Source organism: Monodelphis domestica, chromosome 2 (genome assembly GCF_027887165.1).
Source record: "Monodelphis domestica isolate mMonDom1 chromosome 2, mMonDom1.pri, whole genome shotgun sequence".
Classification (NCBI taxonomy): Eukaryota; Metazoa; Chordata; class Mammalia; order Didelphimorphia; family Didelphidae; genus Monodelphis; species Monodelphis domestica.
In genome coordinates this window covers 74,073,691-74,145,779 of record NC_077228.1, presented here as the reverse complement: position 1 = coordinate 74,145,779, position 72,089 = coordinate 74,073,691, and the positions used below count along the sequence as shown (strand labels likewise).

Sequence of the window (72,089 nt, the reverse complement as noted above, 5' to 3'; positions counted from 1 at the left end):
GGGGGATGCAAGAATCCAAAACTTAGCTTGAAAATAAAAAGAAAAATTTATTAATTTAGAAAGTAAAGTTGAATATGGCCAGGAAAATAGCAAGGTGGAACAGCAAGATGGGGTCTTTTCCTTGGGAGGACAGCATGGAAGGAAAAGCTGTCCTCCAGACGACATCAATTCTGGGGATTTTATACTCTTTACAACAGTGAAGATGTGACTCTATGCCACAGTGAAAATGTGACTCCAGGGTGGTGTGCACTGGAGCAAGGGGTGAGGGAAGGTTCACCTGAAGGCTTAGGTGGTGGCCCTCATAGTTTGGAGGAGAGTTGGATGTCTGTTACAACTTGATGGTTTCAAGGCGGTGTCTTTCTTTTTTATTTATTTTTAAATTTTATTTAATTAATTTAGAGTATTTTTCCAGGATTACAAAAATCATGTTCTTTCCCTCCCTTCCTCCCAGCCCCCTCCCATAGCCGACTCACAGTTCTACTGGGTTTTACATGGGTCATTGATCAAGGCCTATTTCCATATTATTAATATTTGCAATAGAGTCTACATCCTCAATCATATCCCCATCAAACCATGTGATCAAGCAGTTGTTTTTCTTCTGTGTTTTTGCTCCCACAGTTCTTTCTCTGGATGTGCATAGTGTTCTTTCTCATGAGTTCCTCAGAATTGTCCTGGATCATTGCATTGCTACGAATAGAGAAGTCCATTACATTCGATTGTACCACAGTGTATCCATCTCTGTGTACAATGTTCTCCTGGTTCTTCTCCTTTCACTCTGCATCAATTCCTGGAGGTCTTTCTGGTTCACATGGAATTCCTCCAGTTTATTGTTTCTTTGAGCACAATAGTATTCCATCACCAACAGCACTGCTGAGTTTGTACCCCAAAGAGATAATAAGGAAAAAGACTTGTACAAGAATATTCATAGCTGCGCTCTTTGTGGTGGCAAAAAATTGGAAAATGAGGGGATGCCCTTCGATTGGGGAATGGCTGAACAAATTGAGGTGTGCCTTTCTATTCATCTCAAATCCAAGGGACAATCTAGGGAGGATAATCTCAGGGTCAGATGTTTTGGGTTAGGAGTCATGAGGACATAAGAGAGCAAAGGAATTTCCATGCTTACAGTTTGCCTGGGTTTTGGGGGGTACGATGCCTGTGCCAGACTAGATAATCTCTGAGGTCTGGTCTAGCTTCAAATCTGGGAACCATGAGCAATGCTTTCTGCATTGTAGACTCTTGATTTATCTTGAAAGGATTTATTTCCCTAAGGGTCATGGGGATTATCTTGGATTCTAAAGACTGACTTACATTTCCTTCAGTCACCTGCCATAGATCTGTTTTCCATGGATTTTTCTAAAGTCTTTTTCTTGCAAGAGGAGGACTGAGAAACAAATTCAATATGTAGCCTCTCCTGCCTCTTGGGATTCGAGTTTCATAAGTTTAATACCTGTTGTGTAAAGCAATATATTTCTGTTGCATTTTAAAGCAAAATGTGAAAATGGCAAGTGTCCACAAAGACTAAAGGAACCGAGGTGATGCAGAACACTGTGAGCCCAGGTTGTCTTCAAAGAACAATCCATATGGAGGCCAATCTGTTTTTCATCTACTCAGTGTGCCAACGGATCTGAACAGCTTACTACTTTGCTACCTCCTGCAGTCTTCAAAATTCTGGCAGTGTGATGGGTTGCTTCTGTTGTTGCAAAGGGTTTGTGGAAATACCCCCAGTGGGAAAGATGTAATGCACCTACCTAAGATACTAGAGGTTAGCCTTGCTGTGGATGGGAGGGAGAATGAAAGGGAGGGGAAGAAGGGGAGACACAGGGAGAGGAAGAGACAGGGATTTAGCAAAGAATAGAGGAAGGGGAAGAGGAAGGGCCAGGGATACAATTAGACAGAGATAGCCAGGGAGACAGAATCAAAGAGACAGAGAAGGGGAGAAGGGGAGAAGGGGAAGGAGAAGAAGAGGGAAAGGAGTTGGGGGAGTAAGGGAGAGTGGGTAAAGGGAAGGGGGAAAAGGAGGAAGAGATGAATAGAGGGTGAGAGACAGAGAGACAGAGAATGCAAGAGAGAGAGAGAATGAGAGTGAGGGAGAGGAAGAGAGAGAGTGAGGGAGAGGAAGAGAGAGACAGAGAGAGACAGAGAGAGACAGAGAGAGAGAGACAGAGAGAGAGAGAGACAGAGAGAGACAGAGACAGAGAGACAGAGAGAGAGAGACAGAGAGAGACAGGGACAGAGACAGAGACAGAGAGACAGAGAGAGAGAGAGAGAGAGAGAGAGAGAGAGAGAGAGAGAGAGAGAGAGAGAGAGAGAGAGAGAGAGAGAGAGTGTTCTTTCTACGCTGATACTTAAAACTCTCTTGGGGATAGTTCTCATGGTCCCCAAGGCTTCCCTCATCCTAGCTCCTAGTGTTTTCCTACCCTTTAGTAATTTACATTTTATTTCTGAAATTACGATTCATCCCCAGGGGAGGATTAGGCAAAGGACAGGTTCTCCTTGAGGGTGCCTTCCAAACTGAACAGGAAGACAAATCTACAAGCGGATCATAGAATCTCAAATTTGGAAGGGAATTTAAGAGCCTAAACCATACTGGTTGCAAGAATCTTTTCTATGGTACTCTTGACAAAGGATCGATTGGTCTGTCTGAGTATTCTTAGTGATGGGGATTTTAGCATCCCAGAAGCATTCCATTCTATTTTTGAATAGTTCTAATTATTGAGAAACTTTTCTTTATATTTAACTGAATTCTTTCCCTGTCATTTCCACCCACTTGGTTCTGGCTTTGCCTCTGGGCTAAGCAGAATAAATCTGATCGTTCTTCTGCAGGCTGACCCTTTTTTTTTTTTAATATTTGATGACAATGACCATGTTCCTTCTAAAGTCCCTTTAAACCTCATTCTTTTCATTAATTCTTATTTGAGATTTCTACCATTTCCCTTTCTGTTCTGGTCACTTTTCCTAGCTTGCCAACATCCCTTCTATAAAGTGGTACCTAGAAAGGAATGCAATATTTCAGATGTGTTTTGACCCTGAGATAGTATAGGAAAACTATCATATGCCCCTAATTCTGGACAAAGTAATTCTATTTTTAAGGTGAGAAACTGCTGGGAATCAGGAGACCTGAGTTAGTTATGCTCATAGTCAGCCAGGTGACCTTGGGAAGGTCTCTTTCTTGCCTGAGTCTTCCTTTTCCTATTTGTAAAAATTAGTGGGTTGGATTAGAGGATCATTCCATCATTCCAGATATTTTTTAATTTTTAGGAAAAAAATTATACACAATACTCTTCAAAGATGTGCCCTTGGAATCCCATTTGCCAAGGTCTTGGGGCACTGGTTTGTTAGATGACCCACTTATTGATCACTAATGGAAATACAAGTAATATTAGATTACCCACTTAATTGCAATTTAAGATAGTATTAGAAAAAAGCAGGGTCAACACAATATAAAGGATCTTAGAAATTAAAGGGACAATGGTTTAGGACCTAGATTATAGGCAACAGAAACATTCTTGAAGAATTCCACATATTTTTAAGTAAAGGAAACTACATTTGAAAAATGTATGAGTTGTTTGCTTTTTATAGAAGTTTACTGTTTACTTTTTTGTGAAATAAAGAATTATTTTTTATAAGGAGAAAAACAGTAATATTAATATGTTATATAACACTTTAGAAACACCTCATTTATCCTCACAACAGCTCTGAGGGTTAAGTCCTTTTTACTGATGAAACTGAAGTTCAGAGAAATTAAGTCACTTTCTCAGGGTTGCATAGCTAGCAAGTGTCTGAAGCAGTTTTGAAAACTTTAATACTTTCTGACTCCAATTCCAATGCTCTTTCTACTGTACCACTTTCTACTGCACTGCTCTCAACTTCATTCATTCATTCATTCATTCATTCATTCATTCATTCATTCATTTTAAGGGCAGGCTTTGGGTTCTCCTGGATAGACTGCTCTTCTAGGAATCCCTAGTCTTTTTTTTTTTTTAACCCTTACCTTCCATCTTGGAGTCAATACTATGTATTGGCTCCAAGGCAGAAGAGTGGTAAGGGCTAGGAAATGGGGGTCAAGTGACTTGCCCAGGGTCACACAACTGGGAAGTATCTGAGGGCAGATTTGAACCTAGGACCTCCCATCTCTAGGCTACCCACCTGCCCCCAGGAATCCCTAGTCTTAATCCCAGTTTTGCTTATAAGTAGGTACCAGTCATTAGGCAAATCATTTAACCTCTTGGTACTTGGACTTGGAATGAGAGAATTACTGTGCTTGACTCTCACGCTCACCTCAACACTAACTGTGTATCCATGGGGAAGTCATTTTTTCTTTCTTAGTCTCAGTTTTCTTATCTGTAAAATGGTGCCATTTTGTAGCCCTTGATTCATGATTTAAGTGTGAATCTCAAATTTGTAAATATTGGAGGTTTTTATGTTAGCCATTATTGTCATTGATGCTTCTCTCACAGGTTTGTTGTGAGGATGCTTTCAAATACCAAAAGGGATCTGGGATTTCATCAGTGGAGAGGTTCCCTTCACTGATAGAAATGGTAGCCTTCTATCCATCCATGTCTTCCTAGCCTGTGCAACTCTTGCCCATGTTCGCAGAAAAGTTCACTGTAGAGGTTTATTGCAAGTAATGAAAGTCTTCCTCATTTTTTCCTAGTATCATGGGGTTACCAGAGAGGGATGCTGGCTGTTCATCTATTGCCCCTTACCCTCACCATGGGATCAGCCCATCTTCTCTTTCTATTATACAATTCCATGATAACCTCTATCTGAGAAACTCTATACAACCCTCCCCTCCACCATCTTATTGCTTTCCTTCTAATGTTGGCTACATTAGTTTTGTCTGTACAAAACCTTTTCAATTTAATGTATTCAAAATTATCCATTTTATATCTATCGGTGCTTTCTATCTTTTATTCATAAGTTCTTCTATCCATAAATCTGCTAGATAATATGTCCCCTCTGCTAATTGACTGATATCTCCCTTTATGACTATGTTATATATCCATTTTGTTCTTATTTTGGTAAATGTTGTAAGATACTGGTTTATATCTAGTTTTTGAGAGACTGATGTCTAGTTTTCCCAACGTTTTTTATCAAATAGTAAATTCTTATTCCCCAAACTAGAATCTTTACTTTGGTCAAACACAAGGGTACTATAATCTTTTGCAATTGTTTGTTGTATGCCTGTCCTTTCCCATTGATTTACGTTTCTGTTTTGTAGTTAGTACCAGACAGTTGTTTGATAATTATTGCTTTATATATTATAAAGTTTAAGGTGAGAGACTGCTGAGTTCATGATCTCATACTGCTAAACTTCCTTCCTTTACATTATTTTAATTAATCCCTTTGATATTTTTGATCTTTTGTTTTTCCAAGTGAATTTTATTATTTTTTCTAGTTCAATAAAAAAACTTTTAATAATTATTTAATAATTAATAATTAAAACAATTATTTAATAATTATTTTAATAATTAATTGGGATGGCATTTAATAATTAGGTTAGTTTAGGTAGGATTGTCATTTTAATTATATTGACTCTGCCCACCCATGAGCAATGAATATTCTTTCAATTATCTAAATGACTTTATTTGTATAAAAGTGTTTTATACTTATGTTCATATAGTTTTTGAGTTTGTTTTGGCAGATATGCTCCTAAGTATTTTATATCTCACTATCTCTTCTTGCAAGACATTGTTGGTAATATACAGAAATGCTGATTATTTATGTTGATTTATTTTATATCTTGCTATTTTGCTTAAATTATTGATAGTTTCAACTTAGTTTTTGGTTGAATCTCTAGGATTTCCCAAATTATCATCACATTGTATGAGATAAGAGAAAGCTTTATTACCTCTTTGCCTCTTCTAATCCCTTCAATTTCTTTTTCTTATTGCTATTGCTAGCATTTCTAATATAATATTAAATAATATATGATAACAGGCATTCTTTTTTCACTTCTGATCTTATAGGGAAGGTTTCTGACTTACTTCCATTACAGTTAGTGTTCACCAATGGTTTTTAAGTACATTCTTTTTATTGTTCTATGGAAAAATCTATTTATATCTATGTTTTCAAGTGTGTGTGTGTGTGTGTGTGTGTGTGTGTGTGTGTTTTTTTATAAAACCCTTACCTTCCATCTTGGAGTCAATACTGTGTATTGGTTCCAAGGCAGAAGAGTGGTAAGGGCTAGGCAATGGGGGTCAAGTGACTTGCCCAGGGTCACACAGCTGGGAAGTGTCTGAGGCCAGATTTGAACCTAGGACCTCCCATCTCTAGGGCTAGCTCTCAATCCACTGAGCTACCCAGCTGCCCCTTTCAAGTGTTTTAAATAGGAAATGGGTGTTGTATTTTATCAAGAGCTTTTTCTGAACCTATTGATATAAGTATGTTTTCTGTTAATTTTTTGTTGATATAATTAATACTGTTAATAGTTTTCCTTTTAATAAGCCATTTTCACATAAAATGCTATTTGGTCATAATATATACATATTAATTATAACATATATAATATATATAGTTTTTGTGACATTGTTGTAGTTTTCTAGCTATTGTTTTACTTAAGATTTTTGCCTCTATATTCATTAATGAAATTGATCTATATTTTTCTTTTTCTGATTTATCTCTTTCTGGTTTAGATGTCAGCACCATATTGTTTCATAAAGGAAGTTTGGCAGGATTTTTTTTTCTAATTGCTCTAAATAATTTAATATTGGAATTTGATGATCTTCAAGTGTTTGATAAGATTTACTTGTAAATTCATTGAGTTTTGATGCTGTTTTCCCTAGAATGTTCATTTAGTCTGTTCACTTTCTTATTCTAACATAGGTTTATTTAGATATTTAATTTACTCTTCTATAAGTCTAGACAATTTATATTTTGTAATTATTCTTCTATTTCACCTAAATAGTGAAATTTGTTGGCATATAATTGGGCAAAATAACTCCTAATAATTGATTTGATTTCATCTTTATTAGTGGTAAATTCACTTTTTTCATTTTTGATGCAGGTATTTGGTTTTCTTTCTTTTAAATAAATCATATTAACCAATGGTCTATCTCTTTGTTGTTTTTTCCATAAAACTAATTCTTAGTTTTATTTATTAATTCAGCGGTTTTCTTACATTCAATTTTGTTGATCTCACCTTTAATTTTTAGGATTTCCAATTTGTTATTGATTTGGGAATTTAAAATTCGTGCTTTTTCTAGTTTTTAAAAATTGTATGCTCAATTCATTGATGTGTTCTTTCTCTATTTTATTGACATTTAGAGATATACATTTTCCTCTAATTATTGCTTTTGAAACATCCCATAGGCTTTATGATATATTGTTTCATTATCATTTAAAAATAAAATAATTTATTGTTTTTATTACCTATTCTTTAACCTACTCATTTTTTAAGATTAAGTCATTTTGTAACAAATTAATTTTTATTCTATGTACCCTTAGGTCTCTTTTTAGATATAATTTTATTGCATTATGATCTGAAAAGGATGCATTTAGTATTCCTTCCTTTAATTTTTATGTCTTAAGATATGGTCAATTTTTGAAAAGATAACTATGTGCCACTGGAAAAATATATATTCCTTTCTATTTCTATTCAGTTCTCTCAATATATCTATCATATCTAGTTTATCTAAGATTTTGTTTATCTACATGATTTCTTATTTATTTTTGGTTAGATTTATCCAGTTCTAAGAGGGGAAGATTAAAATCTTTATAATTTTAAAAATCTATTTACACGTGTAACTCCTTTAGCTTTTCCTTTAGAAAAATTGGATACTGTAACTATTTTGTGTATCTACATTTAGTATTGATAATGCTTCACTATCTAATATAATGTAGTTTCTCTTTTTATATCTTTTTTTAATTAGACCTACTTTAGTTTTAACTTTCTTTGAAATCATTATTGTTACCCCTACTTTTTTTTTGTCAGCTAAAGCATAATATATTTTACTTCATCCTTCTATTTTTACTCTCTATATCTCTCATTTTAAAATGTATGTTTTTATAAGCAACATATTGTTGAGTTTGAGGTTTTAATCCATTTAGCCATCCATTTCCATTTTAAGGGTAAATTCATCCCATTCACATTCAAAGGTATAATTATTAGTTATTTATTTCCCTCCATTCTATTTTTTCACAGTTTTTCCTTTTTTGCATCTCTTTTTATGTTATTTCTCTTTCCAATCTTTCTTTTAACTGAGCACTGAAATTGAGATCTAGAGATGTTCAATGACCTTTTCTCTCTTGGTTCTACTCCTATCTGTTTTAGACTGCTTTGCTGGATTATAGAACATCCATCAATTGTGAGAGTACCCTAGGGCTCTGTCTTGGCCTTTTTATTTTCACCCACCAGTGCTTGGCACATTTGTTATCATTTAGTGATTTTAGTCATGTCTAACTTTTTTTAAATCCCATTTGCTTGACAAAGATACTAGATTGATTTGTCATTTCCTTCTTCAGCATTTTATAGATGAGGAACTAATACAAACAGGATTCAGTGATTTGCCCAGGGTAATTACATGCCTGAGGGCAGATTTGAACTCAGGAAGATGAATCTTCCTTACTTCAGGCTGGGCATTGTGTCACCTAGCTACCCACCTGGCACATAGTAAGTGCTCAATAAATATATGTTGACCTCATCAGTTCCCATGGGATTTGATCATCTCAATGCAGAGATGATATCACAGAGCTATATATATCTAGCCTTTGACTCTCTTCTGCATTTTAGTCCTGCATCAAAAACTGCAACTTAAATATTTTCAGTTGGATATCCAATAGACCTCTTAAACTCAAGATGTCTAAGACAGAACTCAATTATCTTTCTCTCCAAACTTACCCCTCTTCTTTACTACTCGACACATAGTAGGTTCTTTTATTCTTTTTAAACCCTATTTTTCGGTCTTAGAATCAATACTAAGTTTTGGTTCCAAGGCAGAAAAGCAGTAAGGTCGAGGCAATTGAGGTTAAGTAACTTGCCCAGGGTCACACAGCTAGGGAGGTCAAATTTAAACCCAAGATCTCCCATCTCCAAGCTTTGCTCTCTCCCAACCAAGAATATTTAACTGCCCACCATTGGTTGATGATTCATTGTTTGACTTACTCAAGATCACTCAGTTCTAGTCAGTGGCTTAGCTAACATAAGAAACTTCTTCTAATCCTCTTTTACTTTAAATTTTGAAGTCCTTTTGAATGTAGAAATGTTATGCCCTTCCAATCTCATGCAGACCAAGTTCAGTTTTGGGTTTTCTTTCTCAAATTTCTTTGACTTGTTCTCATATCTCGAGTTTCTAGAAAAATGCAAAACCCATAAAATATGCCTACTCTAAATGGGAAAGGGCCAATAGATCTGAAACACCCAATTGGGCTAACATTGAATATACATGATAGGTGTTATTTATTCTGATGCCAGAGATTCATGTCCAAGCCAATAAATTTTCCTTCCTTAGATACCTATATACTCTTTCAGAATTATAGTACTGCCTTAGCCATACCCCACTCCTGTAGTGAGAAATAATTAGAATTTTCTAAAGAACTAATCAATCAATAAATATTTATTAAGTGCCTCCCATAAGCTGGGAGTACAAAGAAAGGCAAAAGACAGTCTCTGTATTTGAGAAACTCACAGTCTTAAGAGAGGAGACCACATGTAAATACCTACTTATGTAAAAGATATATATATATATGTATATAAATATTGTGATATGGAAATCACTTTAAAAGACTGATATATATTAATTTAAGGTCGCCAAGGAATTCAGCTATGTAATTCTTAAATGAAAACTCAAGTCAGCTGTCAACCTTTTTATGGTGTTTTAATTACAAACAGGAGGAAGAAAAGTATTAGAGGGAGAGAGACAGAGAGAGAGAGAGAGAGAGAGAGAGAGAGAGAGAGAGAGAGAGAGAGAGAGAGAGAGAGAGAGAGAGAGAGAGAGAGAGAGGAAAAAGGGAGAGAAGGGAATAGAGCTTAAATACCCACTCTGCTAAAGCTGAGCCAAAGTGGGCCCAAGGCCCTGGATAGCCAAGGCAAAGAAAAGAGATCAGTCCCTATCACTCATGTGACCAAAATGGAGAAACAGTCTGATGGCTCCTCCACTCCAAGCACCAGGCTCCAACAACCTCTCTCCCTCCACACAGGAAGTCCCCAGAACTCCTGAGCTGTCCTCTAGCTCACTTCCTGTCTCTCACATGTGCCAATGGTGGCTCTAGCTTAACCTAGGACCACCCAGAGGTCTGTCCTTTTTGCACATGTCTGTTGAAGGCCATATTCTCAAATAATTAAATCTTGAGTTTTTCTGCAGCCCTTCCTGATCTTGTTTCCCTGAGTAGGGTGGAGATTGTAGTTTCCAAGACCTGATTCTGTTATTCCAAGTATCTCTATTGTTATTGATCAGGAAATAGCTAAATCCCATCTTCTAAAGAATGGTTTGAACAGGGTTGAGTAGTTTTGAAATCCACAATATATATATTTATGTATGTAAATATATATAAACAGATAGAGGAATAATATATAGGAATATATATTATATGGGAATGTATAATACAAATAATGTATTAATATATAATAATATATAGGAAACAATCAAGAGAAGGGATACCCCAGAATTAAGAGGGATCAATAAGGGCTTCCTGCAGAAGCATTATTCTCCTCTTTTGAGCCCCAACTTTTCTAGGGACATATGTAGTTTTCTGGACTCATAGCACTAACCTAAGAGCTCATCCTGTTCCTTTGCCCCATCTCCAACAAGGGAAAACCATTTGGGCTTGCTAGGGAGCCAAGAATCTCATGCCTTTCTTGAGTCCCACCTTTCCTGGTAATTAAATTATTAAGTTCTTTTGAGTTATAGTGCTACCTGGGTTGGTTTTCCTTTTGTAGGCAGGATGGCTGGCAGCTGTCACAACCTCAACTATCAGAATGCCACATATATTAACCTGGCACAGCAAGGGTTATAAAAGATAGACTTACATAGTGAGAAAAGAGAGTTCTGGTTCTGGTCTTGGTCCTGGTTTGTGCTGATCTCTCTTTGTGTCCCTTTCCCTCACAAAGACATTACTCTATAGATAACTAGGTGACTCAGTGTCTAGAGTTAAGCCTGGAGAGAAAAGGTCTTGGGTTCAAATCTAGCCTCAAACATTCCCTAGCTGTGGGATTTGGGACAAGACAATCTAAAGGCTATACCTAAGGATGTAGCTAAGGTGTAAGAAGCAGATGTGAACCATCATCAAGATGGTCTGAATAGGGCAAAAAGCACCCCTGTCAAAGCAAGTGCATATCTTGTCAAAGAGCTCACTACAGAATTTGACACCTTGCTGAGAAGATCATAGAAGGAAAGAAGAGCTTACCAACTTATTCCCAAGGAATGCACGGGCGCCATATTTACACAAGTATCACATGTTCATTATTCTTGCTCTTCCTTAGACTGAGATATTCACATTCAGGTTCATTTTCCACTCAGTTCCCTAGGTGATCCCAATGACCCCCATAATCAAATGTGGAATCCTGCATTTGGCTTTTAAAGCCTTTTGAAATCTGCCCCCTTTTCTAGTCTTCCTTGCCCCATGGAGGCAGTTTATGATCCAGTGATATTGACTTTGCTGTTCCTTGAAACTCTGACTTTCCCAGTCCTTCTTCTTATCTTCGTGCTGAGATTACTTTGCATTTATACTTCCTTATTTTGTACTTATACTGTATGTTGCATGTCCTTTTTTTTGCATGGTGTCTTTGCCATTAGAGTGGGAGACCACTGAATGAAGGGACTACATTTTTGACTTCATCTCCCCAGTTTTTAGCACAATGCTTGGAATATAATAAGCAGTTAACAAATGCTTATTGATTGGGGTAGCTGGATGGCTCAGGGGAAAGAGAGCTGGGACTGGAGATGGGAGGTCCTAGGTTCAAATTTGAGCTCAGATACTTCCTAGCTGTGTGACCCTGGGCAAGTCATTTAACCCCAATTGCCTAGCCTTTACCCCTCTTTTGCCTTAGAACTGATACTTGTATTGATTCTAAGACAGAAGGTAAGATTAAAAAAAATACTTGTTGACTGACTGCCATACCAATTTTACTTGAAATTGATACACATGTACAGAAAGTGGAAGAGGCCAGGATGGGTGATGCATGTCTGTAACCTCTGCTGGAGAGGTTGAGGATGGTAAGATCTCTTGGTCTCAGGAGTTTTGAGCTGCAGGGAGTTAAGCTTATCCTATGTTTGCAAGGTTTTTTTTATTCAATCTTATCCGACTCTTCATAACCCCATTTGGCAAAGATACTGGGGTGGTTTTGCCATTTCCTTCCCTAGTTTGGCATAGGCATATTAATAGAGTGAGCATGCTGGAGCAGTTCACCTAAGGAAGGGTGAACCAGTCCAGTTTAGCAAGCCTATGCTCTCATCCTGACCAGAGTGGGATGGAATCCTTTGAATAGCACCCGCACTTCTTACCTCTGTGATATAGGAATTCTTTGTCTTAAAAAATCTCTCCCCCAAATTAAATGAAAAATTAAATGGATGATCGAATGACTAAAAGTGGAGGCAATACACTTGGGTTCAATACTTAGGCTTGCTAATGACTCACCATATGACCTTGAGTGAGTCACAGTCTCCTGTGTCTCCATTTCCCAGCTACAAACCGAAGTTCTGATTGTTGTTATCCAGTTGTTTCAGACTCTTAGAGACCCCCTTTAAGATTTTCTTGTTGAATATGCAGAAGTGGTTTGCCACTTTTTTCCTCCAGTTCATTTTATAGATAAAGAAAGTGGAGCAAACAGGGTTAAGTGTTTTGCCCAGAAAGTGTCTGAGGCTAGATTTGAACTCATGAAGATGAGTATTCCCGATTTCAAGCCCAGTGGATGGGCCACTAAGAAAAATGCCCATAAAAGTATTCTGGGCTCACAGAGAGAATTCAGTCTATACCTTCAAGTGGTTCAGTTGTAAAACTATGGCTAAGATGCCTGGAATGCAGATCAGAGGAAAGGATGTGTTTTCATGATTTTCATTATTCTTCTTAGCTGTTGGAACTCATCCCCCTCCCTTCTTCTATCCACCCCCTCAGGAACAATAGCCCCAGTGAAGATGTCACAGCCGAAGGAGAGCAATTCTTCTCTGAGCCTTCCCTCCTTGACAGCTGAAGGAAGGAAGATGCCCTATGTGAGGTCACAGAAAGTGATGTCCTGCATTACCAACTCATCATTTGACCCTGGGGCCACTTCTTTCTGGCAGAAGCATTTCCTGGTTTTAAGAGTCACTTTACCCCTTTACAACCTATGTAATTGCTATTGGAATGCCATGCCCTGGCAGTGCCTTAATTAGGTCAGATTTTATGCCAAGGGTTTTAACTTAATGCTACATTTGCAATTCTAAGGCTCCCTTCTTGCTCTCCCTCCTGGAGGAAAGATTCACATCTTCTGGGGAGGGGGCTTGCCATTGACCCTGAGTTTGTTTGGGCTACTGACTTAGGTTCTTTCCTTTGGAGGTGGGCAAAGCAAATCAATGAAGAATGCTTCTAGAAAGAAAATCAAGTCTTAGTTTCGCCACCCTAAGCATCGCTTAGGTAATTTAAACATCGGTTAAATTATATAGTTTTGTTCTCTGTGAGCATTTAAAAAATCTTTTTTTTATTATCTGCCTTTTGTCAAGCAACACACGCTTACCAAGGACACACCCTTCCTCCATCCAACCCACCACCCTGATAATGAGAAAGTCAGCCATCTGCCAAGAAAATAAACGTGATATAAAAATTGCAGCAATATATAATCTCCAAATCAGAAGAAAGAGACCAGCTGCCACCTGGTCCTAAACAGAAAACAACATAATATTTACCCAGCATTCTAGGTGCCTCAACAGGGGAGGGGAAGAGGTCAGTTATGAGAATCAAGTCAATAGGCCCTGTCAAAATAGGGACATTGGAAAAATCAATTCTGGCAAGCTCAACAGTTGCAATTCCCCATTACAAATACAGCTCAGGAGACACCTGAGAAACTAAGACCATCAATCTGTCATGTTAAAGAGGAGGGGTAGGTGGGAAAACCGAGTAATTGGAATTGAACTTCATGGAGGGCTTTCTGGCAGGAGGCTGTGAAGAGAGATGACAATCAAAGCTCTCTGTAGAGCCAATTGGTAGAACTGTCCAATGAGCCACAATCATGGTGGGGTGAGGGGGAGGGGGTGAGGAGGGGAGGGCTCAAATATAATTTAAGCAGCAAAAGCAGCAGCTCTGGGAGCTAGTGGGACTGGGTCCTCACAGCAACTACTGAAAAAAAAATGAGGTTCATATACATATAAACAACTGGGAAACCACTTCCTACTATGTCATGGCAGATTTGGGAAGATGCCCCTTTCTCCCTTTTACTCCCTACTGCCAGTCTGACTGTCACCTTTTGGTGACTCACTGTCTTCAGGGTGAGTCCTTGAAGTCCATTTCAATCTAGCTTCACCTATGTGAAAGTGTTGAGGGAAGAGGGGAAGAGACTCTTTTTGTGGGTGTAATGGGGTGGCCCAGACCCTCTTCCCCCATTTTGTTAGGATTGGCTTTGGTACCAGTTTGCCATCAAGTGAAGCGACAGACATTTGAAGAGAAGAGACCGGCATCATGCTTCCTTCTCTTTCAGGAATACTTTCAGGCTTTCATTTCTCTGTTACACAAGGTTTGACCTGGTGTTCTTTCTGATTTTGCTCCAATTTAGTTCCATTATTTTTCTAGTTATGGCATGTCAAAAGAAGGACAAGGTATCCTACCTTATGAAAATGGCCTCGGTTTTTATATCTCAGAAATAACAAGTTGAACTTGATGATCTCAAAGGTCCCTTCTAGGCCTGATATTCTTTAGTCCTATGATTTTAAAATGATGAAATTAGTTGATTAAGAAAAAGGCATAATTACTCAGAGAAAGGAACAACTGCAACAGGTTGGGGAGAGATTATCTTTGAAAAATTCATCTAACAGAAAATGATTCTTCTGGCAGTGCTGGGTAATATAATTTGCTTAATGAGTCTGACCCTGGCAGAATTTAAGTTTTTTTCTTTTTTTTTTTGCAGAAGGTAACTAAAAGATGACTCTTTTCTTCCTGTTGTTGTTAACTGGCAGAAGACACAATGAGAACTAACCAGTCAATCAATTAATCAATCAACAAGTATTATGTAAGTGCCTACTATGTTTCTGGTACTATGGTACCTTAAAACATTATATATATATATATATATACATACTTTATATAAGTACATATAGAGATCTGTCTATCTATCTATCTATCTATCTATCTATCTATCTATCTCTGTCTCTGTAGGTTTGTATGTGTATCTATCTGTCTGTCTGTCTGTCTATCTATCTATCTATCTATCTATCTATCTATCTATCTATCTATCTATCTCCATCTCTCTCTCTATCTCTCCATCTCTCTCTCCATCTATCCATCTATCCATCTATCTATCCATCTATCTATCTATCTATCTATCTATCTATCTATCTATCTATCTATCTCTCCATCTCTCTCTCTATCTATCTCTCTATCTATCTCTCTGTCCATCCATCCATCTCTCTCTCTCTCTATCTATCTATCCATCCATCTATCCATCCATCCATCTCTCTCTATCTATCCATCTATCTATCTATCTATCTATCTATCTATCTATCTATCTATCTATCATCTATCTATCTATCTCTCCATCTCTCTCTCTCCATATCTCTCTCTCTCTCTCTCTCTCTATCTCTCTGTCCATCCATCCATCTCTCTCTCTCTCTCTCTCTCTCCATCCATCCATCCATCCATCTATCCATCCATCCATCTCTCTTTCTCTATCTATCCATCCATCTATCTATCTATCTATCTATCTATCTATCTATCTATCTATCATCTATCTATCTATCTCTCCATCTCTCTCTCCATCTCTCTCTCTCTCTCTCTATCTCTCTATCTCTCTATCTATCTCTCTGTCCATCCATCCATCCATCTCTCTCACTCTCTCTCTCTCTTTATCTATCTATCCATCCATCCATCCAATCCATCTATCCATCCATCCATCTCTCTCTCTCTCTATCTATCTATCCATCCATGCATCCATCCATCCATCCATCTATCTATCTATCTATCTATCTATCTATCTATCTATCTATCTATCTATCTATCTATTATTTTGAAGGGCAACTAGTTGGCATGGTGGATAAATCAACTAGCCTGGAGTGAGGAGGACTCATCTCTAAGAGTTCAAATCTCACCTCAGATACTAGGTGTATGACCTGGGGCAAATCATTTAACCTTATTTGCCTCAATTTCCTCACCTGTAAAATAAGCTGGAGGAAGAAATACTTTAGTATCTTTGCCAAGAAAACTCTGTATTGGGTCAGGGAGCTTAGTCTGAGGCTATAGTTCATCAGTGGTTAACAACTGCTGGATGGTTCCTTGGCTATCTTGTTGCTGATAGCTAAAGAACAGAAGACACCCTGCACAGAGGTGACTTCACCCTCTGGGAAATAGACAGAATAAACCTTTCTCAGTCCTTTTTTTTATAACTCTTACATTCCAAATATTGAATTTGGGATAATCAATTATCCAGAGGATTCCCTCCCTTATTACTTTTTTAATAAAAAAAACACAAGTTCAGAATGCAACTGGATTTATCTAATTTCCATCTAGTAAACCATTGTTTAAAGGAACAACCAGTAAGCAATATTTAAAATAGCAAAGAAATACTTAGTAATGAACCATGCCACCCACTGCTAATATTCCTTCTACCATTCACTCTTTCCAACTCTCATCTCCTATATCCTGATCCAGACAACTTTAAAATTGCAATGTATTAGAAAATTCCACCTCCCAGTTCCTGTCCCATAATCACTTCTTCTCTTCCTGAGCTAAATCCTCATTTCTACTGTTGATGTCAATAGAATTTTGGGAAACAGTACCATGTGCATAGCTGCTGTGGGCAGCAGTTAGTTCAAGTTATATCTGACCTGAGAAGATGGCACTGAGCTCAAAATTGGGGGAAAAGGGAAGGAGAGACCCTTGGGAACTTACACAGAAAAAGGAAAGTAGTGATGGAGAAAAGTGTTAAGGAATAAGGGTGGATTGTTGTGTAGATTTGATGTGGGAGGATACCATTTAACCTGATTTGATAGCATTCCCCTTTGCCAATGCCACAGTCCCCACTTGGGAAATCTCTGACCTAGATAAATGCATACTACCCATATAAGAAAGAATAAACCTCATTAGAGAGAATAAAAACTGTACATCATTAGCCCAAGAAAGAGACTTGACATAGGCTGGGGGTTCTTGTGCATCTTCTCCCACAGTCTGGGGCTTCCAGATCCACCATACCCTCTGAGTGAATATGGGCTTTCCCTGATTTCCCATATTTGCTATTTTAAATATTGCTTACTGGTTGTTCTTTTAAACAATGGTTTACTAGATGGAAATTAGATAAATCCAGTTGCATTCTGAACTTGTGTTTTTTTTATAAAAAAGTAATAAGGGAGGGAATCCTCTGGATAATTGATTATCCCAAATTCAGTTGGCTCAGAGTCCACTTTCCCAGGCTGGTAATAGGTAGGTTGCCTGGGGCTTGAAGCATTTTATAAATTTTATGAAATCTATATTTTAGAAATTTTTAGTTTTGCCATGTGAAACTTTGCTACAGACTAAATCTCTGAAGAAATAACCTCATTAGCTCTAAACAGATAAATCTCTTTTCATCAGGGATTTTTCTTTCCCAATTTCCCAACACAAAAGAGGCGAAAGGGGGATAGAGCCATACCCTAAATTGAGACTAGTGAATTGAGACAGACATTGCCAATTCAAAAAAGTGTGTGTGTGTGAAAAGTTTTCCTCATTCCAAAATCTCAATATTGACCCCTTCTGGGCATCATCTGCCATAGGAGACCTTCAGAGTTCTGGTGTTTAGGCATCCTTAGGGTAGAGTATATCCTTTTAATGCCTCACTCCATCCCTATTCTTCTGCGTGGTCCTTAAGCGATATCTCCCAGATTTTCCTTCCCAGAAGTCTCACCTCAAGTTCGAAGAAAGGAATTTTCTGGAATTTGATGTCTACATGGCAATGATTGCTGGGTGGTAGCTTGGGCTGATGTAATGATGTAACAAAACCCACATTTATTTGTTCATTTTTGAAGAGGGATGTTTCCTCCTTCCTCAGTGTATCTCAGGCACATCAAGCAACTAACAGTACCAAAGTCACGTCAGCCTTATACTGACTGATTCCTGCCTAACTTATCCATCAAATGCTCTTTTGGTGGTTAGACACCCAATTATTAAAACTGCCTGAGCGATGTAGGTGTGTTATCTAACTGATAATTTTAGTGAGGAATTGAAGTTTTCAAACAAACATCATTGTTTGTCTGCAGACGTTTTCCTGCATGAGAAATAAGCAGTTAACAGAGCCACTGCATGTAAGAAGCATCTTTGAGCTGTGGTTTGGTCATTAAAGGCTCAACTGTTTAAAAAAAGAAGAAAAAAAGAAAGAAAGGAAAGGAGTCTGGTAGCAAGTTTCCATTATACAGAGTGGAGGGACACATTAGATTTCTAGATCCTTTGGATCAACAGCAGCATGGTGGGCAGAAATAGAGGCTTCCTCTGCCTTTTATAGTCTTTAGAAGCATTCAAATAGGGTAGAAAAAATATAGGGTGTCCCAAAGTCTTAGTGCTATTGTGCAGTTTTGATCTGTAATTTATGGGATGCCCCAAGCAGGTTGTCACATTGTCGCAAATGCCAAGGCAGTCTACCTATACCTTGCTTTAGTGATAGTTGATTATTCCATGAGACTTTAGTAGGGTTGCTTGGAGACAACAAGGAGATATATTATTTGTCCACCAAGTGATGCAACATACAAGCCACCAACCAAGTAGTTTTACCAAAGGGTATCCATGGTGCCCACATGGACCTCCTCAATGGCTGGAATAAGGTTGCATTGTTTCTATTGCCCAGACTCAGACTACAGATCTATATACTCTTTTTTAAAAAACACTTGCCTTCTGTCTTAGAATCAATACTGTGCATTGGTTCCAAGGCAAAAGAGGGGTAAGGTGATGAGAGTTCTCCAGAGTTATCCATTTAGGAAGTACCTGAGGCCAGATTTGAACCTGTGTCCATCTGATTCCCAGGTCTGACTCTCTATCCACCAATCAGTCCACCTGCTCCTCTATACACCCTTAATCTTTTTCTCTCTTAATGCTTTAAAGAACCCTCAGGGCAAGGCCAGCCCTGGTCCTGAATTTAATAGTGGTTTATGGATGTGAAAGTAAAATATTACTTTAAACATATATATTATATAAAATGTGTATGTGTATGTATGAATATACATGTATATGTGTGTGTACTTACACACACAGATGGACAGACAGAGGCAGAGACATTACCTTCGGCTAACAAATTTGCCTGACAGACATCAACTGAGTTCTGCCAACCAGCATCATTCATAAGACTCATAAGGTGACTGACTCTTAGTACACACGTGGTTTATTAAAATGCAATAAAGTAGAATTGCAGAGCAAGTTTTAATTTGCTCCTTTAAATGATCCTTTGTTTTGAACTCTTCACCTCATTGTTTCCCCAAACCTCCTCCTTCACCTGCAGGTCATGAGCCAGGTAAAAAGAATGAGATTTTTGGATTTGCAATCCAATGGGATGAATTCTGCAGACCAGGGAAGCAAAGGGGGAAAGCCCTATGAGCAGGACTGTCCTTCAAAGGGCTCCAGCTTTGGCTAAGCCAGTTGTGATGTGCCCCGGCCTCTGTCCACTAGTCTTCTCTGCATCCCTTGCCCTTGTCTTGGTCCCATTGAGTCCATCTTCCATTGTCTTCTGCCTCAGTTTTCTTTGTGGTGGCCCTTGAAGTCCCTCTTGTTCTCACAGAGCTGAGATGCATGGAAGGAATCACTTTATGCCAATTATTATAATGCCGAACAGAACAAGGTAAGTTCATAAAAAGAGTATAGATGAAGTTCAATATTAGTTCAGAGAGGCTGAGAGGTAACTGCTAGCTCAGTGTGGGAAGGAGAGGGGGCAGGAGGAAGAATCAGCGACAGCTTCATGGAGGTGGCAGCATTTGACTTGGGTTAAATGTGAGAGATTAAAACATTAACAACAATAATAACTGGCATTTATTGAGTGAGTTCAAGTTTGCAAAGACCTTACGTGATTGCTTTGTATTTACTTTGCATTTGTCAAGCATCTGATGTTTGTAATATATATTTATAAATGCATATATATTTACATATACTTTTATAGTGTATTTACTTGTCTGTGGATATATATATATTCTTCTACCCCAAAGAATAAAAGCACTTTGAGGACAGAGTTTGTCTCTGTATTTGTTGATAACTGGTGCAGTGGATAGAAGGCAGAGTCTTGAGTCAGTTAGACTAATCTTCATGAGTCCAAATTCAGCCTCAGACACTTACTAGTTGCTGGACCCTGGGCAAGTCACTTAACCCTGTTTGCCTCAGTTTCCCTACTCTATAAAATGAGCTGGAGAAGGAAATGGCAAACCACTCTAATATCTTTGGCAAGAAAACCCCAAATGGGATCACAAAGCGTTGGACATGACTTAAAAACAACTGAACATCCTTGAGGTCTGGCACATATTAGATGCCTATTAAATAACTGTTGAGTGATTTTATGTGACTCTAACAATAAGCTTTTATGATAATTATCAATTATGTTTTATATGTATATTGATAATTATTGATATATGTAATTATGACATTACTATTCCCATCTTGTATACGGAGATACTACCATCTAGAAAGTTTAAGTGACCTCCATGTATGTGAGCATAGCTTTTCCTAACTCCGAGTTCAATACTTTTGGGTAAAGACCATTGTAGTTCTAGGTAATGTGTAAAAGCAATCAGCAAAGGTGTTGAAGCAGGAAATCTGTCTTTTTTTAAACCCTTACTGATATTGATACAAAATATTGGTTCCAAGACAGAAGAATGATAAAGGTCAGGCAATTTGGGGGTTATGTGATTTGCCCAGGGTTGCCCAGCTATGAAGTGACTGAGGCCATATTTGAACCCAGGATCTCCTGTCTCCAGACCTGGTTTTCTCTCCACTGAGCCATCTAACCTCCACTGAAACTCTTTCAGGTTAGAGAGAGATTTTTTTTGCTCCTTTACATCCCATAAGCTGTCTGCTTCGGACTGAAAGAAACAAGCATAGCAAGCACTCAATAATATTTGTTGATTGATCAATATGCCTTATTAATTAAAAATTTTGCCATGCTCAGAGGACAATGGACTTCACTGGTTTATTCATTACACCTCTAACATCTGGGACTCAGGAGACCTAGTTTCTAGACCTGACTGATTATAAAACTGAGGGCTAAGACTGAATCTCTCCTCGATGCCATTTTCCCATCACTAAGATGGAATAATGATACTGACCTACCTTACAACAGTGTCATTGCATTAACTGCCTAATGACTCTAATGCACTTTGAGAATATAAATGCAAAACATTATCATTATGGTTAATACAATTCTTAGATTTTCTTGGCAAAGAGAAGAGGCTGAAAGATGATTTAAAGAAATAGTGAATTGTAGACTCTGGCTTGTTCTTAATTCACTGCTCTGACTTTGATCTAAATAACACAAGAAATTAGGGATGTAGTCTCACAGTCCTATACTCAATTATTTCTACTCCAGGGCAATTAAGTCTTCCCATTCTTCCCTTCACAAAGAATAAAACAAGGGGAAAATCAAGAAATGCTTTTAAAAATAAGACAAAATTTGTGGGCTGGATTTGGAATGTCAGAAATCTTAAGAAGACCACATAGTTGTTTGTAAAAAAATACAAAAAGAAGTTGACATAGTCTTGGTTCACATCCTTGACAATTGTCATGGGACAGCCAAAGATGCCAGGATAAGGAGAAACCCCCATAGGAGTCCTCAAATCCATTTGGACTAAAAATTTTGAATAGGAGTTCAATGATATACGTATAAGGTGACATACTGTGGAGTTTGGAAGACTGGAAGGGTTCAAGTGTGACTTCCAAGACATTCTGGATATGTGACCATGGGAAAATCTCTTGGTATCAAGCAGGGAAGATTTGAAGTTCTTAAGGAGCACTTGGCTTTACCCTATTCCATCTGACAGCTTGCTGGACCCTCTCAATCTCTCTCCTGGCTCCAGTAATAACCCAATTTCAAGGGGGAAAAAACCCAATCTTTTAGGAGCTGGTTTCAGGGTTGGTATTTAGGCAGCTGCTTTCCAAAGCGATCACAAATGACAGGTTTGGGTTAGCTTTTCCTAGTGGGATGCAGGGAAGACATGAGTGGAAATACCTGGGTGATATAAATTTCATTTCTTGTCAGAGAATTACTTCTGCCTGGATTTTGCCAACCTGTCCCCCCAAAATCAGGAGTTGTAGGTCTGAGAGAGATAAATAATAGTGATCTGGGTAGTCAGAAAATTTGTAAAGTATCCATGAATTACAACAGTAATTATATATGTATATATATATATATTGTATTTTGTTTTATATTTATTCTTTTCACATAGATAGAAGACTATCCTTGGAGCAAACTTTTAATTTCACCCAAGTAGAATTTAAAAAAATTCTCCTTCAGAATTTATCTGCAATAATTTGTTTATATAATAATATATAATAATTATATAATAATTAGTTTCACTAAAGCCAGGAAGGAAGACCTTTCCTTCTCTTCATTTTCTTCTTTCTCATTTATCTACCTATCTAGAAAGTGGATTTGAAATGCTAAGATTGTTTTGAGCAAAACGATGCACTGGATAGGTCACTAATCCACTGGAGTCCACAGACCTGGATTCGAGTTCTGGCTCTGCTATTATTTATGTTACTTTGACCAAGTCTTTTCACTTTTATGGGACTCTATTTCCTCATGATCTCTAAGGACTCTCCAAGCTATAAATCTGAAAAGAACGAGTTTATCTACCTCTAATATCTTTCCCTATCTCAAATCAAGACAATTCCAAGAAATGAAAACTTTTCTAGTGCCTAGATAAAAGAACAATTGAAAGGAGTTAGGAGATATGGAAGGCTAAAGGGGAGAGACTTTGGTTTTGATGCTTGAGAAATCTACCAGAGTCCTCCCTCCAATCCCTGTTTCCCTGACTACAGCATCAATTACTACTGTTATCTCCTCAGTTCCAAGAGTCAGGTTTACTTACTGAACTGTGAATTAAGCCTTCTCTTCTTTGGAACATAATTTGTTTAGATCCACTAAAATCTCTTTCAAAATTGCCTGCTGTGTGCTTTCTATGCTAGAAATTCTTATTTCCCATGTCTAGGTCATAAAGTTTGGCACAGTAGGGAATATGTAACATGCTTTCTTCCCCTCAAAGCTTCCAAAATAGTAGAAGAGATAAGTCAACAAGAATTTGTTAAGCATTTGCTGTATGAAGGGAACTATGCTAAGTTCGGGGAATATAAATAAAAGCAAAAAGGAAAACAGCCCCTGCCTCCAAGGAGTTTACCTTCTAATGAGTAAGACAACACATAAAAGGAAGATACAAGGAGAAAAAGGAAAACATGATGGAGATAAGAATTCTCTTTTAGCTCTGAATCCTTTGCTGCACTATGTGCACATTACTTCTCTGCTTTTTGGGCTAAGATCAAGTTGTAATTTACCACATATTGAAGTGCAAGGCAGCAGGATAAGTGCCACTAGACAGGTGTAACTGAAGTGGTCTTAGGAGTTCTGAGAAGGTTGGGTTATTACTGAATGAGTTAGGGAAGGCATTTGGAAGAAATGGCATTCTATTCCAGTCTGGAAGGATAGAAGATCACCCCCCAAATATCTTTACAAGACTTTAATCCCTTTACTTGAAAGTCAGACCCATGATATCAACTACCTACCTGCAAGTCCCACCTGGAAATTCATTGATATTTTCTAAAAATAGAATCACAGAACCAAAGAATTTTAGAGTTGGATGGGAACATCTAGTCCAACCAAATACCAAAGGAGTCTCAACTATTTCTTCTCTGACAAGGGATCTGAAGGGAAATTAACCATCTTCTTAGTTTATCTCACTTTTGGATAATGCTAATTGTTATGAAGCTTTTCCTAACATCAGATCCATTCCTCTCTGGAACTTCTACTTATGGCTCCTGATTCTATTCTCTCAGACAAAGTCTAAGTCACATAACAGCACTTCAAATACTTGAAGAAAGTATTACTATTACTTAGACTCTTCTCTAGGCTAAACACTTTCAGTTCCTTCAGCTGATCCCTCAAACCTCTAGACAATTTAATTTTCCATTCAGCCATCCACTTTGGACACCTTCCCACCTGCTCTTCTTCTGCTTCCCCCATCTCCCTACCTGGAAAGCATTATCTAGATCAGACTTCCAAGGATCATGACCCCATTCCCAGGGAGAGTTAATCCACTCCTATTTTTGAATCCCACCCTGAGAAAGTTGTCCTGATTGGTGAGTGTAAATTCTTCTAATATACTCTACCTGGCCAATCCCAAACCATGCTTCACATCTTATATAATTATCCAGTCCAGACATCTTGCCACAAAATGTATCAAATGTATAACCATCCTTCTCACTCTGTCACATTTGTTTTCTAATTCTTGCTCTAGGAGTAGTCTAGGAATAGCATCTATAATACTATTATTTAAAAAAGTCATGGAGATCAACTGCCCTCTGACTCTACTTATCATTCCTGTGATTCCTCAGATAAAAATTTCCTTCCTTGGTCACCACTCTCTTATATGATTTTCCTATTTGAATGTCAAGTCAGGGATTGTCTTATTTTTGTTATATCCCCAGAATCTAGAATTTAGTGTAGTGTCTGGTCTAGAAATGTTTCTTCATTAATTCCTATGGGATGCAATTAAGATCCTTGACCAATTTAGTTGATACTCACTACTGTTGATACTCTACAGTTTATTCATGAATAGAATTAGCTGTGGTCTGACTAGGGCAAAGAAAGAAAGATGATCACTTTCATGTTCTTGGAATCAGTGCCTCTCAATAGCAGTACAAGATAATATTAATGTTTTGGCTATCCCATCATCCTACTGACTCCTGTTGAGTTAGCAGTCTATTAAAACCCCGAAATATTTCCCCCCAAACCTGCCTTCTCCATCATGTTTGCAAAGTTGAATGTTTGAACTTAAACTTTTTCATTTCTCCCTTTTGAATGATTAAATTCAATGTAGTGTTTTTTTAGTCAAATGCTTTTTGGATCCTGTCTGTTATCCTGTATGTTAGCTCCCTCATCCAGCTAGGTGTTAGCAGCAAGTTTGAAGAGCATCCTATATATGGCTCTATCCACATCACTGATAAAAAAGGTTGAACAGCACTGGGCCAAGCACAGTTCTCTGGGGTGTACCAATGGAAGCTGTCTGCCAACTTGACTTTGAACTTTGGCTAAACTTCTCTTTGAGTTAGATTATGAAGCATCTAATTGTACTATTTTCTAGTTCAGATTTTCTCTTCTTTGCCACAAGAAATTATGGGATATTTTGTAGATGCTTTGTAAAAATGTAGGTAAACTTTTATCTACTACATCCTTGTGTTCTACTAGTTGTCCTATCCAAAAAGACAAAAAGGTTAGTTAGTCTGGCGTGACCAGTTTTCAATGAAGCTGTGGTAACTCTTTGTGGGTTGACATACCCTTTGCTTCCTTTTCTAGATATTCACTAAATTATCTTTTTAAGAATGAGATAACATGCACAGATCTTTGTTTTTTTAATTTCTTTTACTTTAGAAAATTTTGTTTAGTCAATTTAGAACATTATTCCTTGGTTACAAGAATCATATTCTTTCCGTCCCACACCTTCCCGTAGACGACATGCAATTCCACTGGGTATTACATGAGTCCTTGATCAGAACCCATTTCCATGTTGTTGATGTTTGTACTAGGATGTTCATTTAGAGTCTACATCCTCAATTATATCCCCTTTGACCCATGTAAACAAGCAGTAGTTTTTCTTCTGTGTTTCTACTCCCTCCCACAGTTCTTTGGATGTGGATAGTGTTCTTTCTCGTAGATCCTTCCGGGTTGTTCAGGATTACTGTATTGCCACTAATGGAGAAATCCATTACATTCTATTGTGCCACGGTGTATCAGTCTCTTGCACAGAGCTTTGTAAGCCTTAAAGCCCTCTAGAATGCTAGGCATTGTTATTGTTGTTATTGTTAGCTGTTTTAGAATTTTTTCAAGAAGCAAAGACAAGTTAAGTGGCAGCACATGGTATGCAGACTTCATTCTCTTCCCTCTTCTGAAAATGGTTAAAAAATTTGCTTTTCTCCAGCCTTTCTCATTTATTCCTTCTCTGGCATTCCTCTTTCATTTATTATGACTAAAAAAAACTCATCCTTTTTTGGTTCATAGCTTGCCTCATCAATCTTAATTCATTCTAAGCTTAGCACTCTGGACATAATTCCCATTGGACTACTCCATACTCTTACATTTATCTTACACCATGTACCCATTTCTATTTTCTGTTCATATCTTTTTTTAGCCCTTACCTTTTGTCTTAGGATCAATACAATCTATTGATTCCAAGGCAGAAGAGCAGTAAGGGCCAGACAATGGGGTTGTGACTTGCCCAAGGTCACACAGCAAGGAAATGTCTGAGGTCAGATTTGTACGCAGGACTTCCTATTTATTGGCCTACATCTCCATCCATTGAGCCACCTAGGGCCTCCCCCCCCCCAACCCACCCCATTTCATATCTTTTTTCAAAGCAGAAGTGACTTCTTTGTGTATCCACATCAATCTCTTTAGATGACTTCCAATTTCCCTCTTATTTGGAATGATTTGCCTTTTTGCTTTTAGAATTTCATTTTTGAAGGTTTTGTATCCAATCTTACCCTGTTGAATTTTAGGATCCTCCTACCTATCTTTGCTCTGACCCTTAATATTATCAGAGGCTTTTAGGTCCATAGAGAAGTGTTTTTCAGTTAGGACCAGAGCCTGAATCTTGTTTTCTCGAAATATGGAATACATACCTGAAGCCCATATCTCTACTCCTCCTCTGATCACAAATTTGATAAAGTACTAGGAAATGTTGGGAATTACCAGTCCTAAAGGAACCACAAACTTATTCAAATCAACTTTTAAATTCACATTGTGAAAATAATACAATAATTAATTAAGAAAATTCAGCTGGACAGAGATCTTGTGGAAGCCAAACAGAATGGGTTGGAGTGGACTGAAGGGTAAGTCCTAGTTGCAAAAAGGAAGTACATTCTCTGAGGGATATGATTATTCTTGCTAACTAGGCATTAAACACTGTTGTCTCTAGCTGATGGACAAGCAAAATTCTGCCAGTGCCTTCTTAATTCTGGTGCCCTCGGGATAAAACTCTGATGACCCACCCAATTTATGGCTCTGCTCCTATGAACCCTGACTTTGTAAGATAATATTGTTATTACCTTATATTTATGTTATTGTTAGAACTTATAGAGTACTTAAAGATACTTAGTAATAATTTCTTGAAGAAAGCTTGTCTTCTGAGCCAGAAAAGAAGTTTACTATTTAAATACATCAGTTTTCTTTAAGGAGATTTTTTTTCTACGAAACAGCAGGCATTCCTTTTATGCCTAATATGTTATTCTGTGATATTGCTTAAATCAATTCAGACTTGATTATTTAACTTGGTTACTGTTTCCTTAATATTTTTTCCTTGTACATTTATATTTCAAAATTTTAAGCGAAAGGTTCTATTTTGCAGGCATTCCTTCATTGCCTTGAAGTCTGATGCATCAACATCAATATTAATTCCTTGTTTATGACATTACATATTCATAGATCTGAAAGTGACCTTGAGAGAGGAGTTTGTGCTCCTCCCTCTGAGCAGCACAGTCCTCAAACTTACTAGTGAACTCCTATCAGAGCAATTCTCCAGCATACCACTCAGAAGATGATATGCCCACAAGCTGGCAGGAGACAGCCTTCTGCTGATTTATGTATGGGAGGTGGGAAATTCCTAGGAATACTCAAGAACTTCAGCCAGAAGAACACAATCAAGTTGAAAATATTTTGATAAATTGTTGTTGTCACTCAGTTGTTTCAATTGCATCCAGTTCTCTGACCCCATTTGGGATTTTCTTTGCAAAGATGCTGGAGTGATTTGCCGTTGTCTTTTCCAGATCATTTTACAGATGAGGAAAGTGAGGCACACTGGGTTAGATAACTTGCCCAGGAGGATCACATAGCTAGTAATTATCTGAGACCAGATTTGAACCTTAAGAAGATGTCTTCCTGATGCCAGGTCCATCACTCTGTCCACTGTGCCATCTAGCTTGCTTTTGTTTTGATGTTTTCAACTGATTTTGCTTTATCATTGTAAGATGCATTATGTTTATATATTTGTTGGCTTAAATGGGATTTCTTTTTCTAAATGGTTGTTCTCTACTGAATTTAGGTAATATGTAGCTCTTTCTCTTTTTTGCTGGCTCCTTGAAGGCAAGGATCATATATTACTCCTCTTTGTCTCCTCTTTTAATAATGAAAAACCCTCACAATGTGGCTTCAACATTCAGACTAAAAAAATCAAACCCCATATCTTCTGTCTTAGATGACAGAAGACTGGCAAGGGCTAGACAATTGAAGGTAAGAGAATTGAAGCATCTGATGCCAGGTTTGAACCCAGGTCCTTCTGACTCCAGGTCTGGTCCTCTCTCAACTGAGCTACCTAGCTCTTATTTCAGAAGGAAAGAGAATCTGACTTTTAATTAACTTCTAATTATGAAGTGGAAAGTGAATAAAAAAGATGTAAAAATTGTATTTTTTCTTTAAGTTGAACCTAAAGAATAAGGAAAATATTAAATACTACTACTACTACTACTACTAATAATAATGATATTGTGTTTATATCATGCTTAACTATTTGCAAAGTACTTTGAATACTGTATCTCTATTTGATACTTGCAACTCTGTGGGGAAAATGCTATAATTATCCTCATTTTACAGATAAGGAAAACTGAGCCATCAAGGGTCATAAAGATCTGTAGGTCTTTCCCAAGGTCAGTACTCTACTCACTGCCCCACCTAGCTACCCTTGCTATAGAACGCTGATAAATATCTGAGAACTATTTAATGTGAGTAGCCTTAAGAGATTAGTACACAGTTAATTAGAAGTTGGGCTAGTTTAGAATACAGATATTCTAATCATTTTTTGAAAAAAGTCATTGTTTTAACATTACATATATTTCTGCAATATCAATTAATCCATTAATAAACATTTATTAAACTTTCTGTGCTAAGCTCTGGGGCTAAAAAAAGAAGCAAAAGGCAGTCCCTGCCTTCAAGGAGTCTAATGGGTCTTACCTTCTCATTCATTCCTAACTTAAATCAAATATTAGAGGGAAAATTTAGCAAACTCAGTTTCTCTATCAACTCAATTTAATTGTATAGGCAACATCCCATACCTATAGTCTCCTACCTCTCAAAGGAAAGAGGGGAGATACATTTCCTCTTCTTATCTTATGGTTTGAACTTTATAATTACATTTGTGAAACATTATTCTTTCTGTTTATAGTGGTGTAGCCAATGCACTCCTGTTTCTGCTTGCTTTTCTCTGTATCAGTTCATTCATCTTCATGATTCTCTGAGTTTATATTTCATATAATATGTTATGCTTCAATAATATTCTATTGCCTTCCTGTACCACAATTTGTTTTCCCATTTTCTAATCAGTGGATACCCACCTTGATACAAGTTCCCTGCCACTATAAAAAACAAACTACTTAAAATATTTTTGTATAGATGAGATCCTCCCTTCTATTTTTGACGTCTTGGGGTAGATGAGCAGCAGCAAAATCTTTGCATCAAAGAGAATGGCCATTTTCGTTACTTTCTCCTCTTAATTTCAAATTGTTTTTCAGAACACATCAATTCAGTTTCAGCAACAATATATGCCTGTTTCTTCATAGCCCCATAAACATTGACTTTTTCTGTCTTTTGTTTTGGTAAAGTGATAGGAATGAGGTGAAATTTCAGTTTTAATTTGCATTTATTATTATAAATCATCATTTGGGTAGACCAATTCTTAGATTAAAAAAAAAGGTATATTTTGTTTTTACATTATCTAGAAGGTCTCTGTATCTTTCTTCCTTTGTCTTCCAAGAATACTTTTCTCTTTTCTAATTTCCTTTATCTTCTGTTTGTTTTTTTTTGGCCACCTATAGCATTATAAGGTACATACTTTCTTTCTCTCTAATTTTTGAATATTCTTCATATTTAGGTCATACTTTCATTATGAATTTATTATGGAATGTGATTCTCAAATATTTAAAATATTAATATTTTGAATAGCATGTAAGTATTGATTTTTGATACTCTGTAGAAATATTTATGATTTTCATGGATTTCTTTTGCATTGAATGTGCTTCTTTACCAAAGCTTCTTTACCAAAATTGTTAAGTTTTTCCCTGATTTTCTAATTTATATATAGTCATCTATAATTAGGAATACTTGTATCTCCTCTTTTTGAATGCTTTTTACTTCTAGTTCCTCTCTCCTTTAGTAACATTCCTACTCTTTTCAAAACTGTGTCCTATGATGGCAGAAAAAAGAGAATTCATATTTAACATTTGCTCAGAAATCTAGAGTAAATGGTGTTAGCTTTTGGTTTTAGATATGTCCTTTTTATTCATATAAAATATTAAAAAATTAAAACATCTCCCTTTTAGCACTTTCCCTGCTTCTTTCAAATCCTGGCTTAACTCTTACCTCCTGTAGGAGACCTTTCCCAGTCTCCTAAATTAGTAATGACCTCCTCTGAGAAGACCTCATATAGAGAGACACACTTAAGGTAGACAGAACCTACCTTGTGGACATCTTATATGTTCCTGGTCCTTTACATGCTCTCTTCATCATTAGAACATTAGGTCTTTGAGGACAGGAATCCTTTTTTTTTTTTGCTTCTCTTTGTGTACCCAACACTTTGTATAGCTCCTGATATATGGTAAACATTTAATAAATGCTCATCAACTTCCTTTTTAGTTTTTTTTTTAAATAACAACAGCTACCATTTATATGGCCTTTACTTTGTGGGCTAAGTGCTTTTCAATTATTAACCTATTTGATCTTCACAACAGTTTTGGAGAGTAAATGCTCTTCTTATCCCCATTTTACAGATAAAACACTGAGGCAAATAGAAATTTAAAAAGCCCTGCCCAAGATCACCCAGCTAGTAAGTATCTGAGGCTGAATTTGAACTCAGATTTTCCTGGCTCCAGACCCAGTGCTTTTATCCACTTTGACTTCTTAGCTTGTCAAAGGCATTTTCTCTATTTATATAATAATGTAGTTTCAGGTTGTTTTTTTTTGTTTGTTTGTTTTTAATATGATTATTTATGTTAACAGTTTCCCTAACATTGAATCATCTTTGCATTCCTATTATAGATCTATCTTGGTTATAGTGAATTTTAAAAGAGAAACATTTTTTGCTAATATTTTAAATTTAAAATTAGTATTATTAGTCACATTAGGCTAATGTTCTTTTTCTTTGCTATATTCCTTTACTGTTTAGGTATATTTGGCTCATAAAATGAGTTTGTTAGCATGCTTTCTTTTTTAGCAGTTGAGAATAATTTATGTAGCATTATTATTCTTTAAACATTTGATAGAATTCACCTGTAAATCTGACTGGATCAGGGTATTTTTCCCTTTAACATTTCTCTTATGTCTTACAATTTTACTTTGTGAGACTGGGATTTTTAAGCTTTGCTAGTAGTCTATTCCCACAGGGTCTCCAGTCTCCCTTTGCCTCCTTTACATTCTCTATTCTAATTTTCTTGAATTTATTTAGATTGAAAACATTTTTTTCATTTCTTTCCTCCTTCTTAGGTTCCTTCCTTTTTCATAATTGTGTAGAATTTCATTTTCACTTTCTCTTCCCATGCCTTCTTTCCCATCTTAGTTTAAGAAATATTATTGTATTACTATCTATTTTTCTTTCTATCTATCTATCTATCTATCTATCTATCTATCTATCTATCTATGCCTATCCATCTTTGCATCTATGTATGTGTGTATCTATATCTCTATGTAACTATCTATGTCTATCTGTCTATGTAGCTATGTCTATTGTAAAATTTAAAATTAAATATTAATAGTAAAATATTATATTTTAGGATGTTTATTAAATGATCATTAGAAATCAAGGAATAAAGAGGACACAAAATAAAGGCCATGTGCCTATGGCTGATTAGCCATTTCATAAAATACCTGCACTTAGCTTACCACCTACACCATGTTTTCTGCATCATGACAAAAGGAGAGGCAGGACTCCCCTGTCCTCCCATCATATCCTCTGTCTACAGGAAGTACATAGTGACAGTAAGTCAGTGGGGTCTGGGAAAATGTAGTTTTTTTTTTTTAGGGTAACAGATTTTTTTCAATTATACACTATCTGTCTATGCATCTATGTATCTGTGTATCTATGTATGTATTATGTCTCTCTGTGTATCTTTCTGTTTATGTCTGTCTGTCTTTTGTCTGTGTCTGCCTATCTGATTGCTTTTATTTCCTGATTCCCCCCTTCCCTTCCCTTTTCTCTCTTTCCCTTGCCCTCCTCTACTCACATTTCCACTTTACCCTCTAGTTAGTATCTTTCTCCCCACAATTTTTACCTTCTTTTTATGACCTGTCTTTCCCATTATAATGTAAGTTCCTTGAGGTGAGGTATTCCCTCTCTTTGCTTGTATTGGTATTCTCAGCTCAGTACCTAGCACATTGTAAAGACATAATATGTGTTTTATCTAATTTTTATCTACTCTGCCTCCCCACAGAATCTTCCTAAAAACAAATATTTTATAATAAAGCAAAACAAATCAAGCCTTCAAGCTATCTGGAAATGCTAGGCTCATTCTGCAGCATTTGCCTATCTCTGCCTAGAAGAAAGGAATGTTTAACAGTAATTTCTGAGGTGGTTATGGGTCAAGGCATTGATCAGAGTCTTGAAATAATTTAATATTGCTATTTCATCCTAGTTATTAAGTAATTGTGTTCCTGGGTTTACTTATCTCATACAAGTCTTCCCAAGTTTTTCTAAATTCTTTATTTTTTTGTCATATTTTTGCCATAGTACATTAATATTCATATATATATATATATATATACATATATATAGCACAGTTGGTATATGATGGACACTTTCTTTGTTTATATTTCTTTGCTCCTTCAAAATCTGATGTGATAAATATTCCGGTATATGTAGTCCCATTCTCACTTTCCTTGAATTCTTTGGGTTACATGGTCCCCACTTATAAGAATAATATTTTACTGACTTGCTCTTCCCTTGGTTTTTTTTGTCTGAATTTTGTTATTGAATTGATGGATATTATCATCCAATGGGTAGGTGTTATCATCATTAATATTTGAAATATTTTGGACATCCAAAGAGGTAACAAAATCCTGGAAAAGAACAAATGCTTATTTAATTTTTGAAGAAGGGACAATAACAAAGCCTGCAAATGATAGATTAGCAAGCTTCACTTTAATAAGTAAGATAATTACAGAATGAATCATTAAAGAGAGAGTGAATATCTGGGAAGGGAAGCAATGATTACAAAGAATGGGCATGACTTCTTTAAGGACAGGTCAGAACAGACCAGTTTTAATTTGATTTTTTGGAAGGGGTTATTAAACTGGTAGATCGGGGGATATTTATCATTTGAGAAAGTAGCTAGTCTTTTTGTAGAGAAGATAGATGTAGGCTAGATGGAAATACAGAGGAGGGAACAGCTGGGTGGCTCAATGGATTAAGAGTTAGCCCTAGAGACAGGAGGTCCTGGGTTCAAATATAGCCTCAGACACTTCTTAGCTGTATGATCCTTAGCAAATCACTTAACTCTTCCCATTGCTCTTATTACTATTCTGCCTTGAAAAACTATTTAGTATTGATTCTAAGATGGAAGGTAAGGGTTAAAAGATAAAATTAGATATAATTGAAATTTGTTGAATGGCTGAACCCAAAGGGGAGTTAATGGCTTCACATCAGTGTGGCAAGGAGGTCTCCACTAGAGTGCCCCAGGTATCTGTTCTTGATCCTGTACTGATTAATATTTATATCAATGACTTTAATAAAACCAAGAGGTGAGATGATATCAGATTTTCAGAGGGCATGAAACAGGAAAGGATAATTAAAAAACTGAACAACAAAGTCAGGAGTAAGAAAGTGATAGCCACTCTGTGCTATGCTTCAGTCAGATCAGATCTGGAATATGCATTATATTCAGTTGTTAAGTATCATAATTTAAGGATGTTGAAAGGTTGGAGAGCATCCAGAGAAGACAACCGTAAGGGTGAAGGGTCTTGAATCCATATCATTTCAGGATTTACTAAAAGAACTGTGGACATTTTGACTGGGGAAGAGAGGGCTTAGGGGCTCCATGATTTCTGTTTAAATAAATCTGAAAGACTGTCATATAAAAGAGGGATTAGACTTCTATTTGACCTCAGAAAGTAAAATCAGGAGAAATGAGCAGAATCTTCAAAAAGACAAATATAGAGTCACCTAGGTAACACTGTGGATAGAGGGCCAGTTCTGGAATCAAGAGCACCTGGATTCAAATCTGGCCTCAGACATTTTCTAGCTATGTGACCCTGGGCTAGGCACTTAACCCCAAATGCCTAGCCTTTGTTGCTGTTCTCTCTTAGAATTGATATTAGAACAGAAAGTAAGGTTTTTTTTTTTAAAAGAGCAAATACAAAATTTGATGTCAAGAAAAATTACCTGACAATTGAGAGAGGTCCAGCAATGGCTGATCTTCAGAGGTGGCAAATTCTCACTCCTTGAAGGTCTTTGTGTAGAGGCTAGAGGCATATGTAGGTATATAGAAGAGATTTTGTGTAATCATTGGCACCTGTCAGCTATATAACGGGGATTTCTTTTGTATATGGCTACTGAGATCTCTTCCAAATCTTGAATTCTGAAATGCTTGGGCTCAACCCTTCCTTGTTCCCTTTTTGCTCTTTCTTTGTCAGGATGGATAGAGCTTCTGGATCTACCAAAAATATCCATTTTTGAAATTCTTTCTCGGTTCTATTTCTATGCCATTGAAATTATAGATTTCATTTATCTATCCATCCCTTTTGTATATCTAGAGTATTTTCCCTAGTTGTTATTTTATTTTGGTTTTGGTGAGTTCCTCTGCTGTCCTTTATTCCCACAGATTTAAATTCAGAGAAGGAGAAAATGTGGTAAGGCAAGAGTATCTTTGCCTTTGGAGTCATACAGCTTATTCTCATCCTCTGCCTTTACAATGATCAGTTGCTATTTTGAAGGCTAGATTATTGTCTCTGAACACATGTTTTTCCTGCCTCCCTGGGTTTTGGCTACCCTTAGCAAACTATCTATTTTATATTTTGTGGCAATCTGTAGTCATGAGAACCACATCCTTACTTGGAAAAGGTGGTATCAGGTAGATGCCCCCTTTTCACAGATAAAAGTCATAAAAATGCCTTATTTCTCAGCAGGTTGCCTAGAGGCAAGGAACAAGTAATGAATTATTTATGTGTCAGGCACTGTGCTAAACACTAGGGTTACAAATATAAGCAAAAAGAATGAGTACTTCTTGGTCTAGCATGCTCACATTTTAATGGGGGGAACACAACCCAAAAATGGAGCTAAAAAGCATTGGTGGGAGCAGGGAGAAGGACACACATTGGAGCATGGGATTGGAGTCTGAAGAATCTGAAGCACATCAGAAGAACTCACCAGTAGAAGGAGTCTGCCATGGTGGAGAGATGTTCCAGGGAGAGAAGACCTAAGAACTTTAGAGGAAAAAAAGTTCAAGGGTGACAATGCTGAGGATGGGTAACAAGTCTCTGGGACTTTTGGAGAGCCTAAAGTGTAGCTGGGAGGAGAATATCTTCATCCCTCCCCAGGTTGCATTGTTGATTCAATGCCAGCCCCATAATTCCCATCCACTCAACTCTTTCAGCTCTATCCCCTTAGAATGAAAACTCCTAAAGGGTTGGAACTCTCTTTTTTTCTGCTTAAATGTGTATGATCAACACTTAGCACTGTGCCTGGTCTCAAGTAGATTCTTAATAAATGCTTGTTGATTTCATTTGATTTGATGCAACAAGCACTTAATTAATTAATTCATCATGATGATGATGATGATGATTGCAGTTATTTATATAGTCCCTTAAGGGTTATAAAAAGCAATGTATATATACATACACATACATGCATATGCATGTATGTATATAGACACATAATATATATTATATATGAATCTCAAGTCCCAAAGCTCATTGGTATAGCTCTATCTTCTTATTGATGGAGATCAATGTCCTGAGCCTGTGTGAGAGATTGGGCAGAGTTGGCAAAGAGTGGTAAGAGGACAATGCCAGTCTTTTCAAGGTCACCTCAGGTTCTTTAGGTTCTGAAGTCACTTTGGGTGCTTCTGAAGGCTTTCAGGTTTGAAAGAGAGGGGTGATACCTGTGAAATTGGAATTTTGTACCCCAGGACTCCATTTCCCAGAATCCCACTTTTGTCCTCACATTATGTCCTTACTTTTGGGAGATAAAGTTTCTGTAACCCCGCCCTCTCTCTCTAGTCCCTTGGAGGCAGCCAGGTGGGACCATGCTTGAGAGCCAGGTGGTGGTCAGCTAGGTTAGATTAGGCTTGAATCTGCTTTCTTTACTATTAGTTGTTATTAATAAAACTATATGAAAAATAAGAACTGAATATTAATTTTAATCTTACATACCCAACCCATTTCAGATTATTGAAGGAAAAAAGTCTGAGAAGAACCTGACATGTCAGGAGCTGACAGTCTCTCTCTCCAAATTGTTTTACTAGAGTCTCCGGGGAATTTCCTTTTGGATAAAATCTAGGTCTCTCTGTCTGTCTGTCTGTCTGTCTGTCTGTCTGTCTGTCTGTCTGTCTGTCTGTCTCTCTCTCTTTCTTTCTCTCCTCCTCTTTCTCTGATTCTATCTTTACCTCTTTGTTTCTCTCTCCTTTCTCTGTCTCTCTCCTCTCTGTTTCTCTTTCTATCTCTGTCTGTCTCTCTCTTTCTCTGTCTCTTCTCTTTCTGTCTCTCTCTGTCTCTGTTCTCTCTTTGTCTCTGCCTGTCTTAGAATCAATACTGTGTATTGGTTCCAAGGTACAGAGAGGTAGTAAAGGTTAGACAATGGGTTTAAATGATTTGCCCAGGGCCAAACAGTGAAGAAGTGTCTGAGGCCAGATTTGAACCCCAGATATCCCATCTCTAGCCCAGGCTTTCAATCCACTGAACCACTTAGCTCCACCCCCCAACTCAATTATCTCACTTCCAGTGGGAAAGCTCCATATCGTCTGGTATATATTCTTCTATGTATTTTCTCTGGTTTCTATTTTGCTGTGCACTTGGATAATTGAGTTTCTTTGAAACCTGCTATGTATTCTTTTTATTGTGGAACTGGTATTTGGTGAGTCAAGACAGAGAGAGCTTGGAGTCCTGCTCCTCCCCCTCTCCACGATTAATGAAATAGCCGGGAGAAGTTAGATTGAACCTGAAAACCACATCCCCTAGATGAATAATATTTAAGGGAGCCGATAAATATATCTACCCTGGGAGTGGGAATCCCTCTCTCTGAAGAGAGCATGGTGGCCAGGCATCTGGCCTTAGTCTCCTACTTCTTCTCCTGAAAGGATTTAAAGTCTCCCTTGGAGAAACGTATGGAGGAAGAAGAGGCTAGACGTGTCTATTCTGCCTTCCTTTGAACCACACAATGACAGCCCTCTGTGGGGGACAGCCCCTCACATGAAATTTATCCACTGTCCATTCTGAGGAAACTCATAATCAGAGAGGTCAAGCGACTTTTCCAGAGCTACGCAGCTTCTCAGTGTTTGAGGCGAAGTGGGAACATGGGACTGCCTGACTGCAATTCTAGCACTCGCGCCACTCCATCCTGCTGCTGGTTTGATCCTGCACGCCCTATCATTGACTGCCCACTTAAGTGGCTTCCGTCCATAGCGGGGATGCTCACCAGAATGTGCCAAGCCCCAATCTTCATTCTCAAACTTATCATCTTATGCCCTCACTTCCACAACGGGGAAATTCTTGGGGTATCCGGGGAGTCGAAGCCATACACTCCATCGTGAGATACCCAGAAAGGAAGGTGGATGACCTCCTGTCCCTCACCTCGTCCTCGCTTCCCAAGCGCCTTCCCGGGTCATAGGCAGCTTCTCCTCAGAGGCCCCAGAGCTCCGGGAGGTCACTTGTTTTCTTCGCCTAATGATGTGTTACAGGAAACAAGCTTCTATTACTTGCAAAAGTGTGACTGGAGCATGAATATTAATAACTCCCACGGGTTCCCTGTGAACATCCATCACTCGGCTTCGAAGGCTTGTTCTGACTTGCCTGGCGAGGGGGTAGCAATAATAAAACCTTCATGGACTTCACTCAGGCAAGGCTCTTTCTGGGGCTTTGAACTGGTGGACTCCTGCCGGGGCTGGAGCAGCGACCCCCATCTAGGCTTGGAGATGCTAAACTCTTGGCAGGGACCTAGCAGATGGACAGGGACCCTGAGAGAGTTGGAACAACACTCGCCGCTTTTTACCAAAGGAGATTTCCACAACATACAATTAGATCTAAGCAAAGACAAGCTCATCTTGATGCCGAAATCTGGGGCTGCAGGGCTTTTCGTGCCTTTTCTTACTCACTGAGAGGCAGTGTGGGATTGGGCACAGAGGCTGATTTTACAGCCACAACAGACTTGGGTTCAAGTTCAGTCTTTTCCATTTTCTGGGTGAATGACCTCGGTCAATTATTTAACTTCTCAGTGGTCCAGGCAACTCATATAGACTCATAAATTCAGAGCTGAAAGGGAATGTAGAGGCTGATCAAATCTTAATTCTTTATTTTATTTTACATTGTAATCACTTTGTTTTTAAATGAAAGTTTATGGTTTTTTACTCAATGACAATTCATCTTCTGTCCTTAGAATCTCCTTTCATCGACCTTCATTAATAAAGAAAACCAAATCAGTTACAGACATGTATTGTCAGACAAAACAGATTCCCTTATTGCCTATACCTGAACACAATACGACTCAATCTGTATCCCAAGTCCTTGGTCTCTCTGTCTCTTCATTTTACAGAGGAGGAGTATGGTGGACTAGGAAATCAGAGAAATATAGTGACTTACCTAAGGCTACAGAGGTAGGATACATCAGAGCAGGGATTCAAATTCAGATCTTTGGACTTCAAATCTAGGGATCTTTGCACTTATACCATGTTATTTCCTAGCTGTTCTGGGCAGGATTAGTCTGGCCCCCAGCACTGGAACTGTCCAGCATCATCTTTCCTCTAGCCATAGTTTCTTTAGAATGAGTCCCTCTAGTACATGCAGACTGGTTCCTCCTACTGAAGGGCAGCTAGAAATCATTGTCTAAAGACTTGTTACATTTTTCTTCCCTTCTCTCTTTAAGCCATCCTTTCTAGTCTAAGGAAAAGGAATGTGCCCTGCAGTGGAGGTTTCAAACACATTGCCAAAATGAATTAAAATGGAATAATTAACAAAATAAATAAAAAATGCAGTAAAACATAGATAATGTTAATATATGTTTTTTCTAAGTTGATATGTATTTAGAGGGAATCTTTATGTAAGGTTTACATTCCCCCATTCTATTTGAGTTTGATTCCATTGATGTAGAGCATCTCTTCATATAACCAAAGGAGAATGTTTTCTTGAGAGACTCCACCAAGATCAGGACAGCCTCTCCATGTAAAACTTCAGGTTAATTCATAATGCCATATCAACAGAGCTCTGAGGGTGCATAATTTGGAGAGAATCTCAGTGAGTTATGCTCTGTTGAATAATGAATCAAGACAGGGGTGTGTTGGAGTCAGCTTGAATGAGAGAGCAGATTGTTAAAATTTTAGTGTAAGCGTTTGCATCTTAGAGATCAATAAATGCTACAAATCAGGGCTGGATTTATTGTTTTTTAATTGTCTAGATTTAAGAAAGTGATGGAGAAAATATTTATAATGAAGATTAAATTTAAAAATGTGTCCTGTACAGCATTTTTTTTCTGGTGAGTTGATTGTTAAACATTTACTTGCATACCCCTGAATTAAAGTGAAGGGGAGCGTATCATTTCCCTGATAAGTAAGATTTTCTAAATGCTATTCTAATTCATTCTTCCTTAGAAATTTATGTAGAGGGGCCACTGAAACACTCATAAGTTTTTCTCAATGAGGAATAACTGTAGAAAATAAAATATTAAATGGCTCTGGAGGTCCCCAAGAGTGCCATCTCCTAGCCAAGGGAGCCTAATTGTTTAGGGAGAGACATTTGGGCAGATTTTCCAAAGGAGGTCAGAAAAATGTTTCAGTTGTCAGGGCCAAGGTTGGGTCAAAGTCTGGAGCTAGGACTTGTGATCATTAAGAGAAAAATGATCTGCTGTAGCCTTTAAAATAGAATGGTTGCTTTTCTGAGGGGAAAAAGGGAAATTTGAGGAGTGTTGAGGTGAGGCAGGCAGGAACCGATGTGGCTGACCATGTCAATTTTTTGAGAACTCCGATCCTTCTCAGAACTGATTCAGGGGACCTTTGGTCTTGGCCTTGAGGCTTCTTTAGGCAGCAGTACAGAGTGGAAGGAAAATTACTTTGGGAGACAGAAGATGTGAACTTGAGTTACAAGATGTAGTCTTGGACAGTTACTGACTTGTCCTGAAATTATTCTTTTTTAAATTTTTATTTTTTAGAGATTGGGCACAAATGAAGGGAATATATCATATATCCTTTCCCCTTTTTTTGTAGAGGAAAGAGATGATTGATCAATTAGTGGTGAAGTAAGAATGTGTATAAAGCATCAGAATCTTACTAGCAATCAGGAAGCTTTCTTGATTCACTAAGTCACATGAACCTTACATCCCTCTATAAAATGTTAAAAAATAAAAATCTATGAAATGGGAGAAATAATATTGCCAGATGTTGATGCCACAGTATTATTTCAAGGAAGACATTCTATAAATTTTAAAAGCAATAACGCAATGTGATTTATTGTTACTCTCTTCTGTCATTCCCTGATTTTTGTCCCCTGGCTTGAGAATTCAAGACCCCCTGAACTTTGTGGTGTCCGATTCTAGGTTCTTCTGTCTCTTCTTTACCACCACACACTGAAGACCACAAGAGTGTGATCCTGAAGGTTTATCACCATTGGAAAAGAACTGAGTGCATGTAATTGGGTAAAGTGCTTGATGAGAAGTGATGAAGGGGATGGCTTTAGAGAAACATGGAAGATGTATGAAATGAAGTGAGCAAAGCTAGAAGAATAATTTGTGTTATAAACAACATGTAAAGACAACAGCTTTGAGAGACTTAAAGAGTAAGGTCAATGTCATGATCAGTCTTGATTCCAGAGTATTGTTGATGAAGTCAGCTTTTTACCTCCTAAGAGAGGTGATGGACTTAAGATGTAGAATGAGCATTTTTAAATTTTTTCATGTTGAAATATTGAAAAATATTTTATTTTTCCCAACTACATGTAAAAAACAATTTTAACATAACATTTTGAGCCTCTAATTCTCTCTGTTCTACTGCCTTCCTGAGATGGTAAGCAATTTGATATAGGTTATACACAGAACATTTTTTTTGACATATACTTTTGTCAATTATATGTTAATAAAACATAAATTTTTGGACATGATTAATTAAAAGATTTGTTTTATTTGCCTATGTATTTTTTACATTAGGGTTTTTTTTCAGTGAGGGAGGGGAAGTGAGAAGATAAATGCATATATGAAAAAAATTTGAAAAATAAAATGAATAATAATAAATAGGATCAAAACGAAACTATTGTTTTCATTACCTTGGACACTGCATGGCTAATGATTAGGTATCTGGTGAGGCATTTTATAACCCTCATATCTTGATTATCATGTGGCAATTTCCCCATAATCTCTCCTCATAGTCTTTTCCTGGCCCTCACAGCCACTAACTCATAATATTAAACTCTTCCCCTTTTCTTGAGCAAATAGGACATCCAATAATTTAAAGTTTTCTATTGATGACTTAATGAAAAAGCAAACCTCTTACCTTTTGTCTTAGAATCGACTCTAAGTATTCATTTCTAAACAGAAAAGAGTAGTAAGGGCTAGGCAATTGGGATTAAATGACTTGCCCAGTGTTACTTAGCTAGTTAGTATCTAGGTCAAATTTGAACCCAGGACTTCCCATCTCCATACTTGGCTCTCTATCCACTGAATTACCTAGGTGCTCTAGGTGATGACTTTTAAATATCACAGTCATTTTATGACCCCCTCCACTCCACTGCATTTCCAATTCTCTCTCTTTTCCAATTTTCTCCTTGGGAAACAGTAACAAAGAAAATCTATTAAGTAAAACTGACAGCATATGCAATATCTCAAGCCTCTAATCCCTGCTCTCTCTACTGAGAGGATCATTGAGCTTGAGTTGAAAGTGATCTTAGGCCATCTAGGAAGAAATGAAAGAAGGAAGGAAAGAATGAAGAAGAGAAAGAGGGAAGGGAAATTAGAAGCAGTTAATTTCTCACTACTTATATAGGTTTTTATTTGTTTAAAGATTGTTTTGTAGTTTTTTAATATAGTCCCATTAGTCCCATGTGTACATTTGTAGTTGCTTTCCTAAACATGCTATATATTCTGAATTATTTTGAGTGGAACTTCTAGTTCTAATCTTTCTTGTTGAGAGAGAGAGAGAGAGAGAGAGAGAGAGAGAGAGAGAGAGAGAGAGAGAGAGAGAAAGAGAGAGAGAGAAAAAGAGAGAGAGAGAGAAAGAGAGAGAGAGAGAGAGAGAGAGAGAGAGAGAGAGAGAGAGAGAGAGAGAGAGAGAGAGAGAGAGAGGAAGGGAGGGAGGGAGGGAGGGAGGAAGGGAGAAGGAGAGAGCTAGTCTAATGATTTTTGTAGGGTTATTTTATATTTTGCTACTTTGCTGAATTCATTGTTTCAGGTAATTTTTAGTTGACTCTATGGCTCTCTCTATAGATCATATCATCTGCAAAAAGTAATTTTTCCTCTTTGACTATCATTCTTTTGATTTCTTTTTCTTATCAGTATATGTAGCAGGTCTAGCACTTTGTGAAATAATAGTGGTGATGGACAGCCTTGTTTTACCTCTGATCTTTTGGGGAAAGACTATTACATATGATGCTGATTTGTTTTAAACTAGATGCTACTTATATTGAGGAAAGGTCCTTTATTCATATGATTTCTAGTTGTATTTAAACAAGAATAGGTGCTGTATCTTTTCAAGTTTTTCTTTTTGTATCTATGGCTATGATCATGTGAATTGGATTATTTTTGTTACTAGTGGAGTCCATATTATTTTTCTAAAGTTGAACCAACTTTGCATTCCTTATAAAAATCCTGCCTAGTTATGATGTGCAACCTTTTTGATTAGTTCCTAAAGTCTCCTTGTTAACATTTCATTCAAAATTTTTGCATCAATATTCATTAAGGATATTGGTCTATAGTTGACTTTCTCTGATTTGTCTCTTCCTGGATAGTTATCATGGAAGGAAATTGACAGACATCCCTTTCTTCCTGCCCTTGTAAACAGCTTATGAAATTAATTGTTCTTTTAGTGTTGGATAGAAATGAATTGTATCAATATTGATCTTTGCGATTAAATCTGTGTTTGTCTTCTATTTAGAACTATTTTTGCACATATTATTATAGTTACTGTGTATATTGGTTTTTTTATTCTACTAGTTTTTCTTTTTATCATTTTATTGAAATTTCAACTAGATTATAGATTTAGAGCTGTAAGCTATCTCTTATAAATCATCCAGTCCAACACCTTGATTTCACAAATGAGCAAACTGAAGTCCCAAGAGGTTGAATGATCCCAAGGGCACAAGGAAAATAAAATGTGAGGCTGCAATTTGAACCCGGGTATTCTGACTCCAAATCCAATACTTCCCCCATTATACTATGCTGTAGTCTTTGCAAATCTTGTTTTCTCTGAATTCCTTATGTTTCTTACTCCTTGCTCTGAAATACCATTGCACTATATTCCTATACTACAATTTAAGCCATTCCTAAATCAATGGGGATTCATTTTGTTTCTAGTTTGTTCTTACCATAAAAATGCTGCTATAATAAATGTATAGATTTCTTTAGAATAAGGTTACCTGGGAATAGTGGGAAGGAGGGGGGGATGCTGTCTTGGTAGCAGATACCTTTGGTGCAGATAATCAGTGGCTACGGTGCTTGGAACGGAGGGAGTTCTCCTTCTATCTCCTCTGCCTCTTAAACACAGTAAACTCTTAATAAATTCTTTTTCATTCTGTTTATCCATTCAACCTATTCATTCATTCATTGGGTTTTGCAATAGTTGACAATCTCGATGAACAATTTCTCTTGGAGGTCATTTCTGGTCCTCTTGATTGATACCTACATCCTTTACACACACACACACAAGCACAAGATCCTGACGACCCAATAACCCACCAGAAATCTTTCCCAATAAACACTGATATTATTTAATCTATATATAACACAGCCCAGGCTCTAGATAGGTGTGGGGGCACCTCAGGCAGGGGGCCCTGCCAGCACTTATAAACCTTCAGCTTTGTAGACACAACAGAATTTACCACCTAGTTAGAAAGAATAATTAGCAGCAAATCTCTTCAGTTTACTTTAGCTCTCCCCATCTACGCCAATGCTCTGCGTCTTTCCTGGAAGCAGCAGTGACATGATGATATTCTGGTCTTTGCTACTATTTCTTCCCCCTCAATTAAATTGATAGAACATTTTGTCCTGCTTGTCCTGGGTACAAGAATCGCAAGTTATGACTATGACTCAATCCCCTTAGGTTTTCAAGAGATCCTATAAGTCAGTCAGTCAACAAGCATTTAGGGAAGGGAATGCACATTTATATAGCACCTCCTATATGCCAGGCACTCTGCTAAGCATTTTACAAGTACTGCCTCATTTGTTTTAGGTGTCAGGTGTCATGTAATGTGTATAACAAACATAACAGTTTTTCCCCCCTGTGAAATAGACAGTTTCCTCCATCTTGCCCCCAAATGGCCCAGATCCCTTCCCCCATCCCAAGGTCTTCCGTCCTCCAGATGCTCCAGACCGGCTTTTACAGGGATTGACAATGGATCTCTAGCTTCCAAACATTCCATGACCCAATGATTTGGGGAGATGGCTGCCTTCCTAAATACTACCAGGAGGCCATTATTTTGTTTCTCATTTCCTTAAGGCCAGGTCAAGAGACCCCACTGGGAAGATTAGGAGAAGAGAATTAGTTTTGATGTGACTCTAAGGATTTAGCGATTGATTACAAAGGCTTCGCACAGAGGTAAAGCCAACAGCATCAGGCCATCACTGGCCAGCTTCCCTCTGACCACCACGCTATAATTTCCCCCCATCAGAAATAAGAAATAAAGGCTCTTGGGTTAAGGAGGAGACTATCGCACACTCATCTGCGCTTCAGAATGATCAGAAGTGACCTTGATGTGCGACACCCCAGTCTGTAATCCCCCCAATTGAAGGCCGTGCAGCATCTCATTAGTTTAGAGCCCTGGTATGGATAATTCTGTATTGAGTGAGTAATTAAATGTGACATGGAAGCAGAGAAAGGGATTAGCGACACACCCAGGAGCCCCTTCCTCGTCCGCCTTTGGTGTGCCAGACTCTCGGGGAGGTGCAGAGAAGCTTTTCAGAGTTCCCGGAAGGGACGTGCTGACTCAAAGGCAAGGTGAGACTTTTCAGGCTACACGGGGGCTTGGGAAGCCAGCCAAAACATGGAGCCAATACATGGAGGTGATGGCCTGGGTCCCCCTCCAGAAACAGAAGCGGGAACTGAATGCGTGGGGTAGCCTGGGGGATCAAGTGGCCTCTGGGAGAGACTTTGATTATCTTTTGTGTTTATGTTGAGAATTTCCTCTCCCATTCTCTGATTGTGTCCTCATAGTCCAAAGCAGGATACGGGAATCAATCCAAACTCTTGTAGTCATGGGGGAAAAATGCTAATTTATATAGAAGGGAAGAAAAAAGAAGGTAAAGAATTGGAAATAGCACTAGAGTTGTAGTGAAAGTAAATGGGTTCTAATGGGGACTTGATTACCTATTTTCTGGGTGACCTTTCCTAACTATAAACTGAGGAGATAAATAACTGGACATTCTTGAAGGTCTCTCTGATCTCTGAAGCTTATGGTCACATTGTTGATGTGGAAGGACTTTGTGTTTTCATAAAACCACCATCTTCATCATTATCATTATCATTGGGATTATTATGAGCAAACAAATCTATATAAGGCTAAAAGGGAGCAGTTCTCACCTGAATGCTTTTACACAAATTGTTATTTAACTATCCCAGATGTCTCTCTCAATCAAGCTGTTCTTTCAGATTGCCAGAAGAGGGTACAAAGTTTTCCTTGTATAGCCTTGTGATCTCTGAGGTCCTTAATCTCAGCTTCCTCTCTTTGGCAAGTTGGGTCTCTCAAGCTCAGTTTTAGCCGCTTTGGGGGCATAGCCAAGGAGTTGGGACTCTTTCACTAAAGCTATTAGCTTGATTCTCCACTCTTTTGTTTCTCCTCAAAAATGTTGATTATTATTATTTATTTAGTAGGCCAGCTTTAAGAAGCTTTTAGAAATGGATATTTACTAAGGAGCTGTAGTAATAAAAGTTGGTATAAGACATTTCCCATAGTACATATAGAATCTAGGAGAAAGAGGGCTGATGCTTAGAGATGTATTTGCCAGAGGGCTCCTTCTGGCTTCTGGAAGACCTTTCTTCCCATTTGTAAAATGTTCAAGAAATGAGCATGGTGAATCTTGATCTATTTTAGCCTTGGTAGATGTAGACACTGAGGTTGTCTGATACATGGAAGCAGCTAAAACCCTAATTGGAAGTCTAAAATTCTTTAGACCCTTGAAAATCAAAGTGGGATGGGGAGAGGAGTGTCTTGTCAAGGGCCAAAGCCAAGTACTCTCCTTCCATTCCTTCCTCCCTCTCCCACCCAATTCCTCCTATGGGATATGATAGAAAGCTGCACTTTCTTTAAAATCTCAAATGATTCCTTATTCAACTCATTTGATAATCTCTAGATTACTCGAGGCATAATCAAGTTTTCTCAGACTACCCAGTCATGATTCTTGTCCAAATTGGAAGTCAACTCAAGTATCTCAGCACTATTAAATTCTTCAATTAGTAGATGTATTTTGAGCCTCTTTGTATAAAATACTGATCTAGGCAAAGGGAAGAATGGGGGAATATTATTCCTCTTTATAGACTATATTCCATATCCAGGCAAATAGCCTGCTCTCTGCCCCTTTTTCTGGATTCCTCTTCTCCCCACTCCAAGCATTTCATTCTTATTTCCACATATTCATTTGTTCTTGTATTCTTACTATCTAGAATGTCTTTCTTCACCTTTTTCACATATTGATTCTTCTTCTTTTAAAACTCTCCTGCAGGTAAGCAATTTTGAATCTTGAGCCATAGAACTAGGATTTGAATGCCATTTCTGCCCTCTGTGACCTTGGATAATACTATTTCACCATTTTATGGGGTGAAAACAGAAGGAACTATACACTGCTTCTCAAAGGTTGTCAACTCCAACAATCCCTACAAACTTGTGTGATCTTGGAGTAAGTATATGCTATTACCTAATCCTCATCAGTAATTCTAAGGAGAATAGATGCCCAGCTCTTTGTATGATTTAAAATAAATGTATTTCCATTAGACTGTGAGCTCCTTGAGAGCAGGGACTATCTTTGGACTTTGTTTTTATTTTCTAGAACTTTGCATAGTGCCTGGCACATAGTAAGTAAATAATACTGTTTATTGACTTTCTTCCCTGAAAAATGCTGTGGAAAGTATCCATCGGTAAATGAGTATTTATTAAATTCTGTGTGTAAGACATTGGGCTAAGTACTAGAGTCACTGAAAAAGACTCCCTGTATAGTTGTTAGTTGGGAAGTAGAAAATTTTAAATCCTATACATATTCTAGAGAGGGAGCTTGACTTGGAGGATATGCCTATTGAATTGACAGAGGGTTGATCTTGGAGTCTGAAAGATCTGAGTTCAAATATTGACTCCAATACCTATTATCTAGATTAGAAGAATAAAACACTGGTCCAACAAAACTCCCAAGTCTGATTAAAACATTAGAGTAATATTTGGTAAAATAAATATTTGTCAAAATAAATAAAAATACAATAGAGCATAATGTTAATATGTGATTTTCTAAGTCAATGTGCAGATCTAGGGATCCTTAAGTAGTTTATTGTTTCCCCTTCCCCATTTCTATTTGAGTTTGACACCCCTGATTTAGATGATTCTGAGCAAGTTGCTTAAGCTCTCAATGCTCCAGGCAATTCTATAAGATTCTAATTGATAAAGAAATGCTTCATCTACAATAATAGAGTTTTCATATCACAAAAATTTCTACTTTAAAGAAATCACAGTTTGGGACAGAAATGGAAGTTCTAAAATCTGGCCCTTGGCCCCCAATCCCCTATCATGGGAAAACCATTTTACTCTTAAAATGGAAATGACCAAAATTCTAATCCATAAGCAATATTTATTGAATTCTCCTAGTATGAAGAGTCATCTATGACATTCTCCTGAGAGATTGAAGAGGAGCCAAAAGTTTGGTCACTGCCTTCATGACCCTAGAGGAGATGTGGTACTGGGCTTATGTACCTTCAGTGTTGTTGACTCAGAAACTTGTGCAGCAATCCTAGAAGACTGAAGTAAGTACAATTGGAAAGCAGGTGCAAGGTCCATCTCTAAGCCAACAATTCTTGCCATAGCTTGATTATGAGATCTATTGATCTCCTGTGATACCATGGGATTAGCACTGAGTCCCAATATTGGGCCAATTTATTGACCTTGATTCCTGATTATCCCTTTCACAACCTGATTATGATTTGGTTCATCTTTTGGGACTTGGATTCTTGTTTGAATGGCACAGCTATGAAGATAGTGATGGTGGGTAAGGAGCTATGGTAGTAGGGCTTAGCCAAGTACATCTGTAATACTTGTTGTCAGTGTAATACTTGAGGTTGTCAGTGGTTCATCTGCATCTCTTATTCTTATCTATTTACTGGCTTAAAAAGCACACAGAATTCTCTAGCTCAAAGGTTTCACCAGAATCACTGAGTGAATTAAGACATGGATGGGAACTTTTTCCTGTCTTTATATCCACATAGGAAAGGCAAAGTAGATGAAGACTATCTCTTTTTCTTTCTCTCTCTCTCTGTCTCTCTTTCTCATTCTCTTTCTTTCTCTCACCTTGGACATGGATTGATTTCTCTTTGTCAATGCATATATAGATATGTCTATATTTGTGGGACAGATAATAGTAATGGACAAGATCTTGGGCCTCCAAATTAAATAGAAAGAGATTAAACAGGGTCCCCTTCTGGAAATTTCAAGATTCCTTTAATGACCTCAAACGTCTGCTAGAAATAAAGATCCATATTGTTAGCACGAATATTCCACTGGTGTTGTATGACTGCAAGACATGTAACAGAGCACTCGTGGAAGAATTTACATTGAAAGCAACACAGAGATACATTATGTGTATGAATAGTTTGTAATATATATTCAGTGAGGGACAAGAAGTACAAAATGGACAAAAAATAAAAGGGTGATGTCATTAGGGAACTGTATGGAAGGAAAAAAAGATGGGTTGACCATGTGATGAGGGTGAGGGATGCCAAGTGGACATCCTGAGTGTCTTCTTGATACCAGGAAAAAGGAGAAAAGACCTCTAATTTATTGGATGGACCCCCTGTGGCAAAGTCATGGGAAAAAACAGGCAAGAGTAACAAAAGATGAGTGGACATAAATATGATGTGATTGGTGTCATTGGTAAGAACATTCAAATTGAGGTCATACATCCATTTGAGATGTATTTGACTTCCACTGGTACCACCTTTCCAGTATTACTAATCTCATTATTTCTCTCAAATAAACTGTTCTCATTGTGGATGTGATAATTACATATTTTCATCTTTTTTTATATTTGTCTTTTTAGGTGTCAACAGCACCTATTGATTCTTCCTCTATCCTGTTGACAGAAATTTCCAAGCAGTTATAGTTTGTGTGACAAAATTCACATGAACCAAAAGAAAAAAAAAGAATAAATAGGAATAGGAGTCAGGAACCATGAGTTACGATTTCCAGGTCCATCATTAACTAGCCATGTGGCCTCAGGTGAGTTTCTTTATTTCTCTAGGTCTCAGTTTTCAATTCAATTAAACAAACATTTATTAAACATTTTCTCTGTGCAAGTTACTATATTAGATGCTGGGAATATAGATGGAAATAAGCAATTCCTTTCATTAAGCAACTTAGAATCTACTGGGGGCTCATGTGGGGTGTGGAAGCAAGGTATACAAAAGAGTCATAGGTTGGTTTTGTCAATAATCAGGACCATTGGGCCCCATTTCTTGTGAAACAAAAAGCAGGAAAAATAGAGGAGTCCTACAGGTTGAGTCCATCACAGAACGCTTCCCCAATTACTCTTGGACTCTACAGTGGTTTTGTTGCTTATCTATTATCACTCACTGATTTGTCTAAATTCTTCTATCCCTATGGCTATTCCCTCTTTGGGAGCCCCCCATCAGCAAATGGTTGAGGTCATGGCTGTATATATAGTTTTATTTGATTAACAAGTCATGGAAAAACCAGGAAGTATAGGATACATGTAATAGGTGGCAGGATCCTAACCACTCCCCAGCACCAACTCTAAAGGCAAAATTACCCTTTAGTTACCTTATTTTATTTTTAAAAAGGATTTATTGATGCCTTCCATGTTTATATTATAATCCCTTCTTAATCTATCCCTTCTACTAATCATCCTTCTTTGAAAACAAAACAAAACAAACAGCTAAGGTAAATACTATTCATACTTTGATATGATGTATGCAATATTCCACTCCCATAGTTTCCCATCTCTCAAGTGAAAGTTAGGAGGTATATTTTCTTATTTCTTCTCAGAGGTCATGGTTGGTTATTGCAATGACAGTACGATTTTATTATGTTATTCTTTTTGTAACAATACCCTTTAAGTTTGTGATCTGTTTTCTACATCTTCTCTATCTTACAACTATCCTACAGCCTGAGAGATCAGATGAGTAAGTTAAACTCGATTTACAGACACTGCACATATTTATCTGTATATATGTTTGATAAGTACACATACTCTACATGAATATAGTTATGCATATGATGATACATAATATATTATGTATAGATTTATCCATATATGAATTTTGCCAAAGTATAAAGAATTCCTTTATAGAGGTTGAAGTTTAGGGGTGGGAATTTTTGTATTTTTAATATGTTGATTTTTCTTTCATTTAAAATGTCTTTGTCATAAGAGATGGCCACATAGGAGGAGGAAGAAGAGGAATGAAAGGGGAAATTGAGAGGAGGTAAAAACAAAAAAAATCAATAAAGTCTATTAAAAAAAAAGATTGACCAGTTTAGAGATTCCTTTATCCTCCAAGATTTTGAATCCAATGGGTCTGATTCCCCTGAAGGACTTAAGGAATTAGCTGACACAATCTCAGAAATATTAACGGCTACATTTGAGGACTTGAGCAATTACAGAATTCATAGGCTCTTAGTTAGAAAGGACATTAGAGGTCACTGAGCTCAAACACCCACTCAATACAGGAAGACCTTTTATGGCACATTAGGACACTTGAAAAAACGCAGAAATAGCAGTTCCCTTCTGTTTCTTGCTTTGCCAGTTTGAAAAACCAGATGCTCAAGAAATAAGCATTTATTGAATTTAGTGTTACGCACATTCACTATGATGTGGTTTTATAGGGGCTCTTGCTAGAAGGTCTTATAGTCACTTATTATAAGCCTGAGAAGCCCAGGATATGCTAACTATGGTAGCTGTACCTTGTAAAGTAAAAATTATATCTGAAGAAGAGGCTGGAAACTTCTGTGAATGGATATAGAGAGGAAGTACTTTCTAGAAAATTCTAGGATGGATTTTTAAGCAGATGGCTATTCTTCTTGTTTTTGTTTATTATTCCATATGCTTTGAGTCTCTTTCCTCTCCATCTCCTCCCATTACCCTTCTACTCTTCCTTTAAATTCTACCTAAATGATATCTTTCCAAGGAAGTCTTTCTGATTCCTGTGGTCAGTAGTGATCATTCCTTTCTCAGTTCTCATGCGTAGACTCCATGAGAACAGGAATCTTTGTAATTCTCCTGATGCCTGATATAGTATTTTGCCTATAGTAGATGAACAAATAATTGTTGAGTTGAACTGAATTGGGTTAGTTTTTACAATGGAGAACAGTGATCACTGAATGCCTGAATGTATTCAATTAAGTGCATGACATGAACCAGGGGTGATGACACAAACCCGTAGACTTTGCTGTAGGTGGATTGCTTGAGTTCAGGAGTTCTGAAGTGCAATAAGTCTAAAGCGTGTTGACTCATGATTTGCCAAGTCACACAGGATAACATCAGAAGGGGCTCTAATAATAGGAATGACAATTCTTGATTAATGTACAGGGGCTCTATTGACTCCCAAAACATAGTTGCCTAGAGTGGAAATTATCAATTTCTATGCAGAAATAGCTGGACTTGGGCAAAATGAATTTGGTTGCTTGACTAAGTTACTTTATTCATCATTCTAGTCTTTGCTGGCATTTCTTAAACATTTTAAGGTGGTCTCTGTAGTAGGCATTGCCAAGTCTTAGCCTCATTCAATTTTGAGGAGGGGTCAAAGATGAAACTCATGACAAGGAGTCTTCATTGTCCAAATTCTTGAGTATCTTTGGTCCTCATTCAATTTTGAGGAGGGGTTTTCAAAGATGAAAGTCATGATAAGGAGTCTTCATTGTCCAAATCCTTGAGTATCTTTGGTCCCCAAATCTCAGGAAGCTTTGGCTCAGCACACAAAAATCCCCAGCAAATACACAATCTAAGGGCTGGCAGGTCATTGACTTACAGATGGAAAATATATCAGAGGGCACCCACTCTAACCTCATTTTACTAATGAGGAAATGGAGGTTCAGAGAAGTTAAGAAACCTGCCCAAGGACAGTTAGGTCTTTCATCCTGAGGAACTCAGGGAGAATTATGTAGGAACAGACCCTCTATGCTGCATTGCTATTTCACAATTAAAGTCTCATTTGCTTCTTGCTTTCTACTCAAGAAAATCTACCATATAACTAAAGCAAAATATTGGCAATTTAAAATTAAATCAATTACAATTAAATTAATTGAAAATTTAAAAATATCCTATATGTCCTGCTTCTACCTGGCTTTTTTTTTTTTAACATTTCAGGCAATTTCATGGTGAGAGAAAGACTGGGTCATGCTTATCCTTGCTCCAGTTGCTACCTTCCTGGCCTCACAGCTCAGCTGTCCTGACTAACTTAATGTGGTAATAGTAAACATTCTACTTTATCATGGCACGACAGACCAACTGGTATAAAAGTCATTTGGTTTGACAGCCTTAGTCAGACTCATTCAGTATTGCATATGACTTTCTTCTAAATGCACTATCAACCTCATGCAAAGTGCAATTAAGCCTGATGGATAACTGGCTAACATCATGTTTGGAAGAATTACCATGATCACTAATGGGTAGTTAGGGACACCTCTCTAGTTTAAAGACTTTCATGGGCCATGAAAGCCAGTGAGTATAAAACCATTTATCAACCAGTCACTTAAAAGATGACATACATAATAGCATTCGAGGACTTCCAAACCCGTAAACGCCATATATCATAACAGCACATAAAAGTTAAGTGTAAATAGGCTGTAAAATTGAACAACTGTTTACCTCAGTGAAGGTTTTATTTGCATGCCCTCCAATAGCTGCTTGAATGTATTTCACACTCAGACTTCCAACTACAGCTCTGAGAAAAGAACTTAAGCGGAACAGAGTTAGGATGGTACAATGGAAATCGTGCTAGATTTGGGCTCAGAAGACCTGGGATCAAATGTCCCCTTTGCCACTTAAGGGATGGGGGAACTTAAGGTATGACCTTGGTAACTAACCTAACTTCTCTATGCCTCGATTTCCTCATCTGTAAAATGAGAGAATTGGACTAGATTGCCTAACTCTATCTAAAATAATGGTTGACATTTACATAGTACTCAGAGGTTTGCAAAATCCTTTCCCTTTATTTTCTCTTTTGGTCCTCACAAAGATACTGGGAGGCTTATGTATGATCATGCTTATTTAGCAGTACGGAAACTGAATTTCAGAGAAGTTAAGTGACTTAGGACAACAAAGCTAGAAGAACTACATGATGTTCCTTAGAAATAGGAGGTTAATAGTGCTCTAGGATTTCAGCGACTAAGGGAAAGTTTTGGCTGCCTTCTCTCCTACTTTTTTCCTTCCCCCTAACTATACAGAAAAATTCCTGAATAGGGGAAAAAAACTCTTGATTTTAACATTAGAAATCTAAGCCCTTCTGCCAAAGTCTGTTCACTGGGGACAGATTTTGAGTTTAGTAATTTTTTTTTATTAGTGTGACAATTAATACTACTGTATAAAGTCTTCTAAGGATAATTTATTTTCACCTAAAAATCTGGAAGAAGTCCCATAGACTATCTAATTCAAACCATCTCTAGAGCATCTATGGCAAGTAGTCATCTGACCATCTCTTGAAGGACTATAGGACTGGGGAACCTGCTAACTATAGAGTATACAGGGTACCTGAAAAACTAGATTTATTGATGATACCTTTTGATTTCATATCCTTTAAAATTCCTCCTGTATATTTTGCTCTCTTACGCCCAGAGAATCAATCTGATAGAAAAAAGGAAAAAAGAGAGGAGAGAAAAAAATATCAGAAAAACTGACCAATATATTGAAAAAAATCTTAATTCTATGCAGTGTTTCAAACCTGTGGACCACACACTTCTGCAAAGGAGTGGGAGGAGAAATCACTTCCTAGCTCTTCTTTGGGTTCATGACTATTCTTTGTAATTTTTTCAATATTCGGTCAATTGTTTTGTGATTTTTATTTCTATTTACATTGTTGTAATCATTATATATATATATAATGATTACAACATATATGTTATATTATATATATTATATATAAATATATATATATATTATATATTTTTTTGGCTCTGATTATTTCACTCAAGATCAGTTCATGTAAGTCTAAACTTTTCCTGTGTTCATCATAACCTCTTTTGTTCTTACGGCTTAGAAATATTCTATAATATTTATGTTATGAATTTACTTATCCATCTCACAACTGATGAACTACTTTTATCCAATTCCTTGTTATTTAAAAAATGATTATATATCAATATATACATATATATACTATATACATATATACTATACATGTAAATATATGTGTATATATACATATATGTAGGTTGATATATTTATTTAAGTGAATAACCAGGTAATGTAATTGATAGAGCATCAGACTGAGTTCAAATCCTAGCTGTGTGACTTTGGGCAAATAATTTAGCTCTGTTTGCCTCAACTTCCTCAACTGTAGAATGAGTAGAAGGAAATGGTAAGCCATTCCAGTATCTCTGCCAAGAAAACCCAAAGGGGGTCATGAAGAACCAGACAAAATTCTCCAACAACAATTATATGTAGATAGGTCATATATATTACATATGGAGGCTTTCTTCTTCTCAGTTAATAGGCATATATTTCTTGGGGTATATATGTCCAGAAATGGAATCTCTTAGGCAAGAAATATGAACATTTTAGTTATTACAACAATATAACTTCAAATTGCTTTCCAAAGTGGGTGTCCTGCTTCTTTGCTCTACCAACACTATACTAATATGCCTGTCTTCCCACAACCCCTCTAATACTGACTACTCCCATAGCTCGTCATCTTCACCAGTGTTCTGGGTAAGAACGGAAACTTTAGGGTGACTTTTTATTTGCCTTTCCCTTATTATAGTGATCGGGAGTATTCTTTCATATGACTGTCAGTCATTTGCAATTCTTGAGAAATATTTGTTCATCTTCTTTGACTATTTATCTATTGAGGAATGTCTTTTGGCTATATATATGCACCTACAAAGATATAATAATAGTTAACATTGATAGCATGTCTACTATGTATTTTAGTTGTCTATACAGCTTGGAAGCCAAGTCTTTTGTTGAGAAATCTGATACAATGAATTTCTTTTCTCATTTGGCTACGGAATAATGAAATCTGACATGTCAGAAGCAGAATATTTGAAGGAATTGGGGATATTTACCTAGGAGAAAAGAACACTTGGAAGGTTCATGATAGATGTGTTTTAATATCTGATAGCCTTTAATGTGGAAGGGGGCAATTAGAAATTCTGTTTGAGGGGGCAGCTGGGTGGCTCAGTGGATTGAGAGCCAGGCCTCGAGATGAGAGGTCCTGAGTTCAAATCTGACCTCAGACACTTCCCAGCTGTGTGACCCTGGGCAAGTCACTTTACCCCCATTGCATAGCCTTTATCATGCTTCTGCCTTGGAACCAATACAGAGTAGTAATTCCAAGATGGAAGGTAAGTTTTTTTTTTTTTTTAAAGAGAAAATCTGTTTGACCTGAGCAAGTAAAATGAAAGGCAGCACTTGGAAGTTCTTGTGAGGTAGATTTTGGTTCAAGATAACACGAAGAACTGTATGATAGTGCAATGGGTTGCCTTGGTGAAGGTGTTCTAGTAAAGATGGTGAGTTTCCTGTCACAGCGGGGCTCTAAGTTAAGGTTGGATATTCACATATTGGGAATGTCATAAGCTTCAGACAGGCATCAGACTAGCTGATCTTTGAGGTTTCCTTTCAATCCCCAAATCATGCAAATACTTTAGGAAGAGGTCATATTGTGGCATAAATTCACATTAAAGCAAGATTCTTAATCTTTTTTGAATGAAAGACCCTTTTGGCATTCTAGTGAAGAAGCTTATTAATACCTCAGAACAATGTTTTATAAATAATTGAAGAAAATGCTACGTTTCAGTTAAAGGTTAGTGAAAATAAAGATGTAATTTTTTTTTTCCATTTGAGTTCACAGATCCTCTGAAATCTATTACATCCCTGACCCCTCCTCTCCCCATCCCAGCCAGGGATCTGTGGATTATAAGTTAAGAAACTCTAAATAAAAAAGAAAGTGATTGAAATCAGGTTATTTCTCAGAAGATCAGGTTTTGATTAGAGCAGAACATGGAAGCCCTAGTGGTCTGAGGTGGAAGATAACAGTTAATGAAGTAGGGACAGGAAAGCCCATAAAGGAAGCTGGAAACTCCAAGTAAGAACAAACTATTTAACAAATTGTTAAGGCTCAAGTTCAAGTAAATAAGTAAGGAATTATGGAGGGAGGAAAAGAAAAGGATGGTTTTCTTAGGATAATATATGAAAATCACTGATAGTAGAGAGATCTCTAGATCTGGAGCCAGGAGGCATGGGTTCCAATTCTGACTTTGTTACTGATTTTCTCTGTGACTTTAAGCAAATTAAAAGAAAATATTGAACCTTCTCTGGGTTTCAGATTTCTGATCAGTAAAAGCAAGGAGGCTAATAGCTATTCCATGTCTTTTTTTTTCTCTTCTCAAATTCTCAACTATTTCCCTGGGGCTTGTGGTTATAGAAGATGACTTGGTCTTCTATTTCTGAGTTATTACTGAAATCTTTGAGCTCTATGCCTTTGTATAAGTGGATACTCATTTTTTGGAATAACTTCCCTCCTGATCTTACCTTCGTGGAGTCACTAGCTTCCTTCAAATTCTATCCAATACCTTTTCTGTCCCCAGCTAATAGCACCCTTTCTTTCTTGAAATTACTTTATTATGTATAATATTATAAATAATATAATTTAATATAAAGTAATATATTTATGTTACTTTGTACCTAAACTTATCATTTCCTTGGGCATATGTACATTATATCTCTCCTTCTGCCCTACTGCTACCCTCAGAATGAATGCTCCTTGAGGTTAGGGATTATTTCATTTTTTTATCTTTGTATTTCATTTACCTAGAATAACTCCTTGTACATGGCTGATAAATGTTTGTTGAACTGATCTGGATTTATTTAACATGTGTGCGATGCCCCCTTTTCTGCATCTTGCTTATGTATGTATTGTCAGGTGATATTGTGCGTCATCGCTTCAGAGTATATCTATATTGTTATTTTAGTCCTCTACTAATTTGTTAGCTCCATGAAGCTAGTGTCTGTTTCTCAGTTAAATTCTGTATTTTTCTCTGTGCCTAAAAGTGGAATGCAGACAATAAGTGCTTACTTTAAGGATGCTGAATAGATGCAACTCACCATCACTGAGTCTCTTTCCTATAAAATGAAGGTAACATTACCTGCCTAACCAATTCCTAGAATTATTATAAAGGTCCAGAGACCATACATGTAAAATTCTGGGTAATATGTAAAACTTATGTAAATAGAAACCTTTATTAAAAACAATACCACCTCTCCCAGCTGTAATCCTAGTGGCAATACTTGAATGCCATCTCTCCCTTGAATTCCTCCTTTTTGCTCACTAGCTTTATTTCTTAAAATCACCTTTTCTGAATGACAATTTAATCCATTCAATAACACACAATTTTACACAGCAGGGACCTCTTTCTTTATCCTCTATGCACATAACTGGCTTCCGCTCTCCTGAACGGGTTGTGCTTATTTGAAAGCCAAGTTATTTTCATCTTCCCCATCCCCAGGGTGGAATGACTGTGATGGGCAGAATTTTGACTTGGAGATGCAGCATTAACCCTCTTTCTCATAAGTGTCTCTCTCTTTCACAGTCAGAGCTTTCCACCTATGCTTACTTTCCCATCAGATCAGTTGTGCTTAGGAAGCACCATCATGATCAACCTAATTTGATAAGCTTTGTTATGCCAGGACTGGGGACACTCTGCTTCTGATGTGCCTTGGAATTCTGCCATTGTAAATTCATTTGAAATTCACAGGTACATACCAGTTTTGTTTTATTATGAGCTGAGCAAGGGATGGGCAGGAAGGACATGATTAGAGGAATAAAGGAGAAGATCATCTGCATACACGCTGGTTTGCTCAGAAAGCCAGTATGTAATGAATTGAAAAAAAATGCTGATTGAAAACTTGAATCATTAACCACTCTCAAATCAACATCCTCCTTTATAATCCAATCTTCTGCAAACCTCAGAATCAGTGGCACTCAGTGGTCTAAGAAATTGGCTGCAAACTCAGTCACAATGAGCTGTATTTGTCCAGGGCTATATTATTCTCAGAAAATTCTATTAAACAAGCTTCAAACCTTTAATAATTCTGTTGGGGCATTAGAATATTAGTGACAGTATAAGTAGTCTTTGCTATAGGGAAACCCACTGAGAAATACAACATTTATCTGGCAAATAGTGAGTCAGCTAACCAGCAGCCAGGAAGTAAATCTTAAAGTAGTCAAAAGATACTGACAAAATCCATCATTTAAAGCATACACACTTTTCTCATAGATCATCCTTGGCTCTTAGAGCAAATTTATTCTTATTTTGCACACATTTCTAAAAAATTTGGTAAACTAACTTCTCAGTTCATAGCAGATTAAAATCAATGAATTAAAAATAAAATCACATTAGAAACAAGTACATTAAGTGTAGTAAGGATAGGTCCTCAGGAGGAAGGAAACAAAAATTACCTACCACCTACTCAACAGCAAAGGATAAAGTTCAGGGGCTCAAGATAAGAAGACTCATCTTCTTGAGTTCAGATCTGATCTCAGACACTTACTGGTTGTGTGATACCTGGCTGAGTCATTTGTTTTCCTCATTTTCCTCATTTGTAAAATGAGCTAGAAAAGGAAATGGCAAATCACTCCAGTATCTTTGCCAAGAAAACCCCAAATGGAATCAGGAAGAGTTACTGAAATGACTAAACACCATGTTCACAGTTTCCACCCCCCTTATCCTTTTAACTCTGGGTTCTGATTGTTGAATATGTTTATACCTTATTTGGCCCAGTCTCAAGCATCTTCGGTCATCTCTATGGCATGCTACCACATTTATGCCCTTATTTCTTCCCCCTTTCCCTTTCTTTACAATTCCAGCTATGACTTGCATGTCCAAAACACTCTTCCCTGGTCATCACTCTCCTATAGGTTGTGTCTTCTTACATTAGAATATGAGTTCTAGGGCAACGTCTGTCTTGCTTTGTTTGCATCCATATCCCCAGCACTTGGCTCAGTGACTGGCAAATAATAAGTGTCTAGTGAATGTTTTGTTTTTAATACATTAACTCATTCATCTCTTAAAGCACAGAAATCACTGGCCATTTAATGTGGTAGTAAACTCTGTAGGAAGAAAACTCAAGACTGGAAATGGGGAAAAAAGTTGTTCTTATTTTCAAAATAGTGTAGGACGATGATTTCTTCCAAATACAAACTAATAAACTTAATGTTGATTCCTGGTAAAATACTAGAGTGGATGGCTAAAAGGATAATCTGAATTCTTAGAAAGAGAATTAGTAGGGGGCAGCTGAGTAGCTCAGTGAATTGAGAGTCAGGTATAGAGACTGGAGGTCCTAGGTTCCAATCTGGCTTCAGACACTTCGCAGCTGTGGGACCCACAGCAAGTCACTTGACCCCCATTGCCTAGCCCTTACTGCTTTTCTGCCTTGGAACCAATACACAGTATTGATTCTAAGATGGAAGGTAAGGGTTTAAAAAAAGAAAGAGAATTAGTGATCTCTGGTATCCAACATGGGTCCACGGAGAACAACTCATGTAAGACTGGCCTCATTTTTTGCCTTTGACATGTTTATTAGCTCAGAAAAATGGTAGTAATAGTCTAGTGGACTTTCAGCAAGGCATTTGACAAAATATTTTGCCATATGCTCATATACAAGCTAGAGATAGTACATTTCAATAGGATTAGAACTGCTTGATTGACTGGAATCAAAGGGTATTTATGAATGTATCAATGACAATCTGGAGGGAGGTAAGCTGCAGTGATCTGTTCTTGGCATTTTTCATAATATTGATTCAGAGTTCAAAAGAATTTTAGGGGTACTTTGAGCCAGTTTCTTGCTCTCTCTCACTTTCTCTGTGTCTCTCTATGTATCTCCCTCTCTGTCTGTTTTTCTCTCTCTGTCTCTCTGTGTCTCTGTCTTCATCTCTATCTCTGTCTCTCTCAATAGGGAAACTGAACTAGACACTAGACAGTTTAGGTATCATTTTTTGCTCAATGTCATACAGGTAGTAATTGGCAGAACAGGTCCTCAGACTCCAAATCCAGCGCTCTTTTTCCAGTACCTCACCTTACCTCAACATTTTTTCATCACTGATTTGTATAAGAACACAGATACCAGATTTATCAAATTTGTAAATAGTATGAAACTAAGTTGGATTATCAACACATCAGAGGACAGAGGGTAGACTTGTTATTCCAAAAAAAACCCCACATTGAAGTGATTGATGGGCAGATCTAAAAGGATATATTTAATCTTACAAATAGGAATGTTCAAAAATTCTATATTTTAAGTTATAAAAATGCACAACTACATGGTAATAGAGATATAACTAGATGACAATACATATGGAAAGAGAGAAAAGTTTTTTAGGAGACCTAATAGAAAGTGAGAACACTGAATGTCTTTTAAGGCTGTATTAATAGAAGAAAGTCCAAAATAAGTAAGTGATCAATAGATTGGATCTGCTCGATATCCTCAATATCCTGCCTCGATCAGACCATATTTTTCATATTGTGTCTAGTTTCGGGCACCACAGTGTAAGAAAGATATTGACAAGTTGGACTTTGTCTAGTAGTTGGACCAAGATGGTGAGTGGCTTAGAGATGATGTTGCCGCATAGGAATGGGGGATATTTTGTCTGGAAAAGAAAAATTTTAAGGTAGAAAATAAGACTTTCATTAAACCTTAGAAGAATTGTTATATAAAATAGGAATTATGAAGAAGATCCCTGACAATCAGAATTATTCTTTTTTTTTAAAGAATCTCTTACTTTCCATTTTGCAATCAATACTGTGTATTGGTTCCAAGGTGTAAGAGTGGTAAGGGCTAGGCAATGGGGATTAAGTGACTTGCCCAGGGTCACACAGTTGGGAAGCATCCAAGGCTATATTTGAATCTGAGACCTCTCGTTTCCAAGACTGGCTCTTAATCCACTGAGCTACTTAGCTGCCCCTAATCAGAACTACTCTAAAGTGAAATAGGGACTCCTCAGTAAATAATACATTATCTATTAACTGAAGTTTTAGAGTAGAGACTAGATGATCACTTTTCCTTGGGGATATTTTCAATGGTATTTGTGCTTCAGTGGGAGATGGATTAGATAACCTCTGAGGTCCTTTCCAAGCACAAAATTCTAAAATTTTATTTAGAATCTGCTAACACCTCAATATGTTAATATCATTTTCTATTGTGTGAGTTTTATTCAGAAGTGAGCAGCAGATAGAGGGAAGGGATTGAAGATATCAGGAAAACCGAAGGTGAATAGGTAGAGTCAGGACTATGGTGGATAAGACAGGACCTTTCTGCCTGATTCTTTATCCTTTCAGATATGAATAAAATCCAGATAAGTCTGAAGCATTGAGTGAGATGGGTACAGAAGATGGCTACTTTAGGAGACAATAGGTGAAATCATTGAAACAACCCCAATATTTGAGCTGGATGAGAAGAGCTGCAGTGAACAAAGTTACTGTGACAAAGTAAAGTACTTTCTAAATCTTGAAGATGCTGTGCTTCCTTACTGGCATTAGAGACTGGGCAAACATAGCCATTGTACTAATTCTGGTGAGTGGCCTGACCCAAACCATTTCCTTTTGACCTAATCTCTCCAATCAGAAAAAGAAGACATGAGCATAATAGGAATAATTATCAAAGGCTTTAAAGTTCCAAATAAAATCCCACTTTCTACAGGAAGCCTCTTCTGATTATTTCTATTGATTATTTCCCTCTGTTGATTATTCCAGTGGTTTCTGTATATATCCTGTTTTTACAAAGTTGTTTGTATTTTGTCTCCCCCATTAGACTGTCCTCCTTGAGAGCAAGAACTGACTTTTGCCCTCTTTATATCCCTTGTGCTTATTATATAGTAGACACTTAATAAATGTTTATTGACTGACTAATCTGGCAACTGAGAATCCACTCCTAAATGCTACCTGTTGGTTACAAACAATTGCTATTCATGCTGTCATCAAGGAAAGGTTAAAATGTGCCCTCAGAGCTCTTTCAAAAGTCATTACAAATAAAAATGTTTTTGCACATAGAAGAGGTAAACATCAGCAATGCAAAAGCTTGCTTATATGACAGAGCTCATTGCCTGCTGTTTTAATACTTTAATACTTCAAGTATCTATTTTTTTAAACCCTTGCCTTCCGTATTCGAACCAATATTGGTTCCAAGTCAGAAGAGTGGTAAGGGCTAGGCAATGGGGGTTAAGTGACTTGCCCAGGGTCACACAGTTAGGAAGTCTGAGGTCGGATTTGAACCCAGGACCTCCTGTCTCTGAACCTGACTCTCAATCTACTGAGCTCCCCAGCCCCCCCTCAAGTATCTATTTTGATGCAGCCAAAACCTCACTATTCATATATGATCGTTATGAGAAGATAAAAAAAATTTCCATCTGTCTCCTGGAAACTCTGAGCCTTCTGGGAGATGAGCCTCTCAAAACTTATATAAGCTGGTCCTTAGATAGCAGATATACAGTCCTTTACTGGACGCATGATTCAAATTATAAATCTTGTCAGCATTTTAAGACCATTTAGTTCTTGTGTTCTAAATTCAGGACTTTTGAAAACCCGAGGTCCTCTCCAGACTAGATGAGCCAATCAGAACAGGATTCTCCAATGTAACAAGATAAATGAAAAATTATTGTAAGCGGAATTTTATATTGTGAAATTTACAAAGTTAGGAACTAATTTGTTTCCTTTGCCTGAAGGCTTATAGTTAAGGCATTTTTCATTTTGAACCAGAACATGCATTTGGCAGGTATTTACTGTCAAAGTGAACTATTATAGCCCAGCTCTATTAGACACTGTGAGTATTCAGATAAGGGAAAGTCTCAGCCAAAAACTTCAGGCAAGCAGCTGGCAGATGATTCTGCTGGTACTCATTTCATCAGTGGCCAATTTCCCCAAGTGTCTGCTTTCTCAAATGCTATACTATTTACCTATGTGCTCCAGACAGACAAGAAAAGCTATATCGGAGACCATACTCCATGGAATTATAAACATATAGATGTATATATATATATATTTATACACACAGCACTCCACTTGGTATGTCTCCTTGGGAAACACAGCAGCAAGACATGGAGAATCACAGAGAAGGAAAAGTAGCAACACCTGATGGACTAGTATCATGTCAGTTAGCTTGTGCATATAGCAGCATGATATAGTAGGTAGAATGATGGGATTAGAACCGATCTCTTAGTCAACAGTTATTTCCAGGCACTATGTGAAGCCCCAGGACTAATGAGAAAGAACACTATCCACATTCAGAGGAAAATCTGTGGGAGTAGAAACACAGAAGAAAAACAACTGCTTAATCACATGGGTCGATGGGAATATGATTGGGGATATAAACCCTAAATCATCACCCTAGTGCAAATATCAATAATATGGAAATAGGTCTTGACCAAAGACACATATAAAACCCAGTGGAATTGTACGTCGGACATGGGAAGGGATTGGGGAGAAGGGAGGGAAAGAATATGATTTTTGTAATCCTGGAAAAATGCTCTATATTAATAAATTAAATAAAATTAATAAAATAAAAAGAAAGGCAAAAACATGGAATCTGTCCTGAAGACATATATTCAAGATATACACAGTGCAAAAAGAAGGTAATCTCAAAGGGAAAGGGATTTGCATCAGGGGAAAACTAGAAATGACCTCACACAGATTGGTTGGGCTTGGGAGAAGCCAAAATGGTCATATAGGTGGCACAATGGATACAGGGCCAGCCCTAGAGATAGGAGGTCCTGGGTTCAAATATGATCTCAGATCCTTCCCAGCAGTGTGACCCTGGGCAAGTCATTTAACTTTCCAGCCCTTACCACTCTTCTGTCTTGGAACTGATACTTGGAACTGATATCAGTTCCAAGACAGAAGCAAAATATTTTTTTTCCAAAAGAAAGAAACCAAAAGAGAGGGGTAAAGAGGGAGAACCTTTGAGGCATTAGTGACAACTAATGAAAAGGCCTAGAGTTTGGAGATGGATTATTGCATGAAAGGGACAACAAGGAGATCAATATAACTGGGTGAGTGAGTGAGAGTAATTCTTAAGAAGACTGAAAGGTAGGAAGCAGTCAGGTTGTATAGGAATTGTTATGGCAAAGAGAAGACTTTATATTTGATTTTGGAGTCACTGGAGTATCAAGGAGAGGAAGGGCAACATGATCTGACCTGCATTTTAGAAGAATCACTTTTGCAGTTGAGTAGAGGATATGTTGGAGGGGATAGATTTGGATGATGGAGACCAAGCAGAAGACTATCATAATACTCACTCTATCAAGGTGGTGGCCAGAAATGTGGATATATATATATATATATATATATATATATATATATATATATATATATATATATATATATATATATGAGAGATGTTGTGAAGGGAGAAACTATAAAACTTGGCAACAGATTGGATATGTGGATAAATGGGAGAAAAGAGTCGAGGATAATTCTGAGGATATGAGCCTTGGTGACTGAGAAGATGGTGGCACCTTCTAAAATAATAGTAAAGTTCAGAGGGATGGAAGACTCAGGGACAGAAATAATGACTTCTGTTTTGGGTAGTTGAGTTTGAGATATTTATTGGACATTCATTTCAAGATGGTACTTGGTGATGTAAGATGACTTCAGGATCTCAATTACAAATGAATATATAAATCTGAAACGTATATGCATTGGGATGATCTTGGAAGTCATGGGAACTTGAAGAACTGGATCCCAATCCTGCCTCTAATATTTGAGTTGTGTGGTTTTAGGCAAATCACTTAACCTCTTGAAGACTTAGTTTCATCATATATAAGATGGGGATAATTAAACTTGTTGAATCTATCCCATGGGGTTTTGTAAGAATGGGATGAGATTATGCATGGAAAGGGCTTTCTAAGCCTTAAAGTGCTTTCTAGATACTGTCTTGCAGTACTAATGCACTAGAATTTGCCACTATAGGAAATCAACTCTATTTATTGCTCCTTCAGCTACAAGAGCACAAGGTAATGATCCTTAGAGCAGGTCTCAGATGCTTCTTGCTGCTTCCATGAGAAACATTCCATGGGACGCATATCTACAGTTTCTCCTTTCTAATGTTGACCCTTCTATTCCTATACTTTTTAGTGTTTTCAATATTTTGTCAAAGGCTTTTTCTGCATCTATTGAGATAATCATGTGATTTTTGATGGTTTGCTTGTTGATATGGTCAGCTATGTGGATGGTTTTCCTAATATTAAACCAACTGCATTCCTGATATAAATTCCACCTGGTCATAGTGAATAATCTAATGTTGACTGGAACTATCTTGGAACTTGGCAAAGAGAAGAGAAAATTTGTAAGAAACTGAGTAGGCACTATGATTCCTAGAATATATAACCAACTGGGGTACTATGAGAGGATTTTTAAGTAGTCATACATACCCACATTAAAAAAAAAATACCTACCTAATAATATAGCGTGGAGGCAGTAAGGTGATGCAGTGGATAAAGCATTGGGTCTGGAATTAGGATGGCCCAAGTTCAAATCTGACCTCATATACATACTAGCTATGTGATCCTGGGCAAGTCACTTAATTCTTATTTGCCTCAATTTATCATCTATAAAATGGGAACACACAGGGGAAGGTAATGGCAAGGTACTTCAGTATCTTTGTCAAGAAAACTCCATGGACAAAATCTTGTGTGGTCATGTAGAGATAGACATGACTGAATGATTCACCAACAATAGCAACAACAAAAAATTAGGATAGTAGATGACAAGCACCAAATGATCTATATAAACAATATAGTTTTCAATTCTTAATAGGTATTTCCCTATAACAACATATCTCTGATTTTACATTAAGAATCAACTGGGAAAAATATTCATTTTTCTATTATCCAGACTTTTCTAGATATTGGTAAGATGTAGGCATTCTTCTTTTAAACCCTTACTTTTAGTCTTAGAAGCAATACCATTGGTTCCAAGGTAGAAAAGTAGTAAGGGCTAGAAAATGGGGGTTAAATGACTTACCTAAGTTCACATGGCTAGGAACTGTCTAAGGTCATATTTGAACCCAGGACTTTCTGTCTCTGGGTCTGGCTCTCAATCCACTGAGCCATCTAGTTGCCCCTTGATGTATGCATTCTTTAAAGTGTAAAGTGAGACATATATTAACATTTAGCCATAGTTGATGGCTTAGTATAGATTTCCTTGACCAGGCACTGAAAACCAATCTACTAGTTCCTGAACCCTGTGCCTAAATGACTATTTTGGAAAAATTGAGTTCTTTAGGACAAGCTTTTACACTTCTCTCTTCCTTGGTTTCCTCACTTGCAAACTAGGGATATCATTATTAATTCAATTCATATTGTTTATATGGGAATGAACTAATAAAGATGATTACAAAGCACTCTGGGAATCCAAAGGGCTATGGAAATAGTTCAGTAATATAAGCTGGAGCTCTTCCAACAGCTCCTACAAGCAAGGAGTTTGAATGACAGCAGAGTGACCATTTAACTTGCTAATCAGTCTGTTGGCAGTAAGCCTGGTGATAAATGGAAAGGAGGACGTGACTAGTGGACAGAGAGTAAGGGCAGGAAAAGAAAGCAGACGGGCCCATAGGAGCTCCAAGGAAAGTAAGCATTGGTGAGATGTTCAGCTGAAGAAGAGTTTTGGAGAATAGAAACTATATTGAAGAAAACAAACACTCCTTAAAATGGAGTTGAGGTCTCCCAGGTTATGGAGTGGATATTCCATCATCCATTAAAAGTTCTAAGTAAATTGTTGTAAATTCTCTCTCCCATATCAGACATATCTTCTTAAGGATGCTGTTTTCATCATCTCTTTCCCCTACTCAAATGCAGCTAAGTGGTGCAGTGGACAGAGCCCTCAACCTGGAGACAGGAAAATTTGGTTTCAAATACTGCCTCAATAGCTATGGGACTCTGGCCAAGTCTTTTAACCTTTGTCTGTCTCGGTTTTTTCATCTATAAAATGGAGCTAGTAAAAGCATCTACCTTCCAGGGTTATTGTGATGATTAAATGATAGGAAATCTTTAAAGTGCTTCACAAACTTTAAAAATTTTAAACTAAATGTTGTGTCCAGTTGTGTCTGATTCTTCATGACTTTATCTGGGGAATTTTACTGGGGATACTGGAGGGGTTTATCATTTCCTTCTCCAGCTCATTTTAGAGAGGAGGAAACTGAGGCAAATAGGGTTAAGTGATTTGGCCAGAGTCACACAGCTAGTAAGTGTCTGAGGCCAAATTTGAACTCAGGAAGATGAGTCTTCCTTACTCTGGCTTGGCACCTATTTGTGGATATATAAATGATAGCTATCTAGATTAATAGCTTAAAATCTTTCAATAGCCCTCATTGATTAGAGGAAGTCAATCCCTTATTTAAGCTTTCCACAATTTGCCTTTCCAGCCTCCTTGATTCTGGTCTCCAACATAAATCTTCTGTGTTCCTTCCTCCAGCCAAACTGTTGTATTCCCTATTTTCTGTGTATGTTTTGTACTTTCTGACCTCTGCTTTTTTGCTCATGCTGTTTTCCTGGCTCTGATTTGTTTTCTCCAACATTCTCCATGTTTCCAAATGTTATTCACTTCTTAAGAACTCATTTGAATCCTGATTCTTCCTCTCTGCCTCACGGGTAGTGAACTCTCTCCTCTTGGATCTCCTATGGTAATTACTTGCTACTTCCATCAGGCAAATAAAAAAGATATTAACTTGGGTAGTTTTAGCCTCCGATGAGTCTGTTGTAGGCACTTGGTTTTCACTCATTCATTCCACTAGCTAACGTTGATCTCGTCTATTGAACTCTTTTAACCAGTGACATTTGTATAGATCTTAAAGTTTCTCAAAACAGTCTTTCAAAGTAGATATTCCATGTATTATTATCTCCATTTTATAGATGGAAGAAAAAAACATCCTGAGGCTCTGAGACTTGAGTGAGTTGGTCATGGCCATGCAACTAATTAGTGCCAGAGGTGAGATTTGAATGGAGATCTCTTCATACTCCAAGTTCAACACTCTTTATACCATAGCACACAACCTTATAATTTAAATATAATATTGCTAGATAGCCTTCTATGCGTATGATGCTCTTTTTTTCTTAAACAGATCATGAGCTTCTTGAGGGCAGGCAATAGGTCTCCTTATTACATGTCTCAGCAATTTGGACAAGGTAAGCACTCATCAATTTCTTTTGGTCGATCAATTTTCCCACTGATTTCTATGATAAAACTAGTGATATATTTTTACTGAAAAATATCCTAAAATACTAAGACTTTTTAGTGAGGAAGAATTTAAGGAGCTGGCCAACCTGCTGGCACATTGGACATCAAATAAACTGGCCTTTTATGTCTATTAGCCCTTTGCAACTATTTCTGGTTTTAAAATCTCTTCAGTGCTGTTTTCACTCTTTCTCTCCTTTTTTATGCCCTGCATTATATGCATTTTTTGCCTGTGCTGAAATCTCTTGTCTCAAATATCAGCAGCCCTCAAAACTTTGCCTTCCTTCTTTTGACTGAATTACAGTTTTTAAAACATGGGACCCTGCCAGTAGATGTTGCTGTCTAGCTAACAGATGATGCACTCTAGGCTGAAGATGCTGTAAGCTTAGACTTCAAGTTCTAAGAAGCAGTTGTCTAATTTAGCAGTTCTATAAGCTCCAAATTCTGTATTTTGAATTTATTTAAAGTGAAGGATGCCCTTCAGCTGTGCAGAAGAAAAACTGATCAGATAAAAACTGAATGACTTTAGGAATGCCATTAAATTAAGGAACTGTGAAATCGATAAGGAACCATGATAGCAAACGAGATATGAGCAATTATCTGGCAATTTGTGGTCGTATAGATGGTCAAGGTGGCTAATTCAGGACTATATATCTATGAAGCAGCATAACCTATGGTTTCTTAATTTATCAGGAATTCCAAATTGGCCCCTGCCTCCCCCTTCTAAGCTCCATCCCTATTCAATCCAGCTCTTTCTTAGCCACTTCTTGACTTGTGTTTTCTGGATTGATTAATTAATGGCACTGCTCACAATTCACTAGATAATTGCCTGACATTTTTGCTATGTGAACCCAGCAATTAGTCAGTCCTAGAAAAGATTTTCACACATTCTTAATCTCCCTTGGGAATCCGTACTTCCTTGTCCCCAGGGTAACTGAGTTTTGGGAGTCCTAAGAAGGCAAGCAAGATTTGAATCATCCTGAAATAAATTTACAAAGTGAAAAAGATTGGGTCATTGAGTCCCAATACTTTAACCCATCTGTAGTCTCTTCAGTTGTACTGGATTCTATGAAAAATAGCCAGAAACAGGACCAAGAATATCTTTTCACTTTCAGAGAGAGAACTTGGAGAAAAGGAATTGATTGTGGGCAGGTAGGTGGCACAGTGGATAGAGTACTGGGCCTGGAGTCAGGAAGATCTGAGTTCAAATTCAACCTCAGACACTTATCAATTCTGTGACTCTGTGCAAATCACTGAACTCTGCCTCAGTTTTCCCATTTGGAAAATGTGCTAGAGAAGAGAATAGCAAGCCACTCCAAGAAAACCCCAAATGGGATCAGGAAAAGTCAGACTTGACTAAAATGACTGAACAACAGCAAATGAACTGATTCACCCATTCTAAAAATAGAGATGAATATTTCAGTTCAACAAATATTTATAAACTCATATTCATAGTTTTAATGGAAGGAGTGAACATTAGAGGTCATCTGGTTCAATTCCTTCATTTTACAAAGGAGAACATTGATGTCCAGAATGGTGCATGGTCTTGCTTAATAAGTTCACCCAGTCAATAGGTAGAGAAATCAGGCTTTGAACCTGAGAACTTGGGTTCATGGAAGTATGGACCAAGAATTTGAAGAGACCTTGGAGACCATCTAGTCCAATGCTCCCATTTTACAGTGGGAGAAACTCAACAGAGAGATGAGGAATCTTTCCCAAGGTTACATGGAAGAACTAGAATTTGAACCCAGATCCTCTAGCTCAAGCAGAGAGTTCTTTCCAATATAAATATAATATGCAAGAGTGAAGCAATTCTATTTCCTCTTTAATAGTTTGATCTGAAAGGGACATTAGGTTGCCTTTCCAGCCTAACATTAGGGTGACCCTGCATATTTTTGTTCTCTGATGAATGTCACTCTTGTGGATGTAGCTGGACTTAGGATAATGCTTCAGAATTGTCTGCATTCTGTTCTGTTAATAGGGAGAAATATCCATTGTGAGGAGGGGTTGCTTTCCAAGTTTCCTGGAAGGACAATTGTTAAGAATATCATCATCAGGGGCAGCCTGGTGGCTCAGTGGATTGAGATCCAAGACTGAAGATGGGAGATCTTGAGTTCCAATCTGGCCTCAGACACTTCCTAGCTGTGTGACCCTGTGAAAGTTACCCATTGCCTACCCCTTACTGCTCTTCTTCCCTACAATCAATACTCAAAGATGGAAGGTAAGGGTTTAAAAATACATTCATCAGAATCTTTGGAAGAGTATTATATAACACTTTGGTTTCCCACTTGGAGTTCTACCATCCATCTTCAGTCTGTATCCCTTACTAAAAAAATTAGTAAAGTAGAAACAAAACCAAATGGCTTTATATATGATCTAGGAGAACTTTAAGGCCCACGTGGCTACCACTATCACTTTTATATCTTAAAGTCATTGAATCATAGAAACTCCAAGTTGATTGGGTTCTACATTTGTTTAAGAATCTCCTCTATAGCATGTATCATAAGTGGATCTTTTGGCCTCTGTTGGAAATTATCCAGTGAGAAATACCTCTATTACTTCCCATGGCAGGCCATTTTCTTTTTGAATAACTCTGAGTATTAAGAAGTTAGTTTTTTTTTTAAACATCAAACCTAACTTCACCTCTCTTTAATTTCTACCTGCTGCTCCCGGTTCTGCCTTCTATGGCCAATCAGGAGAAATCTAATCCCTCTTCCACAGGACATTTCTTCAGATACTTGAAGTCGGCTCTTATGTCCCTAAATGACAACTGCCAGGTGTTCAACTAGCAAGTTTGAGTCAAACAGACACT

At 37.4% G+C, this 72,089-nt stretch overlaps 1 long non-coding RNA gene across 1 annotated transcript; it reads left to right on the top strand.

The window, feature by feature from the left end:
• The first annotated feature begins 14,332 nt into the window (after positions 1 to 14,332).
• Positions 14,333 to 50,038, top strand: LOC130457105 (uncharacterized). Its single transcript, XR_008916113.1, has 4 exons — positions 14,333 to 15,133; positions 47,358 to 47,531; positions 48,485 to 48,639; positions 49,929 to 50,038. It is a non-coding gene; the product is annotated as an uncharacterized LOC130457105 (long non-coding RNA).
• The last annotated feature ends 22,051 nt before the right edge of the window (positions 50,039 to 72,089 follow it).